The sequence below is a fragment of the Rhinopithecus bieti genome, unplaced genomic scaffold (assembly GCF_001698545.2).
Source record: "Rhinopithecus bieti isolate Rb0 unplaced genomic scaffold, ASM169854v2 scaffold_42084, whole genome shotgun sequence".
In the NCBI taxonomy this organism is placed as follows: Eukaryota; Metazoa; Chordata; class Mammalia; order Primates; family Cercopithecidae; genus Rhinopithecus; species Rhinopithecus bieti.
The window spans coordinates 1,902,548-1,974,636 of record NW_016818934.1 but is presented as its reverse complement, the minus strand read 5'-3'; the positions used below and the strand labels follow the sequence as shown (position 1 = coordinate 1,974,636).

Below are 72,089 nucleotides of genomic sequence, written 5' to 3'. Positions count from 1 at the left end.
TTCCCCAGTCATCCCATCCACTCCCGTGACTTTAGCTAAGACAGATCTGCTGACGATGACCACATCCCTTTTTTTTTTTTCAAATTCTGACACTTTTATTATACATGCAATCATGTTCATCATAAAAAAATGCAAAATGTAGATAAGTGCTACCTCCTTCCTGTCACCACTGGCCTGGCTATAGTTCTGGTTTACATTGTTTCATTTCCTACACAATCAAAACCTTCCCTGCTGTCCACAGACATCTTCCTAAACACAAAGTCTGATCCTGTGGCTTTGCGTAAGGATTGAGGTGTTGCAGCTCTTACAATCTGCCCCAATGTATTTCCCCAACATCAATATCCCATCTCTCCCTCCTATGTCTCATACTTGTTTCAAGGCAACTTCAAGGCTTCCCAAGTCCCCCACTCCCTTTCACAACTCCATGCTTTTGCACATCGTGTTTCTTCCACGTGGTATTCTTTCTTCTTGACTCTCTGCACGGTGCACACTCCCTCTCTTTGTTTTGAACCCAGTTTAGCTTTGCTGCAAAGACTTTCCCGACACTCCCAAGTAAAATTTGTGGCCACTCTTTCTGTTTTCCACAAGTTTTGGTTCATACTTCCAATACTTTGCACTAATCTATGAGCATCTTGAGGGCAGGGATGGGGTTTTATTTGTCACTGCAGCTCCAGGGCCTGTTGTGGGCCTGGTACAGCTGGTGTCTGGCCCATGCCTAGTGAATGAATGAGTGAACTCTTGATTTTATGCTGCTGACATGAAAGCTTAGAAAGGCATGACATTAACATATACCTAAAAAAGACAGAGGTTTGAACCGTAAAGGCAGATTTCTTTTTCTTTGGAAGGAAATATAATTTTGAAACATTTGAAAATAACTAGCTTATAAAGCCACTTAAAGAGGGAAAAGCAAGTTCCCTATTTACGCAAATGTATCTGAGAGTATCACTACCATCCCAAACCCTATTGATGAGAAAAAAATCTTCCATGATAATATTTATCCCTTGCATGAAGTTGTGTGTTTCTTCAAAGATCTCTGTGTTGGTAATCTCATCTGATCTTTATAACCTCCCTGTGACAGACTGCAAAAATGGTCTCAATTCTCCATTCCCCCTTGCATCCAAGACCATACAAAGAACCTTTGTAGCATTTCTCATCCAGAGGTGTAATCTATTTTCCCATCCCTTGGATCTGAGCTGACCTTGTGATTTGCTGTGACCAGTAGAATATGGCAGAAGTGACATTTTCTTTTCTAGTCTTGAGTCTAGTCCTCCAAAGGCCTTGCAGCTTCTGCGTTCTCTGTTGGACACCTGTGACTACCATGTAAATAAGTTTGGGCCAGCCTACTGAAGAATGAAAGACCACATGGAGCAGAGCTGAGTCAGCTGATTCATCCCAGCCAAGACCTCTGATACTTGAGCAAGCTGAGCAGAGCCAACTGGTAGCTGACCTTCTAGCTGCCCACAGACACATGAGCAAGGCCATCCTAGACCAGCTAGCCCCCAGAAACCTTCAGTTCCTAAGCTAAATAAACTGTAGTTTTAAGCCAATATGTTTGAGGTGATTTGTTACACACCTCTAGCTAACTGATAAACTCTATAAGAGAAAAGGATAGGAGTAACAATTATCTCCATTGTTGGAATGAGGAATCAGAGGCTCGAGGAGGCAAAGCTTTAGTTCCTAATTCAATGCTGTGTCTAGCGGTGGTGGTTTTCAATAATTGGTTGGACACAGAGTTCTACCTTCAGGCAAAATTGTATGTATTCCAATATGGAAAGCCAGTCAAAAGAGTACCTATTCTGTTGAAGCTGGCATAGGGCCCTAGAACCCTACACCTTTCTTACTCCTTGGCTCTTTTCTGCAGGGTGGTCCCTGGGGGGCCCTGGATCAACACAGTTCAACAACACTACATTAATACCACCAGTCAACCACTCCCAAAATATACATGGAGTAGCTACTGTGTGCTTAGGCTTGGCCTTGAGACAGTGGGTGGCATTAAGGGCAAGCAGAATATGTAGTTTATAGTCTGCAATAACCTAAATCAAGATGGAGAAAAACAAGTCAACAATTATGAAGTAATAACGAACCACATGCAAATGGTGACATCTAAATGAGTGATGAAATTTGTGGTAGAAGGTCTATGCCCTAAAGGTGTGGTATAGACAGTGATGGTTGTTTGGGAGATGTCAGAAAGGGACTTATGGAGAAAGTGAACCCTGAACAGGACAGGACTTGAATGGTCAAAGGAGAAAGAGGAGAGCCTTTCAGACAGGGAAATGGTAGGGTCTAGGGGAAGGGGGTGCGTATTTTGTTTGTGGGACAGATCAGGAAATATGGCCCACAGGGCTAAAGAAATTTCAGGGCCTTGGAATGGAGTGAGCTATCCATGGAAGTAGATTGTGAGCTGCCTCTGTGTCCTTTAAGGTCCACCTTTTCCATGAAGCCTTCTCTCATTACTCCCCAAAGAATAATTTATTATTTTTCTGAATGCCATGTCCTTCATTAAGTGATTAATGACTTTTCCTCTCCACCACAGTGCAAATTCCTGTAGGGCAGGGCTAGTTTTCTCCTTTCTTGATATTATTCATGGAGTTGGACTTGGGAGATTTTGGCCTGCATACTTTGACTAATGATAAACTTAACTATGGACATGTTGCTGTACTTCACAGCAAAGGGATCACAACTTCTCAGTCTCAACCCCTGTCGTTTTACAGTCAGAACAGTGTCACCCTATCTAGCATTTTGGCCTGGGAAATGGGGTGCTAACAGATGGGCAATTGGATTTAGCACCTTTTGAGTCAAAGGCTTCTGGGTTCTAAGGGATGGGGAAAGGGGCCCATTAATCACAAATGACATTTTGTGAATACTCTATTATGAAAAATTGCTGGTTTTAAAACAGGTTCACAAATTCTTTGATGCTTCTTCTATCAACAGGTGGAGTCCAATTCTCTTGATTATGGGCTGGCCCTAATTAGTGACTCTCCTCTTACAAACAGAAAGTAGCAGAAGTGATACTGTATGACTTTGAAGCTAGCTCATAAAAGGCAAGATAGCTCCTGCCTGGCTCTCTGTAGCTTTGGAGAAGCTTTTGAATCCCTGATCTACCATATGTATTAAGTATGTTTTTATTCTCGGTATTTTGATGCTTTGATGTCTGAGGCCTTGCTGACCCTGGAGGTTAGCTAATTAATCCTCTCTGGGTTAGCTAATTCCTAGAGATAAGAAACAACTCCTCTGGGAGGGTGCCCTTCATATGCACACCAAATAACCAGAGCCTGTGCCCCAACCACCTCTTTTGTGGAGTTCTCTCACTCCAGACCTCTCTGTTTCAGGCCTAATCACCCCAGGGCCATGTACCAGACAACTAAGAACAACTGCTATGCCCTAAAGCCCGCTGAAATTATTCAAACTAGACAATCCTAAACCTACTTGCCCTGCCTCCCTTGCCCATTCCTTTCCACAGGAACACAATAAAGGCTCTTGCCCAAATTCTAGCCCTGCAACCCTGGTGCCTGTGTTTCCCATGTGGCTCCCCTCGGCGTGCCATGCCCCTCCCCTTGACATCTCTGAGTATAACAAACTGTCCTTGCAATGGCAGTTGTCTCTTGATCCTCATCACATCTGAATAATGTGGGCTACATTTTAAAACACAATGTAGGAAGTCTGCCAAGCTGGAGGGACCACATGGACAGACCACAGAGAGAGGGAGGGAGAGGCAAGGAGCCCCTGCTGTTCCAGCCTTCTCAGCCCAGGTGCCAGACACTGAAGAAGCCTTTAAGAAGACCCCTGCTCCAGTGGCTTCTGTAATCCCAGCACTTTGGGAGGCCGAGGTAGGCAGATCACGAGGTCAGGAGCTTGAGACCAGTCTGGCCAATATGGTGAAACCGATCTCTACTAAAAATACAAACAAATTAGCCAGGCATGGTGGTGCGCACCTGTAGTCCCAGCTACTCAGGAGGCTGAGGCAGGAGAATCGCTTAAACCCGGGAGGCAGAGGTTACAGTGAGCCAAGATTGCACCACTGCACTCCAGTCTGGGCGACAGAGACTCCATTTCAAAAAATAAAATAAAATAAAATAAAATAAAAAAATAAAATAAAATAAAATAAAATAAAATAACCCCTGCTCCAGTCACCTTCTGACTGAAACTGCCTGCGTGTTTCCAAGCAGGAACTGCCCATCAGCTCCCAGAACCAGGAGAGACAATCATAATAAATGACTATTGTTGTTTTATAACACTAAGCTGGGACAGTTTGTCACAATCATAGGTATCTGAAACAGGAGAGATGATTAGAGTTACAGTTCTGCAGATTTCATTTTTATTCCCCTTGACTGCCAAATCACTATTTATGATTCTTCAAGATCATTTAATTCTTAAAATTTGAAATCCTTCAAGTTAGAGCAAGATGCTGTTGATGGCCTCTACTCCCCACCCGGGGCACCAGAAACATCTCTCTTGTATTGCTTGGTACGATATCTCAAAGAGAACATCAAAAACTACTCAGAAATATTTCTGGGGGCACCAGGAGGAAATTCAGAGCTCAGCATGGCCAACAAGAAAACAAAAAAAGTGGGAAGGAAAAAAAAAAAGAAAACAAGACAAACTAGGCTTTCAAAGAAAATTGAGGATCTGGAGAGCCTTCAACTATTTTGATTTATATTTAAACGTTTCTTGAGATTGAAGTCTTGATTAGCCCAGTTCTCTCAAGTTCTGCCTTAGCCCTGATTTATGGGAAGGCCAGGTCAGAGCAAAATGAAAGCAAAATGCGGTGTTCTTTAAAATTACCTTGGAGCACTTGAAGGAGAGCACAAGTGCTCACATGGAGATTGAAAAGGAAGTGATGAGATGAGCTTCTGAAGCCCTAGATCTGTGGGTGCCTAGTGTGTGGGGAGGGAGACTGTGAAGGATGAACTACAATCTCTGCAGGTGAAACCCCCGTAGGATGCTTTGTTTGACTTGGTTCCCCATAGACTGAGTTCTCCATCAAAAGGGGGATCTGAGAGCCCAGGCTGGCAGCTTTGATTTAGTGACCCTTCCATCACCAGCTAGAAAGGAGAAACTTACAACACGCAGAGAATGACAGGGGCATGGAGGGAGGGGGCTACCTGGCAGTGGGTGGTGGTAGTGGAATCCAGACTCACTGTGGCTCAGGGACTGAATCACCCTCTGTCCTAGGCAAGAGAGCTCCCTGATTCAGATTCCCCACTCTGACCTTCCTTTTACCATGCCTTTTCATGGTCAAGAAACCCACAGTGCTCAGAAGATATGCCCACGTGGAGCTCACTGCCCTCTTTTTGGCCTCACTAGGGGTACCTGGGATCTGCAATTTCCTGAATAAATGGATCCAGACCCACTTCCATGGTCGGTGGGGACAGAGCTCCTCCTTGCTTCATCTTTCTGAGGATAGATATCACTGATGATGTGTACATTTCAGGACTTGACGGCGGCCAAGTGGTGGCCATTTATAGGAGGCTGTAGAAAAGCCTGGACATACAGCCTAGGATGTTCACATGTATGTGCCCAGGTCTCAGAATATGTAGGATGGAGCCAAGGGTAGGAAGAGAGGAGAGGTATAGGCCAGAGTCCTCCAGCTTTGCTACAGAAAGCTGAGAATTCTGAGAATTTGAAATTCAAACTTGGCTTTTCAGGTTGATGAACAGGTATATTTGTCAATGAAGAAGGAAGAAACATATTGCATTTGACATTTGTTGTCTTGATTTATAACTCTTGCATAGTTAGCCATATGGTATATGTGAGCTTCCATATGTACTTGTGCCCTAGGCATGCAAATGTTAGGACAGGGTCTGTGCAAAGGGCAGAGGCAGTGTGTGTCATTGGTCTATTGTGTCAACCTGCGGAGAGCTCAGTCTTTCTTCAGCCCTCTCCCTTGAGGGTGGGACAGTTTTTGTGGGGTGGTACTGCTTTCAATTTTAACTCCACTCCCAAACCACCTCAGCTCAAGAGTCAGCAATGGCTGCTCCTGTCTATAGGAAGAACCTGAAGACCTATGGAATATTCTGGACCTAATCTACTGTCTTTAACCTATCTCTCACCACTATCCTCTTCTCCTCCATGAACCTTTTGTCTGGTAGCACAAGCCCCTTCACTACTTCTCCATGCTCCTCTCCCCATAACTCCCTACATTACACACACATGCATACACACACACAAGCACACATGCACATAGGTGCACATACACACACGTCCGTGCAGGTAAGTAGGTTCCTTCCCGTCAATTGATTCGTGACACTAATTCTGTCTCAAATACCATTTGCTCGTCTCTCCATCCCATCCAAATCCTACCCATTTAAAAACATCTAGTTTAACTTCCTAAACTTTGTTTATTCATTAATTCATACGATAGTTAGTAATTGACACTGTACTAAGCCCTAGCTTACAGCCATGTGAATACATATGTTTTTCTAATCCAGTTTGCCTTGATCTCTGTTTTCTGAACATCTGTATATGTCATTTCTACTACATTTTAATAAAGTTTCAACACTGTTGTCTAAATTTTCCTAGTTGTAGATTTTGTCTTAAACTAGATGATATATTTTTGATGAACAGGAACTCTGTGCTGGGCCATGTTTACATTTTACTCATTGGCCTACAGAATTTAATGGCATAAAGTTGATATGCAGAAAAGGGCCATTGATTAAGTGATAGGCAGATTGATGGAGGGATCAACTGATTTGCTGCCAAGCCACATCCCATGTAAGGGAATTTTCAGAGTATGGGTGGTCTGGCTTCCATTCTTTCTCTGCCATTTTAAATGAATTGTTTCTAATGTATTATGGACGTATAATGCCTGAATTCATTTCAGCCCCTTTGAACATATTGATATTTTGGCCTGAAGTCTTAATAAGAATGATTTCTGTATTACGACTTTGAGTTTTTATTTATAACTTATAACAAATTACTCTTGTAGAAAATCTTTTGTTGAAATAAACAAATTCAGTTATTTATTATTTCTTATTATTTCCATATGACATTTGGTTTGCTTTTCTAACATCTTCTCTAGTGGGCTGGAATCCCTGTTTCTATTTTTCTTCTTTCAAGAAAGAAGCTTATATTGAAGCAGTATTTCTCAAAATTATGAAGCCTGGGTCAGTGCCATAAGCATCATCTAGAAACCTGCTAGAAATGCAGCTATCAGGACCCAGTTCAGACCTATCAGTTGAACAAGGCTTCTAGGTGATTCTGATGCATGCTAAAATTTGTGAATCACTCTATTAGTTAAAAGAAAACTGAGCTGCCAGTGTAGACCCTGAATTTTGGCTCTGTCTGTGTTACTAAAGGCTGTGTGACTCACTCTGAGTCTTGGTTTCCTTGTGCCCATTTTTCTGTCTGTCTTGGTGTTTTGGGGGATAAAGGTGGACTATTCTGCTCTTAGTTTTTTTAACTGCTGACATGGTGACAATAATAATGATGCTTCATAAGGTTGTATTAAAGATCAAATAATTTATTACATACCCATCCTTATGGAATTTTTTTTAAACCTCTCAGAATAAAGGGAGCCCAGGCTTTCATTATTTTACATTGGGTTGCACAATCGAGAAATGTTTATTTCCACCATATGTGTTACAGCCCAGTGGGGAAGCACACACACTTGCCCATAGAATGAGTATACCTGAAGTGCCCCGATAAGTGGTATATATGATGACAATAACCTCAGAAGAGGAAGCAGCTTCTGAGAGCTGGAGTGGTCACACTGAGAAGGTTGCATCTCAAAGATGAGTTCTGGATTGAGACTTAAAGATAGGTTACAGATAGATGAATAGTGAGGAGGGGCACTCCTGGTCAGCTCAGGCAAGTGAATGCCAGGGTTAAATATGGCAGTCTAAAATGGGGGTGCAAAGTGGAGACAAGGAGTAGATCAATTGCCAGGAATGGGGTGTGTGTTGAGAGATTTAGTGGAAGACAACTTGGAAAAGATATTGGGACCAGGTGTTGAGGGTCTTGATAGAAGGCAAAAGAACCTGGAAACTCCAAGAGAGAACACTAACATAAGAGGTCAATGGTTATGTTTTAGATATCTTCAGGGTCAGAAGGATATTTACTCGGTGATTTGTTGTGGGCATCTTATTACAGGCTTTTAGGAAAGAAGACAGAAGTTAGTTCTGAACCCTTGAATTCTGTTTTGGGAATTGCCTTGGCTGGCTCAATGGAGCTAGTCTAAATGCATACGTGTTAATTAACTCTGAACAGCTTTAAAGACTGACCTAATCACAAAGTTTCAGATACCCCAGAGGAAAGGAAACAAGTTCATCATAGTGTTAGCTCTCAGTTCTGGCTATATATTAGAATCACTGGGGAGCTTTAAAAAAATCCATATCTGGACCCTACCCCGGAGATTTTGGTTTAATTGGTCCAGGATGGGGTCTATGCACTGTTTTAAGAGCTCCCCAGGTGGATCTAATGTGCAGCCAGGGAGTGAACCACTGCCCCTGGAGGAGCAAGCAGGTATAACTGTAGGTACAGAAAATGTTCAGCCAACCCTTATTATATTCTACTCAATGAGAAAATGTTTCTGTTGTTTCAGACATCAGTTGTCTCTGATTTTTGGTGACTCTTCAAGTAATGGATCAGACTGCCATTGTCTTGGCAGGCTGGGAAGTCTGGTAGATATGAGTGATCTTGGCTGGTGTAATAAAAAAATATGGACCCAGAGAAGAAAACGTAAGGTGTGGGCCCCGTTGAGTGGAGCAGTGGAAAGGCCATCTTAAGACTTCTGTGTAACACTCAGCAAGGAGTCAGGAGCTACAGATTAGGACCATTACTGTAAAGACATTGTCTGATTTCTTAGAATTTTATAATGATCACATGTTTATTTTTAATACTCCCTTCTGTAGCCTCAAAGCATCTACCAGTAAATCCTTGAAACTAAAAAAGTCCGGCCGGCTCATTGTCAGGAGAGGAGAACTGGAGGGCTTTGTGGCATAGCATCTTGGAGGGAATAACCCCCAGGCAGAGCCTGGATGTGGACAGCTTTCCAGAGAAAAGAGCAGGCTGCCAGGAAGAAAGCCAGCTGGGAGCAACAGTCCCTCATGGCTCCATTGTGTTTAAAAGTACAACTAACTCAATACTCAGCACAAAGAATTTATTAAATAAATGTTTGTCAAACTGACATGTGTCCTGTCCTGGCCTCCATTATTTATGGACTGTGTGTCCTTGAGTGTGTTATTTATTCATCTACAGCACTGGCTTCCTCCTCCTTAAAGGGGAGTTAATCAGTCTTCAGGAAGTGCCCCAAAGGCACAGGAGAATCAACCAATAAACTCTGAGGAGTCTAGAGTTAGAGCCTAAAGTGACACACCTTTGATGACATGTCATTTCTCCAAAATCTCAAGTTTTGCCGTAACAACTCATATACAATGTTCTTTCATCCATTCATCATAATTTTACTGAGTGCCTCCTACATGCATGGCACTACTCTAAGCACTTGGGACTCAACACAGAGCAACAAAAAAAAGACCCTAGTTTTATGTTGTTCTATTCTAGTGGAGAGAGACACAATAAATTTCATGATTTATCTGTATTTGTTGAAAGTAGAAACAAGGAAACATTATTTGCAACTTCTAATTTCTAAACACTCTCCTTGTCTCATTTCACAATCTTGGTACCAAATGATACTCCAGGAGGAGGTGCATGGTCCTGGTGCCTGGCCTGCTGCCATGTATTAACAAAGGCATGTGGTCCTGGATGGGAGGACAGAGGATAAGGGGTTTGTTAGGATCAAGTAAAAGGACAGAAGTTATAATGCTTGATCAACATCCTATGTAAATTGTAAGGGATGGCTACAGTTTTTAGGAATTTTATAATTCCAAGTGACTAATGTAGCATATGCCAGAATGCAGTGGACTTCAGTGCCTCAGCTATGCTTTCTCTAAAGTGCTCTTTCTTATTCTCTTCTCACTCTCAGATTCTGGTATTTGGGTACATATAGGCATGTATGGATTTAGAGGAGGGTGCTTTAAGATCTACCATCTGGGCTAAATGCCAGCCATATAATCCAAGAGGAGTTTCATTTCAAGGTGAGATAGGTGAGGATGTAGGGAGTCTGGAGCCTGGGTCTTAAAGAACATATCAGATGTCATAGAATTTTGGAGCCAAAGCGTAGCCCAGGGTGGTTAAGTGACAAGTTTAAAGTCACATGGAAAATTAGGGATGCAGCTAAGATGAGGATAGAGGGCTATGTTCTTTCATCCTTCTTTGCTGTTAAGAGATGCTGACCACATACTAGTCCACATCGCTCTGTCTCCAGCTGGTGCCCCTCAATGGCACACACTTGCTCTAGGATGAAAGACACTTTTTCCTGCGTATCTGGAACCATTTGATATAGTTCCAATTTTTTCTTCCGTTTTGATGACTCTATAATTTAGCACAGAAAACAATGATGAGAGTCAAGGAATTTTGCAGTTTTAAAGGCCATTGCAGGGCTTTTAGTCAAACTCTCTTGATTAAGAGTAAAGAGGGGTAGGCTGCAAACTGAAGCCTGGAGAAAGAATGTGACTAGCCCAAGGTCACACAGCTGGTTAGTTGATGGCTGGAAAGGGGCCCGAGGGCTCCTGGCTTCCTTCCCAGGGCTGTGTCTCCCACTGTCATTTGGAGTGGTTATCTGTGTGGACTCACACTCTTGGTAGACAGATTATTTAATGAGCCAGATAACTTTGCCATAATGACATAAGCATTTGGTAGTAAATTAGGTCCATTGTCACTACAGCTTACCTAATTACCCACATGTAGTCAGCTAGGGTGAACTTTCTCCTAGAAATCCTTATTTCATAGAATATTGATTTCCCAGATATATTGTTGTGAGATGGCTAATGCTGGCCAGGGATGAGATATGAAGTCTGAATTAAATACACCTTGAGTTGCTTTTTATGGCATTGGATCTCTAAATCTTGAATTTTATTTTGTAAGGAGGAAGCTCATAGTAGATTCTAAGGGAGTAAGAAAGTATAGCACTGGTATATTAATGAATCATTTAGAATGGAGTAAAGGGGTTAGTTCAAGGTTAAGAGATGAGTTTTATTTCAAATAGGGAGATAGTTGAGAGCATTCATAGGCTATTGGTAAGAAACCAGTAGAGAGAGAGAACTGGGTTGAGACAGGAGGAGGGCAACAGATTTTTTCAGACTGAAGGTAAGGATGGGTGAAGATAGAAATAAATAGAAGATTGAAGCTGTGTGTTGAGAAGCAGTTGGGATAAGGACAGTGGGGCATGAGGGGAGCAATTGAAGGCCCATGCCCTCCTAACTAGTGAAATGTTAGGAGTGCAAGTTAGGCTAGAATCAGTACCTAATGTTTAGAGAGAAATGGGAGATGCAGGCACTTCCTCCTACTTCCATCAATATAATTTAAATCCTACTCAGTCTCCTGGAAATGCTCTCAGTCCATACCAGCTTACAACAAAGTCCTCTTACTGCATCCAGAATTTACCATCAATTCCATAGTGTCCAAAACATAACTATCCACAGCCCTGTATTACTCTTGTTTTATTCCAGATTGATATGCCACACATTTCTGTATCAGTCAGGATAGGTTAGGTTGTACTGCAGTAACAACCCCTCAAGTCTCTGTGGATTGAGACAACCAAGGGTTAGCTCTTGCTCATACTATAATACATGAGTGGGTGCTGGCGTCTACTCAGTATTGTCATTCAGGGACTTGGGCTGACAAAGGGCTGCTCATCAGGCAGGCTAGGTGACAAAGGAGCTCCCTTCTTGAATGTTGCTGGTACCTCATGCCAAGGATAAAAGAATGCTTTCTGAAGTCTTGCCTCAGCAATTAATTCTGTGGCTCAGAAGAGACATGACATTTTTGCTCATAGCTCACTCTTCAGAACCACGTTCATGGCTCTGCCCATCATAATGAGGAGGAAGTACAGTCTTACCATGTGCCTCACATGGGGAGGGACCATAACATATTTAGCCAGCAGTACTCCTCCAGCTAGACAGCACATTCCCTGAAGGCAAGGAGAGAGCAGCCCTCTGCTTCTCTGGTGGAGATGCTATATGGGGCGGCCATGGCTCCAATCACAAGGTAGGGACACACTGGCTGCACCCATAGAGCTCATCACTTAGCCTGGTCCTGTAGGCCATAGGCCATGAAGCTCATTAGGCAGGTGAGGTGAGGCAGCGGTGAGGCACAAGCCTGCTGGGGATGGCAGTTGGAGTGAAGGATCCCTTAGGAAGACACAGAAGGGAGGCTGCTCATGATGACTGGGACCTTGATGCTGCCATTTTGAGGGGTCTGGTGCCCCCACCGCCTCTCAGGATTGGGAGCTGGGCACTTTCATGAATGTTTGAATGAAGGGATCAGGACAGCTGAACACCCATGTTGGTCTGATTGCAGTGAACTGAGTATAAGAGCACTAGAAAGACCTGCCCGGGTCAAGCCTGTGTCACCTCCCCTGACCCAGGAACTGAAGAACAGGTTGTAAGGGATGTGGCTGCCCTTCTGTACATCTTCACCATCTTCTCCTGAAAGATCCTGGGGTGGGTCTGTTATTCATGAATCACTTGCACTTGCCCTGTTAAAAAGGTTTTAACATCATTTTATAGGCCCTCCTCTTGAAGTACTGACTATTTTGACTTTGAACCCAGTAACTGTCCAATGAAGTGATCAGGAAAGGTAGAGGCCAAGAGAGGCGGAAATTGAGAGAGGCAGGCAGGGGGCTTGCTTGAGGCAAGATGGCTAAAGACCAGGAGTTCTGCCTTCCTCACACTCCCTGGGGTGGTCACACTCACCCGGCTAACCCCTGGATACAGGTTAGCTTTTTCAGAAACAGATTAAAATAGCCTCATGCTTCTGAATTTAAAGGACACTCTGACTCCTTCCCAGTTTTTAAAATATCCTAGGTATTGAATAAAACAGAGAAGCTTCCCTTTGTTCAAGGCTAACAGCCAGAAATCAGCAGACAGATCTGGGCTGTCCAGCCAGCTTGCTCTCTATCAGTCGGGGTCCCTTTAAGATGCAAAACTTGGAGGTAGGGAGGTCAAACGCAGGCCAGTGGAAGTTTCCACACTGTCTGGGCCAGCATCTCTGTCTATCTCGGCTTGGGAAGGGTGGACCCTTTTCCCACAAGGCTTGAGATTTATGACTTTAGTCTGGGATGGAGGGGCCGTGAGCCTTCCCTACAGGAGCAAGTGGGTCTCTTCAATTGTAAACAGTTACAAATAAAATTCCAAACGGGTACCCCTCAATCTGTGTCAGGCTTGCTCCCTGGTCCTTTTTCTCCTTGTTAGTTACACACACACACACACACACACACACATACACACACACACACACACAATGTGCACATGTCCTCAGCTATAGAATGAGGCAGAGTGATAGTGGTTTGTGTCTATATGTCCTCAAATCCTCAATGCAAATAAATCACCAGATTCCCATTGACCACATAAGGCAAAAACTTTTAGTTGTTAGTTGAAAATACATTAAATACATACAAGCACACATGCACACCCCCATTCTGAAAGCTTCTCACCTTGCCTTCTAGCCCTCACCAGTACTCCTGATAAATCTGTCTTTCTGAGCAAAGCTGGAAGTATTCTCTGTCTGTACCGCCCTGCAGTTAACTGTTCATGGAGATATCATCTTCTTGCCCCTGAGATTCTTCCTTTAATACACTGAAATATTGAGAGGCAACGGTTGTTAAGTATTGAAGGTCCTTGTGGAGATTAAATGGGAGTCAGAGATTAGCAACTAGCTGGCTGAAATCTTAATTGTCAGTGGAGGGACAGTCACAGGGAAGGAATTCGGGCTGAGTTGGGAAGGCTAGGGTGAGCAGTGATGTGGACACTGTGTGTGTGCGTGTGTGTGTGTGTGCGCGCGCGCGCATGTACGTGCAACAGGGTGACAACAGGGAGAGGCCTGCCATCAGCTTTTATTAAGAGAGTTTTAAGTGGTCCTGTGTTTTAGGGAATCTGAAAAAAGTTTGTGCTTATGGGAGAATTCTCCCTACTTTCTTCCACTGAAGGCAGTATATCCTAATGAGAACACAGGCTATGAAATCAGACTATCTGAATCTAAATCCTGGCCCCGTGATTTCTAGCTGTGTAACTTGGGCAAACTCCTAAACTTCTTTAAGCCTCAGTTTCCTTATCTATAAAATGGGCATTATCAGAGCATTGACATTACAGAGTTGGGACTGCGGAACGCCTAGCCCAGGGAGGGAAATCTGACTATTCCTTGATTTTCTATCTGAGTTGACATTTGGGTTATTCCACATTTTATTTCCTTACCTCTAACAACTCATAAACCAATCAAAGTTTTACTTCCACAACAGAAATGCTTTGTTTCCTTAAGGAGGCTGTGCACAAACTGCCCACTACTCTGCCACTGAAATAAAACACACATGTCCCCACCTGACACTCTAGTGCCTTGTGACTTTATCTGGGGACAGAGCTGGAGCCGAGGTGTCAGGGTAAAAGGGCAAGGCAACTTTCTTCTCTCCTGAGTCAGGGCTGCCTAGAATGATTTATTGGAGTGAAGTGACCCCTGAGGCGGAGGGAGGACAGCCATCACAGGATGGAACTGGCATTCCTTCCTGTGCCTAGAAGGGCACTTTGCCTGTGGAGATGCGGGTCAGGGTGCGCTGATTCAGGCCTGGCTGTATGTGGGTAGAAACTGATGCGTGTGGTGGGGAACATCCTGCACAAGCTGTCAGGAGGCCTGGGGATAGCTCGAGTTCTGCCACCGACCAGATGTGCCGTCTTGAGCAAGCTGCCTTGCTTTCCTGAGCCTCATTGTCCTCACGAGTCAGACTGATGTCCACCATGACGCCAGCCCATTTCTCCTGCAGACTTCATGATAATCCCTTCATTCCCTCCCTACACATGCTCACACATGCACAAGTGCACACAACATATGCACATGCATGCTNAATTCGGGCTGAGTTGGGAAGGCTAGGGTGAGCAGTGATGTGGACACTGTGTGTGTGCGTGTGTGTGTGTGTGCGCGCGCGCGCATGTACGTGCAACAGGGTGACAACAGGGAGAGGCCTGCCATCAGCTTTTTATTAAGAGAGTTTTTAAGTGGTCCTGTGTTTTAGGGAATCTGAAAAAAGTTTGTGCTTATGGGAGAATTCTCCCTACTTTCTTCCACTGAAGGCAGTATATCCTAATGAGAACACAGGCTATGAAATCAGACTATCTGAATCTAAATCCTGGCCCCGTGATTTCTAGCTGTGTAACTTGGGCAAACTCCTAAACTTCTTTAAGCCTCAGTTTCCTTATCTATAAAATGGGCATTATCAGAGCATTGACATTACAGAGTTGGGACTGCGGAACGCCTAGCCCAGGGAGGGAAATCTGACTATTCCTTGATTTTCTATCTGAGTTGACATTTGGGTTATTCCACATTTTTATTTCCTTACCTCTAACAACTCATAAACCAATCAAAGTTTTTACTTCCACAACAGAAATGCTTTGTTTCCTTAAGGAGGCTGTGCACAAACTGCCCACTACTCTGCCACTGAAATAAAACACACATGTCCCCACCTGACACTCTAGTGCCTTGTGACTTTATCTGGGGACAGAGCTGGAGCCGAGGTGTCAGGGTAAAAGGGCAAGGCAACTTTCTTCTCTCCTGAGTCAGGGCTGCCTAGAATGATTTATTGGAGTGAAGTGACCCCTGAGGCGGAGGGAGGACAGCCATCACAGGATGGAACTGGCATTCCTTCCTGTGCCTAGAAGGGCACTTTGCCTGTGGAGATGCGGGTCAGGGTGCGCTGATTCAGGCCTGGCTGTATGTGGGTAGAAACTGATGCGTGTGGTGGGGAACATCCTGCACAAGCTGTCAGGAGGCCTGGGGATAGCTCGAGTTCTGCCACCGACCAGATGTGCCGTCTTGAGCAAGCTGCCTTGCTTTCCTGAGCCTCATTGTCCTCACGAGTCAGACTGATGTCCACCATGACGCCAGCCCATTTCTCCTGCAGACTTCATGATAATCCCTTCATTCCCTCCCTACACATGCTCACACATGCACAAGTGCACACAACATATGCACATGCATGCTCACGTAGAAGCACATGCATGTGGTCAGGCACAGTGGCTCATGCCTGTAATCCCAGCACTTTGGGAGGTGGAGATGGACGGATCACGAGGTCAGGAGATCGAGACCATCCTGGCTAACACGGTGAAACCCCATCTCTACTAAAAATACAAAATATTAGCCAGGCGTGGTGGTGGGCACCTGTAGTCCCAGCTACTCGGGAGGCAGAGGCAGGGTAATGGTGTGAACCCAGGAGGCGGAGCTTGCAGTGAGGCAAGATCGCATCACTGCACTCCAGCCTGGGTGACAGAGTGAGACTGTCAAAAGAAAAAAAAAAAGAAAAGCAGCAGCACATGCATGCACGCTCACAGTACACCACAGGTGCAGGAACTCATGTCCATAAACACATACATGCACGAACACACACAGATGCACCTACATGTGTTCTTCCACAGTCATCTGAATCATATCCAGTTCACATTCTACCCCCTGACTTCCTGGGCCTTCCCATCCTACCCTCATCACTTGGTTGTCTCAACTTCAAAGCCTCCCCATACAAAGTCTCACTTTAGTTACCTTGTCATGTTTCAATTGTTATACTTCTGTGCTGTTTTTGTCTCTTCAAATGCAGTTAATTCCCTGACAGCCTCAGGTTCAAAGATCTCTCCCTGAGAACTTCCATAGCCTGCACAAGTGAATTTCCTGTCATGCTAATGATGCTTAAACTCCAGGGCCCTTCATTGGCACAATGCATGTACATGGTCACACGTTTTTATGTAGCTGGCAGAAGTGAGATATTTCAACTATAATCTGTTAAAACCATTGTTTCTCCCTGGTATGTTTCCTCCTGCACCCCTTCCTCATTTTGGGGGGCATTGGTGCTGCCACTTTGAAAACTACCTAAGGGACAGTTGAGTTGGGGCTGTGTTTGGTTTAGATTCAGTGGGAGGCATTTGTGTAGTTTTAGCCACTTCTCTGTGTAACTCACTCATCAGTAGCTGTCACCATGTGGAAAAAGCTGCCAGGAACACTCCTGTTGCCCGCTGTGCAGATCTCCTCTATCTTGTGCCATGAAGGGGATGAAGTTGTACAGAGACCTGTGTATTTGTGTCCTGCAGAACTCAGCACTGGAAGCATATACATGGTGAAAGAGAAGCAAGTTTTTAAATGCCCAGAGCCAGAAGCTATTTGGTGGGAAATTCCTCCAATCATTAGGTATGTAAAATTACAAGAGCATTCTCATCACTGCCTCATTAAAATAAAAGTTCTCTCTCGTCAAGAATACACTCGATCATACAAAGCAATACAATTATGTATGTACCATTCGTCTTGTTTCTTTTTTGATGGGAATTACTGACTTAGAATTTACCAGAATCCCCATGTTTAAATGTCTTGCTGATTTGACAGGAAATACTGACATTGATGGAGATAACATAAAACTCATTATACACCACTACAATGAGGGCATCGATGACAATCTGGTTAGTAAGTTTCATAAATTCAAAGAGCATTTTAGATTTGTTGCTGTGAAAGAAAAGTTGAAATGCGCTGAAATCTCATAGCTCATATGTGAAAGATACTTGACAGAGGTTTTCCCAAAGTTGATAACAATCCTGAAAATTCACATGGCATTGCCAGTGACGAATTGTGAGGCTGAAAGAAACCTTTCCAAACCGTGAATAATAAAGTACAAAATTTGATCAACTTGTTAGAAGATAGACGGAATTATCTTTGTATTCCCTCTATAAAGTGATATTGAAAATTATAGTCATTTAAAGAGATGATCAAAGAGTTTGNTTTGACAGGAAATACTGACATTGATGGAGATAACATAAAACTCATTATACACCACTACAATGAGGGCATCGATGACAATCTGGTTAGTAAGTTTCATAAATTCAAAGAGCATTTTAGATTTGTTGCTGTGAAAGAAAAGTTGAAATGCGCTGAAATCTCATAGCTCATATGTGAAAGATACTTGACAGAGGTTTTCCCAAAGTTGATAACAATCCTGAAAATTCACATGGCATTGCCAGTGACGAATTGTGAGGCTGAAAGAAACCTTTCCAAACCGTGAATAATAAAGTACAAAATTTGATCAACTTGTTAGAAGATAGACGGAATTATCTTTGTATTCCCTCTATAAAGTGATATTGAAAAATTATAGTCATTTAAAGAGATGATCAAAGAGTTTGCAGTTTGGTAAAAGATAGACGGAATTATCTTTGTATTCTCTCTATAAAAATGATATTGAAAACTTATAGTCATTTAAAGAGATGATCAAAGAGTTTGTAGCTAAAAAAAATGTAGGAAGAAAAGTATTACGAATGTGTCAGACAGTTATTTTAGATTTTGTGGTGCCTGTAGAATTTGTCAGCTTTTAAAATGTGTAATTTGTTGTGACTTCACTCTTTCTCAATAAAATTGCACTTTCGAATGTAATTTTGCATTTGGGATTTTGAATTCTTTTTCTTCAAGGGGGCCTTCTAAATTGCGAAAGCTTCTGCCTCCACAACCTTGGTCTGCCCTTACATTTCCCCCCAGTTCCTACAGAGAGCTCCCCATCACAGTACTCTTTGACCTGTGGCTGCCAGCACAGACGTTGACCATGAGGGCGGGGTCTGAGGTGGCACTGACAAGGCACCCATCCTGAGCCAGTGGGGGATGCAGGTCTGGCTGACCTCACACATCTTTAGAGACCACCTGCCTCTCATTCTACAAGGGGCAAAACTTTTGTCACACCGCCTCAGAGGGCCGAAACCTTCCCACCAACCATCTTGTCAGGGCCTGGCTGGGCCCTGCCAGCCCCCCTACATTTCCTTTTAATAAAATTTAATGTTTTCATTTTCAAAGACCTAGAAAATCCAAACACTTTTAAAAGCCCCGAGGAACTATAAAATTAATAGCACAGGGATAATTTCTTTTCAGTGGCGACTCAATTAAACCTGCCAAAGTCAGACAGTGTGATTTAAATGCACCACTTGCAGAGGGAGCAGAGCAGAGCAGGCAAACATGGAATGAAACAATAATATTTACCATTTACCCTCTTGGTTGTTTCCCACCCAGCCCCTTCCCCCCAGGGAGAATTTTTTCCTTCCCTCCCTCCTCTCCGGGGGCCAGAGCTGAGCATCCCTAATTGTTTTCTCCTTGAATGGTCATATTGCCATCAACAAGTGACTGAACTTCTTCTCTGCTCGGAGTAATGGAAAAATACCACCCGGGCTGGCTGCCCGGGGCAACAAGCCACATGGACATCATCCTGCATGTGGGGCTAAGCTCAACTTTGAAAACAGAAGAATGGCTCCAAGTTCAATCCAGCCAGACACTCCAGCCAGACAAGACATCTCACATTCCATGCTTAGTCCTGCCCCAGGGCACTTGCTTCTGCTGTCCCCCTGCCAGGAATGCTCTCTTTCCTATTCATTGAACACTTACTACTGAGTGCCTAAAGCTTGTATTTTCTTCGAGGCCCCATCAAGATCAAGTTCTTATAGGAAAGCTTTCCTGATAAGACCCATATCCATGTAGATGTCACCCTTACTTGGTCTACCTTCAACTCTTCTGTATCAGGTCAACTCACATTATCTTTTAGTTACTTATAGACTGGGCACTGACCTAGAGCTTTTAACACTTAATTCACAACATGCTTATCCGTTCTGCTAGACTGTAACCTCCTTAAAGGGAGGAACTCTTCTGAATGCATCTCTTAGAATGATTCAGTATATTTAGTTTGGTGTTGTGCACCCGATGGAGGTGTACTAATTGCATTTGCACTGGAATGGGGAGTCTCAACATTTTCTCTACAACAGGAGAGAGAACTGGGTGCCTCAGGAAATAGGCACAAGAATTTCAATGCAGCATTGTTTGCTTAAAAATAAACATGCCTGAGCTAAATGTCCATCAATGGGGAATGGATAAAGAAGTTAGGGAATATGATGACTTGCCATAGAGCAGTTAAATAAAGAAAATGGAGTCAAATCATCAATCTATATAGATCCCCAAATAGAAATATTGGGTGAAAAAGTTGCAGAATAATGTTAAGATGCAATTTATGTAAATTCAGTGCCATATCGACAAATACTATATAGTGTTTTAAAGATCCATATGAATATATCCATTTGAGAACACATGGATGAAAAAGAAATACATGCAATTCATAGTAGGGTTGTTGCTGGAGAGGGAAGGAAGGGAGTGGGAGTGGGACCTAAGGGTTTTTAATTTCTTCTGAATATTTTCATTTTTATTAAAAAATATGAAGCAAATAAGAGAAGGTTAACATTCACTGTTTCTGCTTGATGAGTACATAGGTGTTTGTGAAGTAGAGACAGGCATGATAGCCACCCAATGGGCTGCCCCTCCTGCTGGCACAAGGCTGGACATCTGCAGTGAGCTGCAGCCAGGCCAGGAATGTGGCCTCTGGAACACCTGGCCTGGGGTCCGCAGCCCTAGCAGTTGGCAAACTGGTTGTTTTGCTGTCACTGTCTTGCAGAGAACTTCCAAAGATTAAGTGGGACCATAGGGAACAGGAAGAGGGAAGCGTGACCACCGAGCAAAGTCCCAAGGCCTTCTTCTGCCTACAGGATGGATTTCCGGCTGGCCCCCTGACAGGCACATTGCCTTTTCATTCACCCTCCTACCCAGAACATCCTCCCTACAGCTGTTATGGCACAAACTCAACCATAAGACTCTTCTGCCTGGTCCAGGCCACTGTGGCTGGTGACAGTGGCCTCCCGTGGCCCATCCCTCACTCCTTACATCCTCCCTCCAGTCCTCAGAAATCTTATCTGTACTGCTTGTTTTGTCTTTCACCACACACTATCCTGTGCTGTTGCTTATATCTTGGTGACAGGGACAATGCCTTATCTTTGTATCTCTCTGTCAGGGAATGACCTAAGTTGACTTTTTCCATGTTAAGCAGAAGAGAAGAGAATAGCAGTGTTTAATTTGGTCTTCCTCTAGGAGCCCAATGAGTTCATAGCACATCGGCCTCTTCAGAGGCTAGAATTTCTAGAGTTGGGTTATAAGGGACCCTTCCTGGAGAGAGGTGGGGATAAGCAGGAATGCAACCCCAAGACATGAAAGAGGTGAGGGTATGGGGGCCCTGACAATGAGCTATTGGGGAAGAGGCTGAATTTTATTTTCATTTCAGAGAAGATCAAGGCTAACTCTAGCCAGGGTTTCTTGCATTGCTTTAAACTTTATGGCTTCTTATGTTTCTTATTTTTGTTATCACTTTTCATTCCTCCATAGGGGCTTCATATAAGTTCCCTTAGAATGCAAGGGGATTGTTTGTCTCAGAGGCAGCTGGGCAGGTGGGGGAGATATCTGGAATCAGCTTCCTATTCCTCAGCCTATCCTAGAGGAGTAGAAGGCTCTGTTGAGAGGGTTGGAGACCATGGCTGAGAAGCAGGGCCACATCCCTGAGGTATGTGGATAAAAAGGAGGTGGCAGTGGGAAAGTCCAGGATGGAGAGGAGATGCTGGGGGCAGAGAGGGGGTCTTCATCTGTGGTGGAGCAATGGTCAGTTACTGACCTTTTGGCCTCGGACAAAGCTGTTTAGCCTCCCTAAGACTCAGGTTCCTTATTTTTAGAAAAGAGATGATACAACTTGGCTGGTCTGCTAAGGTTTTAATGAATAAAATAGGTTCGAGTATTTAAAAACCATTGGGTGCTATCCAAATATATGCTATTGCCCTCGCTAATGCAGTAGATGCCAGACAAGTGCAGGCCAGCCAGAATGAATAGGCAGATGATGATGAAGCAATGAGCTCCCTGGGAGGGGGCATGTGTTCACAGGTGAGTCCAGAGGTCCAGGGCAACGTGTAGGCAGAGGCAGTATCCAGGAAAGGACATTTAATAAGGACTTGGGCCACATCCAGGAAGCCTCTGCTCCATGACCTTGATGTGGTGGTCCCTTATCTCCTGAAGGCAAGGCAGCTTGGGTCAAACATTCTCTTCCCTAGGGAAGAGCTTTTGGGCTGAAACGTGGTACTTTCAGCTAATGGTGGATCCTGCAGGTTCTAGCACTATAGCTGGAGGCCACAGTAGAGTGCACCCCAAGGAGGACAGGGAAAACAAAGCAGTCTCTTGGATGTTAGTAATCTAGTCTCTACTGAGTTTAGCCAATGGCACCAGAGCACCATAACCAAATGTTTAGAAAATAAGGTGACAACAATGAAGGTGATTAGAGAAGGCTTTGGTACAAATCCAAGTTGGAGATAATTTGGAGGAGAGTGGGAGGACCATACGGATTTTATACCACAGGGCTTTGTCCACCTGAGACACCTAATTTTCCATTTTTCTGGGAGACGAAGTCTGAACATCCTATTTGGACACTGGACCCTCCCACAAAGTGGCCAGATGGCCTTTCTGGTGATCTCTGCTACTTCGGCTGTCTTGCGCAAGCCTCCTTTCTGTTGAGTGAGCAGAACACACTAACCCATTTTAATGTGCCATCTTGTTCCTTTCTTCCTAGCCAACTGTACCATCTCATCAGAGCCCAACTCAAATCTCACCTTCTTCCCACAGGATTAAGGGGTTCAACTTCAGTGATACCTCTTGGTCTTCACCACTCTCCCATTTCTAACCTCCCCAAATGCTCAGTGCCTCTTTCCTTCGTTTGACTTTTTAGCATTCTCTGCCTAACATTGTGGCTGCTTATGTATCTCATCTTTTCTTTTATACTATGAGCCCCCTGAGAGAACTGATTGTGTTTAGCCTATAACCCCCTCTAATCCACCTAGCACAATGCTGGACACATAAGAAACTCAAAGACGCCAGGTACGGTGGCTCACGCCTATAATCCCAGCATTTTAGGAGGCCAAGGCGGGCAGACCATGAGGTCAGGAGATCAAGACTATCCTGGCCAACATGGTGAAACCCCATCTCTACTAAAATACAAAAAATTAGCCAGGCATGGTGGTGGGTGCCCGAAGTCCCACCTACTCTGGAGGCTGAGGCAGGGGAATAGCTTGAATCCGGGAGGCAGAGATTGCAGTGAGCCGATATTGCATCACTGCACACCAGCCTGGGCAACACAGTGAGACTCATCTCAGAAAAAAAAGAGACTCAAAGGATTCTATCTCTATCTCTTGGAAAGGTAGAACCTTACTGACCAAATAATCCTTTGTCCCTTGGTACCTATGGTCAAATGGACACTTGTGGGGAATTCAAACTCATACTCTCCAAAGTGCAAGCACTAACAGGTGACCCACACTTGGCTTTGACTCTCACTTCCATAGTTTCCAGTTCACCCCAGTGAGGCTAAAACTCATGATTATTTCCTACAGAAAACACAACACCTGTGGCAATGCTGCTTTTGTGGTTTCTTGTCTGCTCTACACTCAGTTTCTAGCCACTTGCCTTCCACTCCTGGGACACAAACTCATAGCCCAGTGTGAGCTCCCACATGGCCCTCCTTACCAGTGCCATTCCTCTCTCATTTCTGTCTTCTCCATACAGTGTCTACTGCTCCAGTGCTTACTGTTTAGCTGGGGTGAGTGGGATGAGCCAGACTCACAGATTAATACTGCACGAGGCAGGGTCATGCTAGTGACATAAGTGATGCTTTCCAGAGAGACTGAGCTTGCTTCAAGTGGGCATCTTCAGGGGTCTACAAAGGAGACAGCATTTGAACTGAGCCTTAGAGGACAGGTGGGATTTGGAAGGGCAAAGGATAGAGAAAGGTACCAAACCAAGAGCCAAGGGTGTTAGGAGAAAGTGACTTGAGAGAGTAGCTGGAAAGGAGGGAATATAGGAGGTGGAGAAGAAAGGTAGATGAAGGGCAAGGAATGGGAATGATCTGAGAGGCTACCTGGCAAACAGCTTGGCAGGCCCTCAGTAATGCCAGGCATTTATACCTGAAGTGGTTTCTGAGTGTCTTGGAATGACCAGCCTGGGTGTGTCACTTATAGAAATGCCCCAATCCTGAGGCATTGGGTGAATTCACCAGGAGTTAAAGGGAAGACACCTTCATGGGTCTATACTGATGCCAGTCTAGGAAGGGTCTCTCCTAAGTGCCTAATCTGCATTGGGGTGTGAATGGTCTCTAGGTAGGATTAATTAAATGGGCAAGGCACTATGGCTAGGCTCCTTGCAAGGACAATGAAAAAGCACTTGCCAGGCAGAATAGGCAAAATAAGGGAGGAAGACCACACTAGGAGGGGATGCCTAACTCACAAACTCCAGGCCAATATATGGGGCCTCTGACATTGTTTTAGGAAGGGAAAAACTTCTCATGGCCATCATCCAACTCCAGAGAAGCTGAGAATAGGGACCCTGAAAGAGGCAGCATTTGGGGACATTCTTGGGAGGTGAGAGGAGAATGTGAGTCAGACCCAGCTGCTCAAGGCTATTTCCAAACGCCTTTTCCTTGGGAAGTTCAGGAGTACATAGACACAGAACCTGAGCCTACAGCGTGACAGGATACCAGGAAAATAAATGCAACTTAGACACGTTAATGGAGCCTGGCAGCCTGGCTTGAGCATGTTAGGCACTGCCTTCAAAGAGAGGCATTGGCGACTGAGGACATCCAGCCCAGCGTGGCAGGGACTAGAGGGAGCTTATTGCAGAAACAGAGAAGGGGAAACAGGTAGCATGGCATGAGATGATGGGGTGAGAATGAGGCAGGTTATAAAGCTGCAGTAGTCAAATGTCTATTGAACTGTCATTGGGTGAGGGTCAACACTGTGGGCAGTGCTTCCATGGCAGCAAAACTAAGAATGCAGAGGTTATTGGCTTCCAAATATCTGAGAACTGTACAACAAGCAAAGGTGCTGGCTGCACTAGCATTGCCTGCTCTTTCTTGAGCACTTACCCTATGCAGGGACTGATTCTATATTTCACTGTAGCATAAACCTGGTTGGACTCAGGTTTGGAGATTGTTACTTTGGGTTTATTTGGGACATGTGGGAATGCTTTCTTTGGTGGGAATGTTAGTATTCTAAAGATTTCTTATATGCATAAAGTTTTTGGCAAATAACAGTCCAGGAGTGGTGTGTCTCAGGAGTGGGAAAGTCACAACCATGCACCTGTGTGGGTGCTCCATATTGGAATCGATTGCCTACATCATTTTTGGCAGGCACACTCAACGCATCCATGGATTTAGCTATGTACAGACTGCATACAGTGTCATAGGTAGGTAAATATAAATTATATTGCATAAATATAAATACAGAATTTTAAACAGCAGGGAAATCACAATATATATTGTCTCATTTAATCTTCACATGAATCCCATGATTTAACTACTATTATCTTCATTTTACAGAAAGGAAAGTCAAGACGTAGAGAGAGATTAAATAAATTGCTCATGGTCAATTAGCTGGTAAGTGTCTGAAGTAGGACCAGAACCCAGATCTGCTTGGAGGCCTTAGTTTCTATGTGCTACTGGAGGTGTCTACACAAGACATAAAGGATAACTTGTCAGGGATGCTGATGAGAGAATTTTTGCCTTAGGGTTAGGGATTGATAAGTTTCCTTCCATGTCTTCAGGTCTGTGGTGTGGCCTCTGGGGTTTTCAGGAGGCTATACCATAGATCTGCAGGGGCAAACACTCAAACATATGATAAGGTGGCTGCTGTGGTCTGGATGTCATGTTTCCCCCAAATTTATATGTTGAAATCCCAACTCTCAAGGTGATGGTACTAGGAGATGATTCAGGAATGAAGGAAAGCACTCCTCAATGCAATGACTGTCCTTATAAGAGGGACTTCAGAAGCACCTTTGCCCCTTTCACCACATGAGAATGTAACGAGGAGAAAATGGCAGTCTGCAACCCAGAAGAGGGCCCTCACTAGAACCTGACCATGCTGGCACCCCGATTGTGGACTTCTAGCTTTCAGAACTGTGAGAAACAAATGTCTGTTGTTTATAAGCCATTCAGTCTATGGTAATTTGTTATAGCAGCCCAAATGAACTAAGATCATGAGCTGGACCCTGCATACTCCAATGCAATGCCAAGGATGCGGAATTGGGCAGGCAGTCTGGCACAAGGGCAAGGTGGGTGAAGTCTGTTTACACCCCCAGAATCCCTGTTTTCTTTGTAATTTGTCCTTGCTGCTGCTTTAATGTAACCCAGCCCTTGGCGACCCAAGTAGCTGATCTGTCTCCACGAGGGAACATGAAGCAGCCAAACGGAGAAAACTCAAGCTGGAGGCCTCAAATCCATCCACTCAGAGATTCTAAGTCTTTTTTGACTCATAATAAAAAAAATTCCCCTTTTACCTTGGAGACCCAGAGGTGCCCTGATTTCTGGTGGGGTGGGAAGTGCCCATTTTGAATTCTAAGATTGGTGTATGTATGAATCCTCATCAGCCATGAAGAGTCTGTTGAGCTTTTTTTCTGTAGATTGTATTAAGGAAGTCACAGGTAGGCTCTTTGGTTTTCAAATACAGCTGCTCCCCAACTTACATTTTTGACTTTATGATATTTTCAATTTACCATTGGTTTATCCAGATGTATCCCATCTTAAGTAAAAGATTGTACTGAGTGTGTATCACTTTTACACCATCAGAAAGTTGAAAAATCACAAGTCAAACCATTGTAAGTCAGGGACCATGTATATAAAACTGTATTATACCACTGAATGTTCTTATTAAAACCATGAATGCTCACTTCTCCCCTCCCCCTGGAATTGTGATATACTCCTTATGAGGATATGCTACCTTGTGCTCTCTGCCCTCACTGTTGAGAATCACTGGTCTCCTGGAACTCTTATAGCTCAGAAACCAGAGATAGGAATTAATTTGGTCACAGCCACAAAATAACTCATTCAATTTTGTTCTAGTCAACAAATATTTATTGAACAACTACTACGTGCCTGGTATCCTAAAGGCAACAGGTACATTTGCAGTTTCAAATCCATCTCAAGCGAAGGAACTCTCTGACCAAAGGACTGAATGGTAGAATTTTGGTACTGATAGGGAATAGTCTTACTAAAATCCCACATTACAGACAAATGTCTGCACAACTAATATAAAAAGGACCAGCCCTGCATGGATGCCCAGGTTTGAAGATGGCAAGAAATGAGGGGGTTTAGAGATCTCTCCCTAAAGTAGCAGCATATCTGCTGCCCCTTTCTTGTCAACACCCTCTTCTCCTTGGAATTGGTCTTATGCCCCGCCTGCTGTTTCCTTTGTTGTCTTTTTATCCCCACCATGTTGGGCAGAAGGGCACCCCTCCTCATTCTCCACCCCCCTCCTTCCCAGCACAAGGTTCCATTCTTTATTAATGCTGTTTTAAAGCCAGCACGGAGCTGTTTTCCAGATGTGGCCATGCGCAGACAGTAATTGTGCTCTGTGATCCCTTCCAGCTGCTCCCGTTGCTTGCCAACAAACTCCCTCCACCCCCACCTTGCAGCCCCAGGAGTCCATGTTTGGGGGCTGCAAATTAGGGCAAACGTTGTAAAATGATCATGTGCTACCCATGGCCTTCCCCACAAGAATTATGGACTTTATAACTGAGCTAATTGGCATTAGGTCTTGCCTGAAAGGTCAACAGAGTGGCAGAGAAACAGGATCTTTGTAAATTGATCGGTTGGTTTCCCCCTTCTTCCCCCCAACTCCCTTTCCAGTTTTGAAATATGGCCTACCTGCCCCGTGGAATTGCTGACTCTTGTAAATTATGGCTTTGACTGTATGGGACTGTGACACATTGTCTCACATCACGTGGAAGCCAGTGGGGATGTTGAAGGGGTGCATAATTATACCCGGCAAATTCTTCCACCATACCGCAAGCTTCGGCCTTCATGCACCTCTGTGAAGTGGGGCATTGTAATGCTCTTGACCTTCAAATCAGGCATGATTTATCCAAGAGTAGCATACAGCCTTTGGCTTTTTTATTTATTTAGTTTTGCTCCGAATACGTGAGTTCATTTGGAATGATCTTGCAGCACAGCATACACCATTGCCTTTCTGTTGTTTCTCAGATGAGAACCCTTGTATGATGTTTTTTCATTCCACAAATTGTAATTGAGTATATTATAGGCAGGGTCCAAGACTGACTTTAGGAGGGAAAGAAAGCTGTCTTCTGGAGTCAGAAATGTTATGTTCTAGCCATAGATTGTGTGGGCCCCTTTCTGCTTAGGGCCAACTGAAGCCTTATGGTTTTGAAATGTCTGTCCTTCTCCAACTGTCACTCTCCATTTGGGGTTAAGCACTGAAGGTCCTTGCTAAAACATATTTAATATTTGGGAGGAGTAACTCATTAAACTTGTGGTTCTTGCCCCCCCATTTTTTTCTTAGTAAGGGGCCCTTGAGAATCTAATGAAAGTTGACCTCATACAGCACACCCTCACCCCACTCATAGGCATTTTGTCTACAATTTCCGGCTGTTCTTGGCTCTTCAAATTTCAACTATAGATCAATGCTAAGTTAGGAATCCCTGCTCAGTTGTCCTCCTCACCCATCAACACTATTGCCCACTTAAGCTGATTAAATCCCTTCTGGCAGAGAGGTTGGAGCAATCAGGGCTTAGGCTGGTCAAGGGAATGGGAGAAGTGAGAGAAGCAAAGTTTCAGTGGTCTACTTTGGGGCCACAATGACATAGGTGGCCTGAAAATCATCTATTTATACATACAATTCTTTGTCAAATGTATGGAAGCCCTGTTGGGCTATGAACATTGTGGATTTGTTTAAAAATGTGGACATCAAGTGTTTGCCCAATCCACAAATGCCAGAATGGTAACTGTTACTAGGCTGGAAAGTGTTTGTAAGGTTATTAAATGACAAACAGGGTTTTTTGAGCTGGGAAATTTGGGACCCCCTGATCTACCCTGTCACCTGGGTAGATCTGATGGCCCAGGTCACCATCATCTCTCACCTCATTGCCACCTTAGCCTGAGCACATTCTCCTTTCTTCTATCCCTAGCCAACACTGCAGCCAGGATGATCCTTTTAAAATATAGGTCCTCCTAAATTGAACCCTCCATGGCTGCTATCTACCCTGAGCTAAAGCCAAATCTTTGCAATGGCCTCATGCTCTGGGCTGATCTGCTGTTCTCCCCTTTGCTTGCTTTACCCCAGCTCTGCAGATCCCTGCTGTTCCTCAAACATGCTGGGCAAGTGCACATCTCACATCTTTTGCACTGGCTGCTGCCCTCTGCCCATCACACACTTGTCCTATGTCTTCAAATAGCTGGTGTCCTTACCCTTGCCAGGTCTCTGCTCCTCTTTTTCTAACCACTGCCTGCCATGGCACTCTTCCTCCCTCCTCCCTGTTTTGTTTTTCCACAAACTTCACAGTTATTTGTTTTTGTTTGTATCTTCCCACCGGGACATCAGCTCCGTGAGAACAGGTACTTTGTCCAAGGTGTCTATGGCTGCATCGTAGTGTGGGTGAAGTTGGTATTTGTGAAATGAATGAGTGTCCTAGCTTGAGGACATGGGGGGTTGGGGTGGGAGAGCAAGAAAGGAGAAGGGAAACTCTCACAAAAAAAATGCAGGGGGTGGGGGAGAGAAGGAGCCTGGGGCTGGCAGGGCCGAGCTGCATTCCCCTTCTCCCTGCTGCTATGGGGGTCATGGGAGTCAGAGGACTGAGGCTCAGTCACTCAAACTCATGGCACCTCATCTATCACATGCAGCATGTCCCTTATTGTCCTTTCTGCCCTAATGCAAGCTGCATGGAGAGTTTGCTTTGGCCCATTTCATTCTCCTGTGTCCCTGTATCTTTCAATCCCAAGGAAGGGTGGGCTAATAAATAAGGACATATATGGACAAGAGCTCTGTAGGGGTCACAGATCTGCTACTAACAAGTAACTGCTTCACTTCTCTGGGTCTTATTTCTAAAGCTACAAAATAGAAGGGTTTGTTAAGAAAATCTCAAAATCTAAGTGATTCTATTATGAAAAGGGATGTGAGATGCAAATTAACTTTAAACTCTTAAGAATACTATGGAATAGTACTTATGGCAACATCAACTGAGGATCAGTGTTCCAGAAGGTGGCATTCAGATGGACAAAGGGAGTTTCCACATAAGTCTCCCCTTCCAACTCTGGGATGTGGTATAGATGACAGTAAATGTGGATGAGACCAGCTTTCCACTGTGAAGCCAGTGTGGCAACATTCGTAGCCACTAGACATGCAGAAGTGCTACCTTTCATAGTCACTGCCCTGCCCTCCTCTGGGCCAACCTTCCCTCCCACAGCATGCACTCACCACTCTTCCCTTCTGTACATTCCCTGCTCCCCATGCCTTCATCTTACAGCCTCCCTACTTGATAGCTCTCATGTTGACATATCTCACTTCCCCTTTCTCTCAACATCGAAGAAGACATGCCAGAGAGCCTGGACTGACACCGAGGGCCAGCCCAGACAGAACCCGGTCAGAAAGGAGCCTCCCCAAATGGGCTGGGCTCTGTTGTCCCAACAGCGGTAACTGTTTTCTTATTGGTCAGCTCCAAGCCCTTGGCCCCCAATCTGCTGCAGTTCTGCGCTTTGAGCATCACACTGCAGCTTTTCCTTAAAAGGTTTTCACAAGTTCAGAGCAGTTCTGGGTATTGGGGAGTTGGAATTATTTTTACCCATGTGCAGCTGAAATAGCCATCTGCCATCACACCGCCCAATTTCCCACTGTGTTTAAAATCCATCTGGAGTTTTTAAAAAAAATTCCCCATATTAAAAAAAAATAGTGTCTTGGTGCAAAGGAAGGTATTTCTTCATGTCTTTCCTGCCTGTAGCAGAACTTGTCCTAGAGTACAGAATGAACTTAGGGCTACTCGTTGCTTGTTCTAAGCCATATTGATTAATTATTGGTTCTAGGCCCATGTTTTTCCCTATTCTAGGGACATCTATCTTTCTGTATCTAAATGAAATTCACAGCCCAGCTCATATCACCTCCTCCATGAAGCCTTCCTGATTATTCTAGCCCTCCCTTCTCTGAAGTCACCACAGCAGAAATGGGCAGTTCCATAGCTCTTACTCCTTAATTTTCTTCTATATGCCTCAACTGTGTTGGTGTTGTATCTCTCAGCTCTGTGACAACTGGGAATATGTTGATCTTGCAGTCATCACAGAACCCAGCCCGGAAGGAAGCTTTCTATAGTGTCCTGGAATGTTCTCTAATCCCTTATTTTCCTTCAAGGCTCCTCACATCCAGCCTTAAACAGCTTAGATTTTCACCACACTTGGATTCTTATGATGTCAATGAAATTGCCAGAATTCAGTATAGTGCATACCCTCTGTCAAGATCCATGAGGGGTTCAATAAATGAGTCTGATAAAAATAAGATGGTAATGGTGATTGAGCCATTCATTTATCTGCTAGGATCCTAATAAGTGTCAGGCACACGGGTAGGTTCTGGGGTTCAGGGATGAATATGCCACACTTCCTACCTTCAGAGAGCTCAGAGTCTAGTGGAGGAGATAGACTGGGCAAAATATGAGCATTTCGAAGTGATTTCAGATGAGGAAGCAACTGACTCAATATGGGATTTCCAAATTGTGATATTTGATCTTAAGGGTTCAGGAACAGGATGCACAAGGGCATGCAAGTGGGAAGAACTGGAAGGTTCAAGGAGCAGCCATTGTTCTGTGTGGCTAAGACAAAAGAGACATGGGAGATGCTGAGAAGTCAGTCTGCAAAGCAGGAGGGTGAGGAAGGGAGCCCCAACTTGCTTGGCAAGGGACTCCCACTCCAGGCTTCCTCAGTCATTGTTCAAATTGTAATGGGTACATTTATTAATGAAAAGTTTTCTTTCGTAATGAGGTCTATGAGTTTTTCCTCTTCTACATGAAGAAGGACTTCCTTTGATTTATCTTATATTGTTCAATTCCATCTCTCTGTGCAGTTTGATGTAGTTGACACCTCTTAAGTTCCTCATTGCCTTTAGTCCAGTTACATGCTCTTTAAAAAATAAAAAACCATAAGACATGGAAAAACATTTGGAAACTAGGAATTGGGAGAGATACACATCTATTACCTTCATGACTTTGGATAATTTTTTAAACTCCTTTAGGCCTCAGTCTTGTCACCTAAAAAACAGGGAAAATGACACCAGAGCCACCTACTGTACTGGATGGTTATGAGGCTCAAAGTATAATAATAGATGCAAGAAAACCTCAAAACACAAGAAACTCAGCACAAACACAAGGGCTTATTACTCTGATGGAAGGAGACAGTCACTCCTTCCTCTTGCAGACTCCCTTGCCAGGCTGCAGAACTTCACTGAGTCCCTTGGTCTCCCATGGCAACTCGCATTAGCATCCCACTGGCATTTTTGCCTCCACGTAAGGCGCCATTTGTTCATTAGGCATAGCAAATTACCCGCGCTCCACTGGGGCAGAGATGGAAAGCTGCAAGGTAGAATGGATTTCTTCCCCCCTGTCTCCCTCCCTCTCCCTTTTCATGTTCACAAGTGCACTTGAACAAGCTGTCTCCTGTCTGGGGAAGGCAGAGCTGGGGCCACACTGAGGTGGGGCTCAGGATTTGAGAAGGCAGCTGCTACATCCTTCCTCCCAAATGCTTTCCACAGCTTGGCTGGCTCTGGCCCTGTCATGCTGGTAGCACATCTGAATATCAGTTGTTTGCATAAATTGTGAGCCCAGCACATCATAGCCCTTCTTTTGGGGCACCCAAGTTTGTTGGTTCCAGGAATCCACTGAGGGCAGAGCATTGATGGACCAAAAGCCAAATTCCTACTTCATTAACTACTCCACTGTAGTGAATGGTGAAGCCCCTTATGGTCACATTTCCAGTCCTTCATCCGTTTTACTTCTATTCGAGCAGCACTGCACATCCAAATCCTGACTGTGAAGAAAGGGGAACTGGCAGCATAGGAAGGAGGATGGAGAAGGGATCAGCCTTTGGCAATATTGTGAGAATAATTGTAAATGCCACTTTTGGTCTACTCTCTGGGGCCCCTTTTGCCTTCATCTAGGTGCACAGGATCTTTACAATACCTGCTGCAGATCCTTCAACATGCCATCCAGTCCTGTCCCCACAGTCCTACACTTGGCTGCATCTAGATTACCATCAAGGGGTCAAAAGATCACCAAAGGCTGGAGACCTGCCTTCCAGCTACAGGTTAAGTGGCATCACCTGTGTAAACTTCAGCTCGTGTACAGCAAGGGCAGTGAGTTGGGGAGGGATGAACTCCGATCCTGGGGAGCTGTAAACTATGTGATTCTTATTTTTTGTTTTCAGGATCTTATTCCATTGCCCAGGCTGGAGTGCAGTGGCATGATGATAGATCACTGCCGTCTCAAACACCTGGGCTCAAGCAATCGTCCCACGTCAGCCTCCTGAGTAGCTGGGACCACAGGTGCATGTCACCCATGCATGGCTAATTTTTTGATTTCTTGTAGAGACAGGGTCTCACTTTGTTGCCCAGCCTGGTCTCAAACTACTGCGCTCAAGTGATCCACCTGCTTCAGCCTCCCAAAGTGTTGGGATTATAGGTGTGAAGCACCATGCCCTGCCAAATTTGTGATTATTTAATCAAGTTTCTCCACTACTCTTTTCTCTGAATCAAAAATCATTTTTTCTTGTGGTCCATCCTTTCAGGGTCTTCTTCCTCACTGAAGGAAGTCTTCTTCCTGTGCTAATGGAAAAGCTGATGCCACAAAGGGTCTTTCTGGTAGCCTCAGGCCCTCACTCCAAACTCCATTCTTAGCCTAAGGCCAGGATGACATCACAGGGCAGGTCTGCTTTCCTGTTGCCTTTTGAAGAACTTCCACTGGATGACAGTCCCTTCATTCACTGCTATCATGGGTCGTTCTCTTGTTTTGACTCCTGCCTCCCACAAACAGATGATCCTGCCTCCCCTAAACAGATTCCTGAGTTTCCCGACATCAGAAATCAAGCTGGCACCAGGCTGGGCCCTTGGAATGTTTTGAGTAATTGATTTCTCGGAAAAGACTCCAAGTCCTGGGCTGCAAAGTCCTGTCTGAACCCGTTCTCCTAGCCTACTCTGTCCACCTTTCAGTCTTACCCTCCTCTGAGCCCCAGGCCAACCCTTTTGCTCTTTGGGCCCTCATACACTTTCTCATTATCTGTCTGCTGCGCGGCCCTTCTGTTCTCCAAAGTCTCTTTCTATAAAAAAAGTCTTCCTGGACCAGATCAATACACTGGGCTTCAACTTCATTTCTTAACTACAATTCCTCACAGTTATGTAAGTATTTTGCCAGCCACTTTCATGAAGATCATCTCATTTTATCATCTCCTAGATGTTATCATCCCCATTTTAAAGGTGAGCAGACCAAGGGTTAAGGAGACTAAATGAGCCCAAGATCACAAGGCGGTCATCAGAGGGCCCACAAGGGGCTGGGCCAGGACTCAGATACTGTTCTCAGGTCCTAAGCTAAGAGTTCTGTCAGTTGCAACATAGGCAGTGAAGCTCATGCATCAGTGGGGCTGCGGGCACTCCTATGCTCTGGCTTAGTTTATTCCAGAGTGGCCTGCTCCCTGTTCTATGGCGCTCTTGGCTGAAGATATTCTAAGAGTCAGAGGAGGAACTGCTGCAGGGTGGGACAGACTGGAAGGGCATTGGAGGGAAAAGGCTTAGACACAGGGCGTTTCATGGGCACAAAGTCAGGCTTTAAATGTCCCTGAAAAATTTTCCCTGAGGGGACTTGTTAAAGGTGGGAATGAGGTTCTCTGGTGTTCAAAGTAATGGGTTTCTAAACATCATGATGCCTCTTAAGCCAAGATCAATAACAGTTTTTATTTTTATTTCTTCCTTTTGCTTAGCTCAGATAGCAAAATTCTTGGTTTCATAACTAAAAGAACTGGTTGGTCTGGTAGCTACTGCTACCCAGGACATGAAGGAGCTCTGGACCCATGCCCTAATCAGAAAGGAGTTTAGAAAGTGCTCTCTGCTCAGGTTGGCTCAAGAGGGTCCAGGGACCGTAGATTAGTCCCTGGGTTAAGAAGGCTGGGCATGGTTTGATTATGTGTTTCCTATGCCTTCAAACAGCAGCAAGAGTAGCCAGCCCATAGGAAGGAATGAAAATCAAGGTGGACCTTGCTTTAGGGACATCTAAAAGCATCCAAGAGAATAAATAAAATGAACAGCTCCCATTGAGAACTTAGTATTTGCCTAGCAATGTGCAATGTGTGTATGTAATTCTTTTTCTGCATTACAACCTCATGAGGTAGGTCCTATTTTTATGCCCATTTTACAGATGAGGAAATTGAGGCACTGAAGTAAAATGCCCAAGGTTAACAACTAGTGAGTGGTAGATTTGAAATCAATCTGGCTTCAAAACTAATCCTTTGACTATTAAGCTCTTTGACCCTGAAAAGGGCTCAGATACACTTTTTTGTAAAAGAATTGCCCACAGGCTTCCTTTCCATAGCTAGGGCTCTCCTGCTCCAGTAATGCTGACCACTAAGTATGGAGTCTGTGTTAGACACAGAGGCAGCTTCAGACAAAGAGAGGTAAAAGCATAGCTCAGTGTCTTTAGAGACTCAATTTCATTTGCTTCGATTCGATTAAATTCAACTCAGTTCCACACTGAATTCAGCATCACTTGTGTCAGGCAGATTGTTCTGTCTTTAGGATTCTCAAATGAAGCTGAATCAATTCAGAAATAATTTTTGAAAGCCTTAAATGTTTGAATAACTTCTCTCAGGAATTCTTCTAGGAGTCTATTCTAAGGATATAAAATCTTGAATGTAGGGAATATTAGCTCTGAAGATGCTCCTCTTTGTTCATTAAATAGCAAAAGTAATAGGTATGTTGCTGGGATAGGGACAGACTGGTTATAATACATGTATCTAACACAGGTGTCATAAGCTACAATGACGCAGTGGCCATGTGGGCTGAGACTAGTGAGGCAGGAATGAGGACAGTCAGCAGTGTCTTTAGTTCCACTGGCAATATACAAAATGTTCCCAAACTCTCTCAGTAATAGTTTTATAGCATTTCTAGGAAAAAATAAATGCTTCATAGTTAGGTTTATTAAGTATATGAGTGCAAATAAACCAGGAAGTACTTATGTCCTAACAACTTAATAGCTGCTTAAAAATATTACACATAATTTGAAAGAAAAAATATATAAATTTCATTCTTAAATATATTTTCTAATGGGATGTGTACCTATTGAGCATTGTACAATTAAACTAGAGTCAGACTGGACACCTCTACCTTTGTTTCCTGTTTGATGATTTTCTCATGGTACTTGCTTTTTAATATAATGACCAATGAAAACCCAGCTTTCTAAAGATGTGATGATACCAAGTGTAGCATGATCTATTGTTAAAATGCTGAACTCACTCAAGCTGCTAGTTTGCATGGTGTCTGACAACACTGAATATTACAGCATGTTTCTCGATAATTATAAAAATCCTAAACTGTCCTTGTGGTTTTCTTGTGGGAGCCTGGGGTTCCTTTGTGCACAGTTTGGGGGCTGCAGAAATATGTTCTCTTCTATTTTGATAGACATATGAGGACAAGAACTATTTCACTTCCATCTTGACTGTAGCAAAAGAAAATCAGCCCAAGAGAATGACAAATAGCAACTGACCCTCAGCCTGAGTTTTATGGAGGCCATAGGGAATGGGAGGGACTACAGCAAACAGAGAACACCTCCACCCAGCAGCTCCCACCTAGCTCCACCTATGTGGCCCAATAGGGATGTGCTGTTACCATTTTTAAAATAAAAGCTTAAAATATTGACTTTAATTCCAAAATATTATGTATAACCATTGGGCTAATGCTATGCTACACAAATAAAGCATGTCTGCAGATGATGTTTAGCTTGAAATTTTGGGATATGTAATATAACAAATTTTCATGTGACCATTAAAATGACATTATTGGCCAGGCATGGTGGCTCATGCTTATAATCCCAGCACTTTGGGAGACCAAGGCGAATGGATCACCTGAGGTCGAGAGTTTGAGACCAGCCTGACCAACATGGAGAAACACCATCTATACTAAAACCACAAAATTAGCCTGGCATGGTGGCACACGCCTGTAATCCCAGTTACTTGGGAGCCTGAGGCAGGAGAATCACTGGAACCTGGGGGGCGGAGGTTGCAGTGAGCCGAGATTGTGTCATTGCACTTCAGCCCGGGCAACAAGAGTGAAACTCCATCTCAAAAAAAAAAAAAAAAAGACATTATTGATATATAATCACATGAATATATATTTATAATATGTTAAATTTAACAAGGTAACTAGTAAATATAATATCATTTTTATAAAAGCTATTTATGGATATCAAGATGACTAAAAGGATATATAACCAAGGTAATGAAGATGGTTATTCCTGGGTAAGGCATCTTGGGTGATTTTAATTGTTTTTTTCTTTGACTTCTTTGTACTTTCTAAATTTTAAAATAACCACATATTGCATTCAAAATTTTGATGTTTTGTGTTGTTTTTTTATAAAGAAACTTAGAATGATTACTATGAACCAGGAGCAAACACAAAAGCAATTGAAAGTTGTATAAGAAAAAGTCCTTAGTTTTATAGACACTTAATGAGTGGGATAGAGATACTGTATATTACTAGTACTGTATATACACTAATTGACAAAACAGGAGAGTTAAATGAAGTTGCTGAAGGGATTCAGGATAGGAAGAAAATTGGAAGCTGGGATGATCACAGAAGAAGGCTGTATGTGGGGTACCCAAGACCATCTCAAGTTCAGTGATTTACTAAAGAACTTACAGGACTCAGTATACTGTCATACTCATTGCTAAGATTTATTACAGCTAAAGGATATGAAGCAAAATTAGCTAAGGGGATGGTGTATTGGGTGAATTTCAGAGGAAAGCAGGCACAAGTTTCCAGAATCCTCTCCCAGTGGAGTCACATAAGATGTGCTTAATTTGTCCAACATTGGGTTGTGGTAAGTGTAAAGTGCTATCCACCAGGGAAACCTGTTAGAGACTCAGTGCCCAGGGTTTTTACTTGGGGCTGGCCACATAGCCACCCTTTACCTCCACCTGCCAACATTTCAGAACATGGATGTTTAGCATAAACCACATGGTTTGTACAAACAGTTTAGGCACAATGAGCCACACTTATCAGTTAGACAATGGTGGGAACACTCTTAAAACCCAAGTTCCTTGACACCAGCCAAAGGTCAACAAAGTAACAGGCTTTTCTAGGGATAGCAGTCTCAAATCTGCCATGTTGGCTTTTTTTCTGTACCAATGCCTTCATGGGGGAGAGATGAGTTTGAGCTGAGCCATGTTTTAGGAAGGTAGAGAGAAAAAGGGAAAGGGTTACAGGTGTGGTCAATGCTCACAAAGTTGAAGCTCTTTTCAAATATCAGAGAATCTTAATACTGAAAGGAGTTCAGAGGTTATTAGTTCAGTACTTTCCAAAGGACAAACTTATACCACTAGTGGTAGGCAAGATGATTTAGGCCATCTATGGATGAACAGTTTGTATTTTAGTGTTCGTATATTTATTTTGACGTGTATTTAAGAGTCCCACACTCTACCAACTGAGTTAGCTGGCTTCTATTTTGATGTGTATTTAAATATATAAGATAATTATATATATATGTGTGTGTATTTTTTTCCTTAAAACTCTGATACCACAGATATTATCTTGGGTAAGGCTATTATTTTTTAAAATGTGAGTCAATTTAAAGACACAGGCTGGGCACAGTGGCTCACGTCTGTAATCCCAGCACTTTGGGAGGCTGGGCAGGAAGATCACTTGAGGTCAGGAGTTTGAAACCAGCCTGGTGGACATGGTGAAACCCCATCTCTACTAAAAATACAAAAATTAGCTGGGCGTGGTGGTGCACACCTGTAATCCCAGCTACTTGGGAGGCTGAGGCAGGAGGATCATTTTAACCCGGAAAGCGGAGGTTACAGTGAGTCAAGATTGTGCCACTGCACTCCAGCCTGGGCAACAAAGTGAGACTCCATCTCAAAAAAAGAGACACATATTAAATAATATTAAATACTAAGTAAATAGTTAAAAATAAAATGATTTAATATATAAAAATATTATAGTAAATATTAAATAAATAACAGCCCAGGGATAAGAGGCCACATCCAACTCCTTGAGGGCAGTGAGATGAGCAAATGGTGGATACTCGTCAGCTCCTGCTCCCTTCCACTGCAGAAACCTCACTGTCATGTTCTCCCTTTTGCTATAGACTCTCCCAGTTTCAGATGCTTCATCTGTAAAGTAAGAGATTTGAGCTAAGCCTCTAGGGTACCTTCCAGATCTACTAGACAGTACTTCACAGATCCTCTGAGACTCAGTAATGGAAGTCAGTGGGAAAATGAAATTCAATTTTTATTTAATATTTTTCAGGTATCTTTTTTTTCTTATATAAAACAAGGTACATCTTTATGGATGCTATCATTGTTTATCCACTGCAGGAGTTTCACGGAGGAAAGAGAATACACAAATCACCACAAAGCTTTCTGCTGCTCACCACTTTCAGTGTCTTAAATCTAACTTCTTCATTTCTCCATTCTTTTGCCAAATTCTACTCAAATACTTTTTATGCTCGAGACACTGGCATTGCTGAGTTAGCCTGATTCTGTCTTCCCCTTGCCTATTCCTTGAGATGCAGTCCTCGGCAGTAATCTTTTGCCCGTGACATCCACCTTGGGTTCCCCTGGGCCTTCCAAAGGCACTCATAGCAGTTCTCAGCCATGCCCTCTGAGAATCAGAAGCCCATTGAGATCAGAAAGTTATTATTAAGGAGGGAAACATACCTTTGTGATAGTGCTAGAGGCTATTTCAGGCAAGAGAACTGAAAACCTAAGCCAGACTTTCTGATTGTTGATGCCAAGGAAACTCAAAAGAAAAAAAAAAAAACAAACCCTTTCTCTTTCATCTAACAAGCCCCTAGGAAAGATGCTCCTCGTAATGTCTGTCAAAGAAGTTAGCCTGCTGTCAGCAAGAGGTCTCTATCTTTCAACATTACTAATTCCTTCACCACACAAGTACCTATTTTGTGCAAGACCCTGTTTTGTGCACTGGGAACACACAGTAAACAGGGTGTCCATTGACACCTGCCCATCTGGAAATTATATCTCATGAAGCCCCAGCCATATGCAAAAATAGACAATGCAGTGACCTCATAGGCTCTGACCTGCCTCTGCATCTCCTACCAATTCTCTCCCATTTGTTTAGATTTGAACATCTAGATCTTGCCTTATCCATAAGGCTTGAATGTCTAATGTCCAGCAGGCAGGGTTGGGTCTGGCTCTTAGTTCAGTCATTATCTCAGGCCTAGAATGATATCTTCCTAGTTACACTTGAACTAACTTTTAAGGCTCAACCCAAGTGAAGCCATTTCTGTGAACTACTCTGTACTAGAAGCCCTAAGAAAGCCTGTTCTTCATTGATTCCACAGACACAGGTCTGGCCTTTTACCTGAACAGCAAAGCTGATGTCTGTCAGCCTGTTCTTTGGAGACAGATGAATGGACTAGCATGGGCACCAGATTCAAGGGCAGCCTGTCTCTAGGCTGGCCAGATGCCTAATGCGAGGGTCTTGGTGTGGGAGATTTGTCTAAAGGAGCAAAGGGGCCATGTGATTTCAGTGGGCCAGTCGAATCTTGATAATGGGCTCATCACGCTGTCAGTAGTGGCACCAGATATGGGTACAGGTGCACACGTGTTCACACACACACACACACACACACACGGCTGAATCACTGGAGTGGCAGAACCACTGGCAAGAAGACAAATAATCCTGTTGTTGAGAGGCGCAAATTATCTCTGACTCCTGAATGGCTTAGATCCCTAGACTCTGAGCTTCCCATTTGTCATGGAGCCCTGGGAGGAGGCCCCTGTGCTTAAGGCATCCTGAGCTTATGTTCTTCTCGAAGGGCTTAGATAAGACACTCCTCCTTGTGCTTCAGTCCCACCCTTTCCCTTCTCATCATCCTCTTTCACAGGCTATTTCTTGCCCTTCTGAGTTGGAACCCAGAGGAATCCTTGATTCTTAGCTTCTTAAGGGCAAAGGCAAGGCTTCATGGATTTTTACTGCAGGCTCAGCCCTGCAGGTGGCAAGAGGGAAAAGAAAGGAGGGAAGATGTCCCACCCCAGCCCTCAGGGAGCTTCCACACTGGTAGATTATTATTATTGTTATTATTTTTGAGATGAAGTCTCACTCTGTTGTCCAGGCTGGAGTGCAGTGGCGTGATCTCAGCTCACTGCAAACTCCACCTCCTGGGTTCAAGCGATTCTCCTGCCTTAGCCTCCTGAGTAGCTGGGATTACAGGCGCCCTCCACCACACCTGGCTATTTTTTTGTGTGTGTTTTTAGTAGAGATGAGGTTTCCCAATGTAGGCCAGGTCGGTCTTGAACTCTTGACTTCAAGTAATCTGTCCATCTTGGCCTCCCAAAGTGCTGGGATTACAGGTATGAGTCACTGCACCTGACTCACTCTGGCAGATAAAGCCTGTGAGCAGCAGCTTGCTAACCCCCAAGCAGCGTGTGACTGCCCACAACAGGGTGAATTTGGAGTAAGGCTCAACAGCAGCCCTGGGCACTGGGGAGTGGGAATGTGGGGCTGGATGGAAAGGAGTGGGAAGGTCCTCCAGTAACTGAGAACAGCAGGAGCAGACCCGAGGAACAGATGAGGCTGGGCAAGGGGGCCGGGAGGAGAGTCTGAATGGGGTGTGGGGCCTGGGAGGTCCTGCCCGCTCCAGTCCTCACCCTGCCATTAAATCTGGGGCAGCAGCAAAATGGGTGTCCCAGCCACTCTGCCCTCTCAGTCACCTCATCAGGCACAAAGTGCCCAGGATTAAAAAAGAAAGAAAGAAAAAAAGAAAGGAAAGGAAAGGCCTCATTATATGGTTGGAAATCCTCATACCAGAGATAAAATTTTACGAGTTGCCTATTGCTCAGCACCCCGTATTTTTGACATTCCCTGTTTCACATACAGTATTTTAAGCACATGAGACGCAGACATTACTGTTGTTTTTTTTAAATTTTTTTTTACTCTTTTCATTTTTTTTCTTTCTGTCATGGCTTAGTGGGTAGCTCTGAAGTTTTTAATACTGAAGGGCCCATTTCATTTTATTTATTACCCTGCTTGCGTGAAAGCTGAGGACTATAAATCGTCAACACAGGCCGTCTAATTCCAGCAACAGCAAGGTTTCGTCACATGTAATTAAAAGATCTCAAAGCCATTGGAATGTAATGGATTTGGAAATGACACCACGGGGGCAAGGGGAACAGGCCCCGGAAGAGGCAGCCGTATTTCAAAGGCTCTCCTGCATGGTCTGGGATCGATGGGGCTGCCTGACTGGGCTCCAGCAGGGCTGGCTGACGTGGGGATAGAGGCAGGGTCTGGATTTGATCTGATCCCCAGCTCTGAGACCAGACCCTTGCAAGTCCCACCTGCAGGGAGGGGCACCGAGCTTTTGAACTCACAAACTCCGTTGGCCTGGCCTGCCCAGGCGGCCACCTCTGATGGCAGTGAGCATCCTCTGTCTTGGCAGGCAGGTTTCTAGAAGCACGGAAATAACATGGTCTTATAGATAGACATAACCTAAGCTCAGGATAGGGGAAAAGGTCTTGGTGTTCATCTTCCCCACAAGTACAATAATCCTTTTATTCTTGCCCAACTTTCTTCCAGAAGCCGTCACTTTAGTGACCTCATGCTCTGTTTGAAGATTCCCTGAATCCCTGCATCCACCTAGAGTTCATTGCTCTTTCCTCTAGGCTCCCAGAGGACCTTGACTGTCCAGTTTTTGGAATATTATAGTGCTGGGTGTGGTTATCTGTTTACTTGACTGCTTCTCTATCCCTATGGGTGTCTCATGAACAAGGACTGTGTTTAAGTCTTCTCTGACCTTTATAGACTTTACATAGGCCTGCCACATAGTATGTGATCCGCAAAGCTGTGGCAGGAAGGAAGGGATGCAAAATAATAGGGGTGAGGAAAGAAAGCAAAAAGGGACAAAAGGAAGGAAGAAAGGAAAGAAAGCAAAAAAATAAAAATTAAATAAAAAAAAAAGGAAGGGGGAGAAGGACCTTTGGTTATTTCTTTTCATCTCATGGCTTTAAATAATATGACGACTGGAATCAGACTTCAAGAGTGCCCTCAGTGGTCCCTGCTGGTATCCAGGTTCCTGTCCTTCCTGTATTGTAGCAGGGTTGATGGGTGTGACTAATAGCATATGGCAGAGTGACAGTATGTCAATTTTGAGATTAGGTTATAAAAAAGACTGTGGCTTCTGTCTTCTTCCCTCTTTCTCTGTTGAGTCACTCACTCTGGAGGAAGCAGGCTGTTACGTTGTGTCAGCAGTCCTACGGGGAAGCCCATAGGGGAACTGAAGCCTGGGGCCAGCAGCCAGACAGGAACTGAGGCCTGCCAACAACCAGGTGATGAGATTAGGATTGGATTCTCCAGTCCCAGTTGAGCCTTGAAATGACTGTGGCCTTGGATAATAGCTTAACTGAAACCTCATAAAAGACCCTAAGCCAGAGCCAGCAACAGCAAGGTTTTGTCCCACGTAATTAAAAGATCCCAAAGCCATTGGAATGTAATGGGTTTGGAAATGACACCATGGGGGCAAGGGGAACAGGCCCCGGAAGAGGCAGCCGTATTTCAAAGGCTCTCCTGCATGGTCTGGGATTGATGGGGCTGCCTGGCTGGGCTCCAGCAGGGCTGCCTGACATGGGGATAGAGGCAGGGTCTGGATTTGATCTGATCTTCAGCTCTGAGACCAGGCCCTTGCAAGTCCCACCTGCATGGAGGGGCACCGAGCTTTTGAACTCACAAACTCCACTGGCAAACCCAACTAGGCTTCTCCCTCATTCCTGACCTCAGAAACTGTGTGAGCAAATGAGTGTTACTTTAGGTTTCTAAGTCTGGCAGTAATGTATTATGCAGTGATAAATGACTCCTACAAACACCATCTATATGTTGATGGCACCACATTTTTATTTCCAACCCAGACCTCTCTGCTGAACTCCAGAACTGTATATCCTACTGTCTCCTTTACATTCCTTCCTTTACTCCAAAACTCAACTCCTGGTCATTCTCCCAACCTGCTGCTCCATAGATTTCCCCATTGCAATTGGGGGCAGCGCTTATATGGATGCCTCCTACCAACTTCTGTCTGCTTCCTGCTTCCTTCTGTGGCCAATGTGATCTATTTTCTACCCAGCAGCCAATGATCCCAACCAAATGTAGGTCAAATCATGACACTCCTCTGAACAAAATTCACCAGTGGCTTCCTCATTTCACAGAACAAAGACTATGGTCCTTAAATATCCTACAAAGCTGTCTTCTGTTCCTCTATGACCTCACCTTCCACCTCTCTCCCCACTTGCTCACTTCCCAGGGGCCACACTAGCCATTTTGCTGCCAGCACACTGCCACTTTAGGGCTTTGTGCTGGCTCTGTTCCCTGTCCAGGACTCTCCTCCCCAGTTACCTGCATGGCTCACTCCCTAGCTTCCCAAACTGTGAAAGGATAAATTTCTGTTGCTTTAAGCCACCCAGTTTGTGGAACTTTGTTAACAGCAGAGTACCCAGGTACTAGGAAATAAATACACATTTTATGCTTTCTTGTTCAAGCCCACCCCACTCTTGTCTCAGAGCCTTCTCTCAGCATTAACAGATTGCTGGTCACCACCTCAGGGCACCATGACCTCGCTCTCCAGAGTGTTTTCTCTCACATATACAATACAATAGCTCCTCCATGAAGCCCTCCTGGACAATAAGAAGGATAAAGGAAGTCAATGTTCTTCATATCCCTGTATTTTTAGGTTAAAACTCTAGAACATCTGGCTTTTTTATTCACAGTTGATGTGCATTGGCTTAAGATGTCTACAGTCCATCTCATCTATTTATCTTTACTTGCTCACTCATTGGCATGTTGTTGCCTTGATTAAAAGTCCTTAGGGCAAGAAACAGATCTGTCTCCTTCATTGTCTATAGTTCAAAGTCCAACTATGGCAGAGGAGAGGCACTTGCGCTAGGGGATAAAGACTGTTTAGTAAGTAGGGATCTGGTTCACTTCTTTCCTTTTCCTATTTTACAAATGAGGAAACTGAGGCTCAGGCAGAAAAGTGACCCCAAAAGATTAAGAACCATGAAACTTTTTCATTTTGTGTCCATGCAAGAGTGCAAACATCAGGCCTTTTGCTCACTCAAGCAGTTGGAAGCATACTCCTAGTCACTTGCACAGTCTCTGCTAACTCTGGACTCAGAGCTAGGTTCAATCCCAGCCCCATTATTCCTTCTTTACACAATCTTGGACAAGTTATTCAACCTCCCTGAGCCTCAGATTCCTCATCTGTAAGATGAGGATGGAAATATATATCTCACGGTACGGTCGGAACAATTCAATAAGAATGCTATGGAGTAACGGAGCCTGTGTACTGCAGAAGCTCAGTGAACCTTCATTCCTTAACTTTTATTCTGATCACATAAACTCCAGACAGAAAAAGGTAGAAACCAATTACGCTTTCAACAAACTCTTTCTATTTGTCACATTCAGCTCAAGTTGAAAAAGTTGTCAGAAATGATGGAAGTACGTAAAATAATCTCTTCCAGCTTTGTCATTAATAGTAAGTGTTATGTAGTGCTAACAAGCTCCTTCCCCGGCAAACAAAGGGCAGTGATACTCACCAGACTCAACTGACTAGAAAAAGACGATGGGAATCTGACATTTTGGAAAGATCTCCAGACACCAGAGCACAAACAGAAAGAGCTTTTTGGTTGCCTCTTCGCAAAGGGTCAGGCATCACAGCAGATGGGAAAGTGGGCAAGAATTACAGACATCCACCTGAGCTTGGGTCTCATTAACCAGCTAATTCATTTAACCAGAATGCCTCATTTCCTGAGAATTCCAGTAAATTGAGATTTTACAGTATGTTAATGTTTGCAGGTTGTACTTTTCTTCCCATCAGCGACTACAAAGATGCCCTGTGGTGCAGTCAATGGCACATAGGGCTGAAAATAATCTACCATTAACTGACCCAAGAACTAGTTAGTTCTCCTCTGTGATCTCAGGGTCACCTTTCATCTAATGCATGGTTGGAAAAATGATCTCTGAGGTTCCTAATTTATAATTTTATATATTCTTGCTCTATTTGCAACCCTTTGCCTATGTCCCATATCCTCCATGAAGGCTCAATTTGTCCTTTGCTTGACCTTGAGTAAGCATCTGTAAAATGTGAGATTTGGACCAGATGAACTCTAAAGTTCCCGACATGCTATCGTTTCAAGGGTCAACATTATTATCATTATTATTCATGAGAGGATTAAATTTACGAGGCCTTGATCTCAAGTGTTTGTGGTGAAATAAAATGAAGAAGCTTAGAGGCCTGCTTACACCGTATAGTAGGAAAACCACTGGGATAGTTTTAGCTCTTTTTCAGCTGCTAACCAGCTTTGTTGTCCCAGGCATGTCCCGTCTGTACCTCTCTGGGCTTTTTTCCCGTTTGACCATAAATGTAGGTGCTTGAGAGTTAGTCTTTGTGCCCTTCTAGCTCCCTGTTTCTAAGATTTGCCACTCCACTGTCGAATCATCCCTCCAACCTCAGTGAAGGCTTGTAAAGAAATGCTCTGCAGTGATGAGAAGGGGAAAGTGAAATTCGTGGAGGGAATGCATGTGAAATGAACCCTTTAGGTCTCTCCCAGCTCCAAAGTTGCAGCTTTGCTTCCTCACACTCAAAGCACCTCCCCGAGCAAAATCACAATTTTACCATACCTCTCTGTTCCCTAGATGGGAAGCACAAAAGCTTAAGAACTGGGACAACTCAAAAACCTAAGCAAGGGTTTTTTTTCTTGTTGTTGTTTTTTTTCTACATTCTTCCTGATTTGGGTTCTTGGGCCTGGAATGTCTGGCTTTATTAAAACTACTGAGCCAGATTTAGTCATTAGAAAAGGTGGTGGACAGAATTTTTTCAATAACTAAAGCTCATGTACCTTCTTCTCTTCTTAGGCTCTCAAGCAGCACTTTAATGGCCACTGTTCGACACACATTTCTAACATGTTGAGACATAGATGGTTGCCAAGACTTACAGAAGACTAGCTATGAAGAATCTGAATAGCAAGTGGGTTATGAGAGGCACTGGCATTAGGAAGAAACAAAGCTGATAGTATGAGATATAAAAGAAAACCTGTCTAGACTCAACACAAAAACACAGAAATACAAGGACATTTCTATGTTTTGTAGATTTAGTAGTCTGTGATATTTTGTCCTACTTAATAATGAGTTATGGAGAAGAGCTTTCATTTCATTTTAGCATTTGCTTTATAGGAAAGTAGGGAGGAAATAATCTGTCAGGAGAATTGACAACAAACATCAGCCAATTTTTAAAAACAGGTTATTGTTAATGAGATTCACTTGAGCACAGGAACCCTGATTTGTATTCTGTGTCCCAAGTACCTAGCACAATGCTTGGCACACAGTGAATACTCAATAAACATTTTATGAATGAATGAAAAGAAGGGCTGTTTGAATGGCTGTGTTTTTTAATTTCTAGGAAATTCACTTATGTACCATGTTTCCTAATGAGTCCTTGGACAAAAATTTGTATGGGACACCTACCAGCTAAGTAGGCAAGGTCCTCCTTCTCAGAGAATGATGCTGGTTCAACGACAGCTTCTTGTAATAGTAGATGTGGACCATCTTGGTGCCTGACTTGGAAGCCTGGGAATATGTTAGGACTCTGGCACTGTTTTATGCCTATTTTGAGGAATTGAAGGCTGTAGGAAACTCCATTTCCAGACACTTTTACTTTAAACTGTCACATACAATATAGACCCCCACCACAGGGCTTCAGAGATGGAATTTCATGCAGGAATGGTGTGCTAAAAAGAACATGCGAGGTGACCGTGTTACCCCATTCTCCTAGGCCTTGGGTTCTTAAGTCGAAACTCCTTTTCTCTTGCTGACCAAGATACTCCAATTCAACCCTAAGTCTTGGGCCTCAATGTAACAGGACTAAAGATTCAAAGGCAGAGGGTGGAACAAACTGGGGATTTAAATTTGAGTTAAACTTTAGAAACTCAATCCATTTGTATTTATTGATGGCCCATATGTGCTCGGCATAATATGCAGAGCTCTTTAATAGAAGGGTGCCAAATAAATGGAAGACATAACTTTTTTTCTTATGGAAAACCATCTAGAGGTGGAGGAAGTACCAGGTTGTAGGAACCACAACTTCTCTCTCTTGGATTCCCTCCAGTCCACATGATTTTTCATATAGGGTTTCATATGCAATACCTGGGTCAGTATATGACCAGACAACCAATGAGAAAGTAGACTATAGTGAGATGTCTGCTTTTTAAAACAGTACTTTTTTTGCACAAGGTTAAATAGCCATTTTGACTGTGTTAATTTTCTCACCAGTAATTTTGTTTCAGTTATTGCTGCCTAACCAACAGCCCCAAACTACGTTTTTCTCATGATTCTGCAGGTTAGGAATTTGAGCAGGGCTCTTGGCTGGGAGGCTGTTTTGTTCCCTCAGGTCACTTAGCTTCATTCAGCTGATGAAAGGGCCGGAAGGAGTCTTGATTTTCCTCTCCGTGGCCTCTCTCTCTCCATGTGGTATCTGACCACTCAGAAGTCTAGCCTATACTTCTTTATAGCTACTAGCTTCGCCAGAAAGCAGAAAAGTGGAAGCTTCTGTTCTAAACTTGAAATTGGCACGGTGCCATACGTAGTTTACCATACATAGTTTGTTAGTCAGAGAAAGTCATGAGGCCAGCCCCAGAGGGGGTGAACTAGCCTCTGCTTCTTGATGATAGGAGCACACAGGGAAAGGAAGAATTGATGGCAGTCATCCTTCGGTGCTATCTAGCACAGATTTGACTTTTTTTTCAATTAATTGAATAGATTTTGAGACTCTAAGTAACTTGAGTGCCAGGATCAGGGTTTGTTCATCTGTGTATCTCCACTATCTTCCATGGTTCTGGTTCAGATGGAACCTATCAGGGTTTGACTGATCCAAGTGTGTGTGTGTGTATGTGTGTGTATGTGTGTGTGTGTGTGTGTGTTTTAAGTGGGGGGGGGGGGGGGGGGGGTGGAGAAATGGGGTTCCTACTGGCTGGATAATTAATTCATGAAGTAAACTGAAATAAAGAACAACTATTTGTGATTTATGACCCTGTGGGGTGAGTGCTACTGGACAGTGTGGATGTTCGAAGGTCTTCAGTCCAGGGAAGGTGACTGGTAGGATCCCGAGACATCAGGATGTCAGTGAATCTTTCTCTACATCAATTTTGAAGTCAGATTTGAAACTACAGGAATAATATTGAAAGCTTAATGGCAGCTTTAAATATCCACCTCCCTGTATAAATCTAGAACAATCTTATCCCTTCCAGATAAAAAGGGATACCTCTTGGGAATAATTTCTGATATGTTTTTGAAATCTTTGCATATAGACCCCCCCCCACACACACCTGTTGTGAGCAGTCGTACCCTTGGTCAAAAGAGTAAGTGTGGCCTGAAACCAAACCTGTTCCACAAGTTAGCATGGGGCTGCATCTACCTGGAGGGAGGAGGAAATAATTCCCACAAGGATGTCATAAGGCCCTTTTAGCCTAATAGTGGCCCTATGGGCATACACATGCATTTACACACATGTACACACACAGTTTTCTGTCCTTGATTACAGAATGATGCTCCCAAGAGGCAGTGTCAAGACTTCACATCAATAAAATCTTTTTTTTCTTGGAAAGAGCTGTTGATTTGGTCACAAGAATAGCTTTCTAGGAGAGAAATTGTGGGTGGTAGAGAAGAGTTATGAACTGTAATCATTCACATTTGTATGTCCATTTACAGGTTTGTAAAGCACTTAAAAATATATCATTGCATTTAATCCTCACAATTCTATGACATAGATACTGAGCTTTACAATTGAGAAAAATAGACTTAGAACAAATTATTTGCCTAAATGGACACGGCTGCTATAAGTATCCGGGCTAGAACTTAACTTGAGGCTTTGGACTCCAAATGCCACATCATTCCCATATCATGAGTCTGTAGAAAAGACTTAAATGTATTTATTTTCTCTAAATGTCATCTTTCTTCTTGCAAAAAAGTTGAATAGATTAAGGCATAAATTGAGTAATTTATGTAATTCTATTGCTATTGCTAACTTTAAGGGAAGCCTGTCTTTCTTTTTCTTAAGCTTGTTTTCTCTAAACACCATCAACATCATCATACAATAAATGGAAGCTAAGGGGGGTGAGCTAGATATTGAGATAAAAACAAGGGAATCCAAGGCCGGGCACGGTGGCTCAAAGGCCTGTAAATCCCAGCACTTTGGGGAGGCCGAGATGGGCGCATCACGAGTTCAGGAGATCGGAGGACCATCCTGGCTAACACGGTGAAACCCCGTCTCTACTAAAAATACAAAAAAAACAAGCCAGGCGATGGTGGCGGGCGCCTGATCCAGCTATGGGGAGCTGAGCAGGGAGGGAGAATGGCGTAAACCGGAGGCGGAGCCTTGCAGTGAGCTGAGATCCAGCCACTTCACTCCAGCCTGTGGGGACAGAGCAAGACTCCGTCTCAAAAAAAAAAAAAAAAAAAAAAAAAAAAAAAAAAAAAAAAAAGGGATCACAAAGGCAACTTTACTCCTAATCATCTCAAGCCTTGGAATTGTGAGTGTCATTCAGGAGCTGAGAGGTGCCACCTAAGGGCTCAGGATTCTATTGCTCAATAGAACCTTGATGAATCTGCTATCCCAACCTCTCTCATCAGAACAGGAAGCACCTAAATTATCCAGGACAGACAGCCAAGCTTCATTTTCTTGGAAGATTCTTGGGAACAGATACTGGAAGATCTTAGTTCTGTCATTCACCAGCTATGTGACTTTTGGGCAAGTCATGCCCCTCTCTGGGCCTTACTTTTCAGGTCTAAAGAGTGAAGCTTTTGGTAGATTACTTTTAAGATCCTTGTAGGTCTGACAGTTTTTGTTTATAGCTTTCCATTAGTATCCATCCAGTGTCCCTTATTCTGATTTTCAAGAATCTTCTTCCTGTCTGATTCCTCCTTCCATGATTAAGTTTTCTGTATTCTTGCTCTATGTGGGGTCATGGTGAATTTCTTAGCAACTTCCTCCTTGTCCGTAAAGTTCCTGATCCAGACTATTAGAAAAGAATCCACCCTACTTTGCCTGGCTCAGGCCTTACAATCTTGCTCTGTTTGGCTTGTCCACAGTGTATTTCCCCTTCCTCCTCCCCACGAACTTTCTGTTCCAGTGAAGTCAGAATTCTACCCATCTTTCCCCTCTATATGACTCAGTTCTCTAATATTATACACCCTGTGATCCCTCACTGACCTCTCAAGTTCACTCCAAAATCACTTCTTATTAGAAGCAATAGCTTGGCCCTACTGTTTTCCATTTACTGGATATTCTGGTTATTTTTTATTTTCTTTATTTTTCCAAGTAAATTACAAGCTACTTGACTCAGATATCCTGTGATTCATTCTTCTGTATCCATCATGCTATGCACATGTAGTCTGGTGTTACTGATTGGTGAGGATGTCTGAAAGCACCAGCCTGTTGGTTAATGCCTTCAGAAAAGCCTGCCTCTCAGGCACCAGAATTAGGAATGAACGTTTTGCTGCAGCATCAAGGTATCCCAACAACGACTTCTGGCCGTGCCACACAAGGTTCTCTCAGATCATAGCAGCTAAGAGGATTTTTTATTCCCTTCAGCTGGACAGGGAATTCCAGTGACTAAAAACCATGAGGGGTCACTGTTGGGAAGAGAATAGTTGTGCAGGCTAAGATACACTGCACTAAAGACCCTCCCTGCATAACCCAGATACTTATAGCCACAACATAAATTCATTTTCTCTGAAGCTATCCCTTATGTGGAGAACGTTTCAATATCTTACTGCCTTCTTTCTTTATTTAACCAAGTAAAATGATGCTTTTATTTACCATTTAGCACTTTTAAATTTTCTTGTCTTTTTGCTTACAAATACCCTTTGAGCTACTGAATTGATTTTGGTGAGATTTGTTACACTATGAAAGAGTCTGAAGATGCACCTGGAATTCCATCATGTCTCAGCAAACTCCTAGAAACAAAATGGCCACCACCAACCACTTTAAAAATGGCACATCTCCCGCAAACTTGAATTTGTACAATTGTAAATGGGGAATTGCTATTGCATTGTGATCCATTGTATGTTCATGGGTCATATGGACACAAACAGAAAATACACTCCTGCTCTTAGGAAGCATCATCTAAAATGTGATAACTCTTGGGCAGATCTACCAAATGCTAATTGGAATGCATTGCAAATAATTCAGTTAAGTTTGTGAGCATTTTGGAATGACTATGGGTGATATAAGCATATATTTTTTTTTATCACTAGTGTTTAATAAAAGTCATTTCTGTGTCTGGGTCAAGGGCTTTGGCACATGTTCAAAACAAGTCAAAGGAGTTAATAACCAGTAATAAAGGGAAATGGAGCCAAGGCATATCTAAGCTGCATATCTCTAGGGATCTTGGAAGTGGTAGGAGACATTCCTCAAGACATGCAGGGTGGATGCACCAGCAGCACTACAGTCACTTACTTCAAGCCTAATCCATTCAACCTTTCCCAAGAGAGGAGTCAGGGAGACAGAAGTCCAGGGATGAGCCCATGAAGTCCTATTTCATTTGCTTAGCTTTATGATTAACTGCAAGATACTGCATTTGATTCATTACCAATAGAAGCCACATTAAAAAACAATCCTAGGTAGGTCAGAGGGAAAATTTTTATAGGATGGACAAGGAGCTGAAGGGAGGACAGCTATGTGTGTGTGTGTGTGTGTCTATATGCAAAGATTTCAAAAACATCTTGGGAATTACCCCAAGAGGTATCCTTTTTATCCGGAAGGCATAAGATTGGTCTAGATTTAAGTAGGGAGGTGGATATTAAAAGCTGCCCTTAAGCTTTCTATATCATCCCTGTAGTTTCAAATTTGACTTCAACATTTCATCTTGATAATAAGGAGATGCTTTAAGTCTCCTGAATTAGTCCTACCAGAAATCTCACCAAAGTTGAGAGAAAACTTTCCTTCAAACTCCAAATGATAGGGTGAGGAGAAAAGGCAGGAAAAAGGGCAGGGGCTGGTGGGGCCATGGTGCCTACATCTTATTTTTCATATGGAGCAGCCGAGGCCAGAGAATGCAGGTGAGGCATTTAAGGGCTTAGCAGAGTTAGGTCTACACCTGTGTGTTTTCATATCCAGTCCTGTGCTCTTTCCATGAAGATGTCACTTACCCATTTCTCTAAATGAGCCCTGAACTAAGAAGAATGAAATGCCAAAGTTTCATGTGTATGCATCACCTGTTAGCCTTCTGATGTAGACATATAGGGCTGGATGGGAAACTACGTTCAGTGTACCTTGCCCACTGTAGGTGATCAGGCTGCTCTGGGCTTCCTTGAGGGCTATGTCCAACACTTCCTGTCACCTCAGGTCTAGCTGGGTTGGTCCCACACCCCATCAGGGCACATCCCTCTCACTGCCTTTGTCTTTTCTTTCTCGCATTCTGTTCACACCCTGCTGGGTCTTCAAGTCCCAACTGAATTAATGCAATGCAATGGGATTGAACAAGCATTTATTGAGGACCCCATCAGTACAAAGCACTGGGTAGCCAGACACTTGTTGAGGTGTTGAGGGTACTAAGTGAATAAAATACTCTCCATTCAAGGTTCAAGAGGAAGACAGGTCTGTAAACAGTCAAGTCTCACAGCCTGAGGCTGAGAGTAATAAGTAATAAGGATCACTTATTGAGCACCTACTAAGGACCAGGCTCCATCCCAGGTGCTTTATACTTGTTACTGCCAATCCTTACAATAGCTAGGAAAGACAGGTACTAGAGGCAGCCCAGAGTATTCGGGTGAGCTCCAGTTTTGTGTCCGGTCCTGAGGTTCAATTCAACTCTATCCTTTACAAATTATGTGTCTTTGGGGCAACTTTCTTAATTTTTCTGTATCTCTCATTCTCTTATCTGAAAGATGATAACAAAATCTTCTTCAAAGGACAGATGTGAGGATTAAACAGTAAAAGGCACACAAATGGCCTGGTGTAGGGTAGGTTCTTGACAAATGTGGCCAGAGATCTGGATGACCTGGGAAAAGCAAAATAGTGCCCTTAAAGGAAGCCCTCAGTGGAGATCCAGGCAGTCACTATGTCACAGCAGAGGCAGGTGTCAGGTGGGGAGGGTTACAGGCAGGATGCATCATTTGCACTGGGTGTCTAAAGACAGGGGAGATTTTGTGGGGTTAAAGAATGATAACTAGTGGCCGGGTATGGTGGCTCACACCTGTAATCCCAGCACTTTGGGAAGCTGAGGTGGGTGGATCATGAGGTCAGGAGATCGAGACCATCTTGGCCAACATGGTGTAAACCCCGTATCTAATAAAAAATGTCAAAAAAAAAAAAAAAAAAATTAGCTGGGCGTGGTGGTGGGTGCCTGGAATCCCAGCTACTCAGGAGGCGGAGGCATGAGAATTGCTTGAACTAGGGAGCCAGAGGTTACAGTGAGCTGAGATCATGCCACTGCACTCCAGCCTGGGTGCCAGAGTGAGATTTCATCTCAAAAAACAAAACAAAACGAAACACTAGTGATGAGAGTACTCATTGCTGCTGCCCTGGGCAACCTGTCTTTGTGATACTTATCCACATCTCAAGGTATCTGGGCTGGGTTATTCAGACTCAGCACAGGGGCTGGGCCTGGAAGAACTTTCTTGGCATTTCCCTCCTTTATTTAATCCTTTTCTCAAATTGAGTGTAAAGTACAGTTCTCACCAGCTGAGAAAGTGGAGAACCCCCACCCCACATCGCACCAGTGACTAGTGTAGACCACACCTGCTGTAGACCACTTATGGGGTCATGATAAGACACTCTGCCCTCTCACCCGTGACTTGGATAGATCAATTTTTGGCTGCATGTGTGCCAAGCCATGGCATGCTCTGCATTGGAACTTAGCAGCAATGGGAACCCCAAGCAACCCAGATACTTAAACCAGATGTCTTCAACAAAATGGCCTCTGACTTCTATTGCCCAAGGCATCAGGGTATAGCTGTTTGGTGATATCATTTTCTAATGACCCACATGTTAATAAGAACTGGGAAATCCAATGAGAGCATGAGTAAAGGGAACAAGCAAGCGAACAGAAATCTTCACACAACAAATAACAACCACCACAACAAGCACGCTGTACCAAATTCATGAATATTTGTGGTCTAGAATAAATGAATGAACATGAATGGAATTTCCTGAAGAAAGTGCTATTACCAAAACCATCATCTATTTTAGAGGTCGATAGAGGACTAGGCCTGTTTCCCGGGAACTGTCAGTGCAGAATTAAATGTGCTTTGTGGCACTTCCATTCCGGGTAGTGAGTTATGTAGGATTGTTCCCGCCCTGAGCTCGGGGCCATCTCCAGCAGAATGAGGGTCAGGGACTGAGGGATGGTGCCGGGAAGTTGCCGCTCTGAGGATGGCAGGGCTCAAACTCTCCCAGGTCTGGAATGTCAAGGGCGCACCTTCCAGGGTTACGTTCTCGAGTTTATCATGGCAAGCTGGACATTTTCTCACCGGCTCATAGTGTTTATGCTTCTAGGGCTTAGCTGTTTTGGATAGCAAGGCTAAACATAAAAAAATGCCTCCTTTTCACAACACATCATACCCAGAACTTTACGCTGCCAACTTTTCTACAGCACTTACTATTTCTTAAGGTGCTTTAACATGCATGCTCCCATTTGAAATCCCCAGTAACCTCATATGAAGGATGGTGATCTCCACTGATACAATGTGCAAACTAAAGGTCAGAAAGGCACATAACTGCCTTACATTGCTCAAGGGGCAAATAGTCCAGGCAGGATTAGAACATGAGTCTGGTGACTCCCAGTCCAGCACACTTTCCTCTATGGCAAGCTGCCCTCAAATGAGACACAGCTCAAAGAATAATGATGTCTAAGGCCAGTTACCTCATAGACCTCTGGGAAAATGCCTCTTACCTTCTGGATGGACTTGCCCACATAATCAGCCACACCCCATCCTGCCTCCCTCAGCTTAAGTCCCAGAATCACTTGGCTGTTTGGTACAAATGCATTTATGAGGGCCAGCTCCAGAGATTCTGATTCTGTAGGAATCTGCATTTTTGACACACTCACCAAGTGATTCTGATGCACATTAAATCTTGCGACTTGCTGGTTTATGGAATACAATGGATTTTAAAGGTCAGTTGAGCCAGACATAGTCTCATATGTAAATCTGTTTCCTCGAAAGGTAATTTTATTTAAAAAAGAAAGAAAAAGAAAAAAATGAAAAAGGAAACAGGGTTACTTTCTGGAGGTCTTTTCCAAAGTTATTGCTCATATCTCAATGTCCTCCCTCTTCTTTCCGGCTTCTCTCAATTTTCCAAGTCTTTTTTGTACCTTTCTCGTGTTACTCTCTCTGGTCCCTGAGCTGTATCCTGCTTACGGTACTATCCAGTTACTGAGTGTCTCTCTTGTGTAAGTCTCTATCCCTAACCCTGTGCACTCTTACAGAATTATGTATTCTGTATTCCCAGTAGTCTTTAGCACAATGCCAGAGACTGCAAATATGTTTTTGCTGTAATCTTGGAATGAGTCATTCAACCCTGTTGGACTCAGTGCCTAACACAACTCTCCATCAGTAAGGATAATCAAGATGTTGTAGAAGCAAAGCCCATCATCAAATTGGCATTGCGTCCCCATCAGGTTAAAGCCTCAACTAAGCTCTCAAAAATTCCCTTAAAAAACATGGGTGTACTAAGCATGACTGTTGACAGGTCACTTGATGTAGAACTGGGGTGATGGGAGGTGCAGGTCATGGTTCCAGCCATAGGTGGACCTGTTGGATGGTTATAGACACTACTCTTGCCTGGGCCAGCTGTTAAGATTCTAGAGTATTTCAGAGGAACTGGTGGGAGGAGGAAGGCCCACCCATTCCCACTGCTGGGGAAGCACCCAGACACCAAGGCCCTGTTACCTGTGCAGACTTTCTGTCATAATAATAATCACGATCCTAACAGCTTGCATATGCCCTGGGCTTTGCCACTTACTAAGCCTTTCCCTTATCTTCACACAGCAACCCACAAATTAGATACATGGTTCTCTCTGGTCTAGAGAGGAAGAAACAGATGTTCCCAGAGGTTAAGGTAATTGCCCTAGGTCACACAGCTAGATGTGTAAGAACCCATGTTTTCTGATGCTGAAATTTCATGCTCTTTCCAGGACATCACGTTGCTTCTTGTCCCATGGGCCACACCTCCTTAGGATGGAAACTCCCAGAAAAACACTTCTCTATAAAGATCTAACTCATTTTACATGCAAAGTTTATTCCATACATTTTAATAAAAAAGAATAGAAATAAGTGCAACTTTAAATGTATTTAGTCAATCATCCAAAAGGTATTTGTTTAGTGCTTAGTACCATGTAAAAGCCCAGTTTCAGGCACTGGGTCAGGGACTGGGGAACATAAGGGTGTGTTTAAGGCATGCCCACGGACTCGCAGCCTGCACCACCCATTATCCTAGGTCTCCACCAGGTGATCTGCCAACAATCACGTGTAGCACACTCGTATTCCCGAAAGGAATTTTTGAGATTTTAGTTGAGGCTTTATACCTGGTAGGGACTCAATGTCTATTTGATGGTGGGCTCTGCTTCTGCAAAAACCACACCTTGATTCTCTACACTGAAGCAGGGAATAGTGCTAGGTACTGAGTCCAACAGGGTTGAATGATTCATTCCAAGATTATGGCTAAAACATCTTTTTACTCTCTAAGGACATAGCAAATATGGTTTCCACCCTTTGTGTACTTCAACCAAGTGGTACATACAAGACATCCCCGTTGGCCCGAAGAGCTCTAAGCCTGCCACAGCTGTGATTTCCGGTGTGTGAAAGTAGCAGTAGCTGCCAGCTCCCATCCATGTATGCAAGGGCCTGCTAACACCCAGAGTAGCCTGATACCACTGCCAGGTAGTTGGTGGCACCAGCCTGTTAATTCCTAGTGCAGGAGTCCCATCTGATTCTGGTTTCCTTCAGAGACCTCTGCTTAGTGTAGAACCCAGAGTGATCTCACAGGCAAAGGGCTTCTAGACCACAGGCTTTTGGGGATGAGCAGATCCCAGAGTAATAGTATGGGTGGAATTTCTCTGAGCCTTTAGCTTAATTTCTTAAAATTATCAGATAGGGCCGGGCGCAGTGGTTCACGCCTGTAATCCCAGCACTTGGGGAGGCTGAGGTGGGTGGATCATGAGGTTAGGAGATTGAGACCATCCTGGCTAACGTGGTGAAACCCCGTCTCCACTAAAAATTACAAAAAAATTAGCTGGGTGTGGTGGCGGGCGCCTGTAGTCCCAGCTACTTAGGAGGCTGAGGCAGGAGAATGGCGTGAACCCAGGAGGTGGAGCTTGCAGTGAGCTGAGATTGCGCCCTGCACTCCAGCCTGGGCGACAGAGCGAGACTCTGTCTCAAAAAAAAAAAAAAAAAAAAAATCAGACACGAGATCTTTGGCTTAGCCCCTGTTTGATTGCAGAGTGCACAAGTTGGGCTTTATGAGCTCTCTCCTCCTTCTTCATGCTTACTCTGTCCCCTTATTCTGGTTAGTTCTCTGGCAGGGAATCTTCCCCAGCTAGCAGCTAACAGTAAATTATGTGTCTGGGATTCTCCCAGGGGTGAGTGAGTGAGGGGTAGGGGTGTGCGTGTGTGTGTGCGTGTGTGTGTGTGTGTATGTGCTCATGCTTATGCATGGGCACTGGGGTGCTGAAGTGGGAAAGGAGGATCCAAGTTCAAAACTAACACTGGAGACTCTGTGAATGGGCAGATAAAGAATAATTTCCCCTGAGGGTCGTGCCTGGCCTTGGAGCATTCCATCTCCTACAAGAAGCAATCAAATGGAACCATGCTTGATTCATGGGTAGCTAATCTACAAGGGAGATTTTTTCCTTCCACACCCCACCTTGCCTTCTGTTGCCTTCATGGGTTTCAGTTCATTTATACACGGATTCAGTTGCTTGTTAGTGTGCTCTGCAGTGCTTCCCTAAGGATGTAACTCTGCAGATGGACGACATTTTAAATTTTATTTTCTTAGTATTACTCTTGGTTTTTTGGAGGATTTTTTAAAATGATTATTCCTCCTGATATTATTTCAGTTTCCAATTACAATGTGGGCATACTCTCACACACTGCTATTTTGTAAATGGATGTATATACTTATTATTAATTGACTCCCCAAACAGGCCACACACACTTGCATTAAATTGTGTATTATATTACTTGCATGCCACCAGGCTGGCCCCTTGCCAGTTGGGACTCTCAGCTTAACCAGAATCACAGTGGGCACATCTCGGTTTCCCTGACACCTGTGCAAAACCACTTGCTTGCCCTGGACTCTGCTCTCCAGGGAGAAGGAGTTAAGGTGGCCCTCTATTGAAGAAGTGTCAAAAAACCTGAGGTCCTCCTGCTCTTTTTTTCTAAGAAAATAATTAGAAAAAAAATTCAATTTTATTCACCTAGATTATCCATCTTTTTCTGAAAACACAGAGGAATGGCCAACTCTGGTCTTAATCCCTGACTATCAGTGGCCAAGTCCAGACATCAGCAGTTGGAGCCACTCCTCTGTAAAGCTTTTCCAGGGACCCCAGGCAAGTTAATAAGTCCCTTCCTCTGGGTTCTCTCTGACGTGACTCAACTCCAATAGTTATAGGGCTGTATTACTTACTAATGTCTATTTCACCTCCGGACTGTGAACTTGGTTTGGGACCTTTGCTTTCCACCAGTGTCCATGCTGTACTTGACAGTTGATAAATAGGCTGAAGGAAGGAAGGAAGGAAGGAAGGAAGGAAGGAAGGAAGACAAATGCTATCATAGGGGAGTTAGCTGGAGTTTGACACTGGGTACATGTAAACAATGAATGTGTAATTTTTAAAGAGAATCATTATTCATTCAAAAATCATAGTATTTAATAGTATGAAAGCTGAAGTGTGTCTCACGTGGGGAACAGGGACTCTGTTTGCATCAGCAGTCAAATGAGATGGACAATCTCAAAGATGTTTCAGAGGCCTTGGAGCAACCCAGAACTGTGTGATGTAAGCCTTGTTAGGTAACAGTTCTTTTACAGACTAGGATTGCAATTGGGAAATATATATCCTATTCCATTCCATAAAATGGAGTAGAAAACAAACTGAATCTAGATGTTGTGTTAATTATTACTGCTATTATTATTATTATTATTATTATTATTATTTTGGAGTTAAGATATCTAATTTAAGATGTTAAAGTTAAGGTATGGCATTAATTTGTAAATTCCAGTTCAACAATTTTCTACAGCAGTTACAATAAAGCACATTATTCTTACATCCCTTGCCCACTTGAGCAAGCTGTTTGTATTCTAATTGTTCTCTGTAACCAGTGAACTTCTATTTTTTGTACCCCTATGAACTTAAGCTAATATTTTCTCCCAGGGAAAGAGAGATTCAAGTTTTCAGTAGAATGCCCTAAAGTCCCAAAGGTAGAATTCCAGGCATCAGTCAAAAGGAGAGAAAGTCCTGGGAGGGAAGTTCAGGGTATGGAGTTCCTCGAGTTCCAAGATTTACAACTTCCAGCTAAGCATTGGTGGCCACCTTCACCTCTGGGTGAGACTGGACCTGGCCATGATAAAGTCTGTCAAAAGAAGCAAATTCGGCAAGCTGGATAGCAGCATGAATGTTGATGCAATTCCAGCCTGAGGTTTAATGCCACAATTAAAAGAATAACAAACCCTCCTGCTGAGAAGCCTTTTGGCCACTCCAGACCCTTTAATTCCCATCAGAAAACAGCATGTCACTTCCAAGGGTTACCCACAACAGGGCTTGCTTTGGAGACCTAGAGGCATAATTATCTATTGGGAGGTGGGAGGCTGAGGTCAGCCTGGCTGGGGCAAGGGCCTGCCCTTTGTGCAGATATTGGAATGTCTTGGAATTCCTGCCAAACCCAATCAGCCAGGGCCGTGTCTCATGAGAAGTTACTTCGGGAGGTTATTAGTCTGCCCTGATGCTGACTCAGGCAGCCTTCCCTAAGCTAACCAGAGGCAGATGAATCTGTGGGAAAAGCTCTGTCTTTATTATGAAGCCCACAAGATGGAGGTGGGCCCTGAGCCCTCTGTGTCCTTCAGTGAGCTGTGCACATTGTACCGAACTGTGTGCTCCAGGAGAGCGGGGACCCTGCCAGTCTCATTCACCTCTGTGTCCCTGTGCCTAGTTCACAGACAGCACACAGTGAGAGCCTGGGGAGAGAAGAAATAGCTCTCTCTGCCTGCACAGTGCTTTCTCTTCTCTTTTAGATACCGTTCACCTTTCAAGGCTCAAGTTCCACCCCCATGTGAAGCTTTCTCTGCTCACAGCAGCCCGTTCTGATCTATTTCTTCACAGAGCACTGTGTCTCCTGGTGCCCGCAACACTAACTTAACCCCCACTGGTTAATCTTGAAGCCGAGTGAGCTCCTTGGAGCCAATGCTTGTACTTCTCCCATCTTTACTTATAGCATCAGATACAATGTCTTTCACATGACAGAAATTAATGAACAGGAGAAACCTACAACCCTGGAGTGGGAAAGTGCTGCCCAGATCAACTAGGCCAGTGAGTTTCTAATTTTTTTCCTATAAGCAGAAAAAAGAACCCTGTGTTCTTTTCAAATGAATGATTGTGGAATCTCCTCCCCTGCATATGAAAGGTAAGAAGTTTGCTTCTTTGGGTTGAGGAGTATACAGAGATTTGGAAAGCCCATCTATCTTTCTCTCCCACTCTCGTCCCTGGGGCAGCACTTGAAAAATCACAGATCTGTCCAGGACCTTCCTTTTACAAATGAGAAAATTGAAAGCCAGAGAAATAGAGTGACTTGGCCAGGTTCACACACTTATTTTAGTGGCCAAATTTGGGAGGGGGACCAAGGTTTTCAAACTGTTACCTAAGTGATCTTTCCATTCTATGACACTGACTAACTTTTAGCTGAAAGAAAGAGAAAGGAAAGAAGGGAAGAAGGGAGGGAGGAAAGAAAGGAAGGGAGGAAGGAAGGGAAACAGTAGCGAGAGGGGGAGAGAAAGGAAATAAAGGAAAAAATATATATTCAATACATCATGGAGAGTTTATTTTCTTCTCTCTGACCTCAGCATCAACACAGCCTTATGCTTGGTATAGCAGAGCTCCTCTCCTGTTAAAAGTTCAAAGATTAAGTTTTGTATGGAGAATTTCAGAAAAGAAATTTAGGTACAGATATTAATGATTAACTCAAATAGTTATTAATACTAAAACTTCACATTGCCTATCAACTTGAATTCTGACGGTTAGTAATTCCTATAGTTACCACAATGGCTTGGGTATTTGAAGCTATGTTCCACAGATAACCTCAAGGAGTGCATGCAGGCATGCAGAGCAGGCCCTGCTTCATTTATGAGAACAGCTTGTCTGAATCCTTCTTTCTATGGTTCTTTTTGTTGTGATGTGTGGTTTTCTGAAGTACAAACCCAATGATTGCACCAATTTGTGCCTTTGCCCAGGCCTGCTCTCCCAGGCCCCACGTGTCTACATCCACAGGGATGAGTTGCAGAGGTTGCCTGAGTGTCGGCTGGGCTATGCCTGCTTTTTTTCTTCCCTCCCTGTCTGCAGAGTGGGGCCTCCTCTTCTTTTCTAGATCCTGCTCACATTTCAAGGCTCAAGTTCCATCCCCATGTGAAGCTTTCTATGTTCACAGCAGCCCACGTGCTGATCTCTTCTTTCTCAGAGCATTGTGTCTCCTGGTGCCCCCAACCCAAACTTAACCCCCACTGGTTCTATTGATTCCTTTGTGCTCCACTTCCCAGTCTACTTAATGAGAAAATGGAAGCTCAGAAAGATTAAAAGACCTGCCCAAGGCCAACCCGGCTAGTTAGTATTAATCAAGCTTAGAACCCATGTTTTTGATGCCAAATTGACACTCTGTCTACACTCTATAATCATTGCTCCCTAAAATTCATTTTAGCTCAGTGAGGCTACAGTCAGTATGAAAAAGCAGTTACTTTAAAATCACAATATCCAGATTTCATAGTTGCATTAAAAACACTTGAAATCTTCCATTTTTAATCATTCATTTGAACAAATATTTATCCACAAACTACTTAGTGTCAGACACTGTTGTCATGCCAGGTACATACTGTGGGCCTCTTTAACATGTGTGTGAATGGTATACTAATTCTGCTCAGTCAGCACGTTCTCCTCCACCTATTCCAGGAAAAATCAGCACTGTCAGGATGCTTCACGGGGTTCTTGTTTTCTTATTGTGTTTCAAGAGAATTACTGAACTTGGTACTTGCATTTCTATTTGATAAAATGTGGAACAGGGGAAATAATATAGCCATGATAGGTAGAAATAAATCAATTTATTAATATATCCATTAATATAGTAATTAATATAGTATTTATTAATACATCCATTAATATAGTAATGGATATATTAATAGCCACCCAGTGCAGTATAAGCAAAAGTGAGTTTGTGGTAGTTACTACATGGGTGTTTCCCCATCTACATTTTGAGGGTATGTTGGGCTTTACTCATCTTTGATTCCTCATAGCATGAAAACTTGCACATCATAGATGCTCAATAAAGTTTGCTGATTGCCAGGTATGCCTCTTAATATTACCTTATGCTTACCAAGGAATATAGGTCAGGTCTACATTCGGATGCTCACCTAATGTAGGCATCCACAGCACTGTCTAATAGATCCACAGCGTTTTCTGATACCTCAAGTTCATCGACAAGGCCAGTTTTAAGGGATTGTCTAGCTCTGATATGGTTTGGCTCTGTGTCCCCACTCAAATCTCATATTGAATTGTAGATGGGGCCTTGTGGGAGGTGATTGGATCATGGGGGTGGTTTCTAATAGTTTAGCACCATTCCTGTAGTGTTGTCACATGATGGAGTTTTCACAAGATCTGGTTGTTTGAAAGTGTGTAGCATCTTCCCTTTTGCACGCTGTCTGTCTCCCATCAGTCAGTGAAGATGTGCCTGCTTCTCCTTCACCTTCCACCATGATTGTAAGTTTCCCGAGATCTCCCCAGAAGCAGAAGCCTGTACAGCCTACAGAATCATGAGCCGATTAAACCTCTTTTCCTTATAAATTACCCAGTCTCAGACATGTCTTTATAGCAGTGTAAGAATGGCCTAATACAACTTCCATGTATCATCCTTGGAAAAAATGTTTTTTTCCATCTGCTGGCTGATGCTATTGGTTTGATTAGGACCAACTTTTTAGTTCCAGAGATGAAACTAGCAACTGTAAATTAGAAAGGGTAGGATCCCTACTTGAAAATGAACATGAATGGCACAATTTTTCACTATTCCAGGCAGAACATTTTGTCTGTTGGGTGGAGGAGGAGGTGGAGATGTTTCCTTAATCTGTGGGGTCCCTGTGGAAACTGGGTCTATTTTTGGCTGATCAAGAGAGAAACTTCCTCCACTATGGGTCTGAGTCGGTACAGTAAGAATGAAACAGATCATATAAGTATCTCATATCCTTGGGTCACCCCAGAGATATGTCTTTGTGTACCAACTATTTGTGGGGCCACAACCCTAACTCTTATTGAGAATGTTGGGACATCTGGAGCCAGGCAATAGAGGCACAATTCATCCACAAATTCTTTATGTATATATGGATAAAATCTAAACACTCTTACCCTTCAACCTTTACATTTGAGACTACATTCAAACTTCTATGTATCATAGTCAACTTCTGATTACAGTCCTATTGGCCTCAACTAATTTAGAAGGTGGTGTGACCAAAGAAAGGAAGTCCCGTTACACAATGGAGTGTGTAGCGTCATTCCAATGTAAGTAACATTAAAAAATATGCTTTTTTTCCTGGTATATATTCCCTCTAACTTCTCATCAATACAATGATGCTGGAAATTTCTTTATCACATATTGGGCGATAAGGCTTAAAATGAATGTTTCTCTGAGAAAGGGAACATCATGATTTATATTTACATAAGGTAAATGACAGGTTTGAAAGTTTGTCTACAGCAGATTTTGATCCAGAGACACACAGAAAGAGTTAGAAGTAAAATCTGGGGAGAAGGTGGTATATAAGATCAAGATATCCTCCAGAAGGAATCTGAGTAGAGAGCAAGTGTTTGCTAAAAGCTGACCCTGCTGATCTTCGTGGTAACCCCCATGATATAAACTCTCAGGACACCACTTCACTGAGGCTGTGGTGCAGCCATAGAGTAGTGTAGCCATTGATGGTGACGACATAGGCTAATAGTAAGTTTCTGAAGCCCATCTACACAGAAGCTTGGTCAACAGAGACCCTCAGAGAATCACTTGCTTGATCATACCCTGAGTAGACAGAACCTTGGATTTGCCTACAAGTTACTGACAGAAAGTACTTGAAAACATTCTGAACTAGCCATGGCCCTGGTTGTTGAGAAATGACGTCTGGGAATTCCACTCTGCCTTCCCACCCTTCCAGCTTCCCCCAGTCCAGTAATGGCCTTGTGATCTCATCCTCTAAGACAGATTTTGCAGGCAGAGTGAGTCTGATGTATGTAAATCTTGTGCCCTTGCCAGACTCTCCCAGGGAGGCTGCCTTAAAGAAAATCTATTGCCCTAATCAATTACCAAACTTCCAAATGAAATAGATTGTTCTCTCTTGCTGGAAGACCATCAGGCTGTCATTTTTCTTGGTAATGAGCAGCAGTGCAGGAGGGGAATTGCACTTTCTCTGTGGCACTGGATGAAGGGTTCCAGGAAGCAAGGGCTGACCAGGAAAGCGGGGAGTTACCTGCCAAAATGATGGAAAGGTATCTGGAAGCCTCTCTCTCCTTTAAATTGTACTCCAACAAATTTCTCTTGACTCTTTAGTATGCATCAGGCAATTTTCTGGGTATGGCGAATGTAAAATTGAGGAAGGACTCTTCTCCCTGGCCTAGGTATTGCCCATCTGACTTTGATTTTTTTTCCCTCTATTCCTCTCATGCTAGTCTGGTTCACTCCTAATTCCTGAGCTATACCTGAAGAGGATAAGAACTCATTTGGGAGCCTTACCTCCACCATCTGATGGGGATTGGAATTCATCTGTTGCCCAGGGATGCTCCATGGATATTGGTGTATAGTCCCCAGGCATTTCTCTTTCTACTGAAATGTGCTCCTGTACATGCATCTGGGCTCCTGCCTTGATTTACCCATATAGCGTCTTTAATCCATTTTGGGCTTGGAATAGCACCTCAAACTTTAGTCTGTTTGCCTGGGCTCTACCTAGGTTCCTTCCATGAGAGCTGAGAGTCAATTTTTCTACCTTCCTCTTTCTTCAGGGTCAATGTCTTGATGCCACAGTCTACCTGTCTTCAAACACTTCTCCTCCTCTGAGTATTTTCTTGCCCTAGTGCTTTATCTCCCAAAGTGAACTCCCTGGTGTGCCGATGGAAGCTTGAAACCTGTGCAGTATTACCAAGTACCTTGGGATCTGTACTCTTCATCCAAAGTACTTTTTATAAGGACCTTTCCAGGGAGAATACTTGACACAAATGGAAGAACACCTGTGGGTAGAAATTGGGACACTTGGGTTAGTTTCCTCTTCCCTTTGCATCTAGTTTTAACTTCCTTCTTTCTCAAGCATATACACCTGAGACCCTAGCTCATCCTGCAAGCTTTTCCCGGTTACGGCACTTACTCAACTTTCAAGGTGCTCACTTTCCAAATGGAGAGACAGCTAGACATTTAACAGGTAAATATGAACCACTGTGATAAGATAATCTGTAAGATGTGTACTAAGTGTGGTGGGAGTGAGCCCAGGGAAGGGATGCAATAAAGAACAGATTGCAAGGAGACCTTAAGGGAGGAGTAGGAGTCGACTTAGGGGACAAGGGTCTTCTAGTGGATCCTAAAAGGATCCACTCCTGAGTGATGTCAGAGAGTCTGAAAAATTAATGTTTAAGCTACTATATAAATTCTAGAATTTCAGAGATCCACTGCCCCAAAATATAGAGGTGTATCAATATTCTCCCCATAGGAGCTATAACCTAGTTGGGGAGGAAATTTTCTCACAGAGTAAATAGTGAAACAATAATTTAAGGCTGTACATAATAAAGTGCTACTTTAAATAGAAACAAGTGCTAAGGATGTGTCAAGTTCAAAGATGCCTGGGCCAGATAATGCCCCTTGCAGAAGCCTGGGAAAAAAGAAAAAAACCACAATAAAAGGGAAGTTAACACAGGAGCTAGGAATGGGGACCTTTCTGCTGTCTGCAAATCATATGATGTGGATGGCTGCCCTCTTGGCCTCTGCCCTGTAGAGGACTCTCTTGGATTTTCAGGAGAGGAGGGGGAAAAAGAAGTCTTATTAAAAATAACAGCATTTCTGGTGTGCATGTGTGTGAGTGCTGTGTGCAAAAACACATTTAACAGTGCAGCCGCTCTGAGCATTGGCTGGTGGGGAAGAGTCCTGAATGCAAAGTGAGGCAAGTGGCCTTTGCAAATGCCAGCTGGAAACACTGCTCTGCTGTGTAAGCAGGACAAGAACAAACTAGGGAACTGTCACCTCTCCAAACAAGTTCTCTCAATGACGGGATCAGCTGGCTGTTCTGAGAGGGGCTTTGGGCATCTCTATGCCTCTCTCTTGGTGGGTAGAAACCCAAGTATGGGGAGCATGGCTGAATGCCTTTTGATTCTGCCACTGGGTGGGACACTGGCCTAGGTCACTTTCAGGAGGCAGAACCCTGATCAGCAGGCAAAGGGGAAGGCAATATTGTGACATTCCATGAAAGAGTGGGCCAGGCTGTCCTCCTGTGGGCACCACTCCACTGGTGGCAGGGTTGGACTGAGGGTACTCCCTGCCTCCACAGTAGGAGCCACATAGAGGGGCCTGGGAGTGTAGGAGAGCCTGGTCTTTGGTTCTGCACTCCTTCTCATTTTCCGCCAAACCTACACTTAGTATGACTTGGGGGCACAGATAAATCACTCTATGAGTTGTATGACCTTAAGGAGCTTACTTTATCTCAGAGAGACTCATTTTTTTCCTCCTCTATCACATGGGAATTGTAATGACTACTGTAAAACACAAATCTGTTGTTACATTTAAGTGTGAGAATAATTATAAAAACAGCACCTGTAAGAAGCCATCACAAAAATTACTTCCATGTCCTTAATTTTACAGATAGGAACTCGGAGCCTCAGAGAGGTTAAGTGTCTCACTTGAAGTTGCCCGTCAAAGATGAAACTGAGGTTGGAACCTCAGGACAGTGAGGAGGTGAGGGAGAAATGCTTGGGGCTTGGCTCTGCCCCTAACAGGGGGTAGGATTAGGGACAACCCCTCCACTCAGGTTTCAGGTTCCCTCTCTGTTAGGCAGAGGATGGATGGGATCCTCTCCAAGGTCTCTCCGGTTCTAACATGGAACCAGCAATGCTCCTTCCTCTATGGAGCAGAGGCCCAGTCCGTGACCTACAGAACTCTGCATTCCATAGAGAAGTCACAGTGTGGACCCTGGATCAGACATCTCTACAAAAACAAAGTTCATCGCAATGGAACTTCTCAAGGGCTTGGGTCCCTGGAACCTCCCTCGAGAACCATCCAAGGGAGGCAGGGATGGGGGCCCACAGGGTGCAGAGTGGCGGCCACTTGAGTGGCAGATTGCCGACACCATGTGACCTGGCTTCCCAGTCTCAACTTTTCCATTTTGTCTAGTTTATTTTTCCTTCCCTGTCCCCTCCATGACCTGAAATGCTGTCACAACCATATCTGGGCTTTTCTGTAAATGTCTTTTTTTTTCCTTTTAAACCTTGATTGCTTTCATGCTAATAAACTAGAACTGAGGCTCACTGAGACAAGAGAAGTAGGTTTCCCTGAAAAACATTTATGGGTATGTAACAGAAAGAGATAGAGACTGAGACAGAAAGACAGAGGTAGCGAAAGAGAAAACCACAGAAAGGACACTTATGGAGAATTTGAAAGAGAGAGAGACAAGCAGGTATTTGATGGGCCAGGAAAAACATATATAATATCATCAATCGGTATATATATAATATATATATAGGAGGAGATGACTGAGATAAATTTAGGCAGAGACAGGGAGATTTGTTCCATCTCCTCTTGAGTTCCTATCTACAAAGAGAGATGTGCTGGAAACAGTCGAATCCACAGATGAGTTGGGTAAGATTGGGCAAGGTATCCCATGAAGGGACACATAGAGTCTTCATTTTCCTTCTACTTCTTGGACTCTTCCAAAGGTTTGCAAGACCACTGGCTATACAGGCTACTCCAGGACAGAGTCATGACCATCTGAAGTCCCTGAGTTCAGGGCCATGGGTCCTCTATCCTAACATTTTGCCTTAGATGGATCTGAAGGTTTGGGGGATGCTGGCATTGTTATCCATGAAATCAACTCAAAGGTCATCTGTCAGCCCCCAATATCTTGACAATTTGTAATTCTGTTTACATGTTTACATATTTTTGTCTCATTTGCAGGACCAGATTGTTAATTCCCTGGAGCAGGCATTTTTGTGTGTGCAAGATGCCTTGAATCTAGTAGGCCTTTGATAAAGTCGAGTTGAGGGACTGGGCCTGTGTCAGACAGCTTCCAATGGCCCCTCAGAATGGAGGGATTCCAGAAGTTTGGAGGTGACCCATCTAAAGGACACTGGCCATCCTACAGAAACATCTTGTAGAGAGTTGAGCACCCACGAGTGGGCTGGCAAGCAAAGACAAGATGAGGCTGTATTAGTCCATTTTCACGCTGATGATAAAGACATTCCTGAGACTGGGTAATTTACGTAAGAAAAAGGTTTAATGGACTTACAGTTCCACGTGGCTAAGGAAGCCTCATGATCACGGCAGAAGGTGAAAGGCACATCTCACATGGTGGCAGACAAGAGAAGAGAGCTTGCTCAGTGAAACTCTCCTTTCTAAAACCATCAGATCTTGTGAGACTTACTCACTATCACAAGAACAGCATGGGAAAGACCTGCTCTCATGATTCAATGATCTCCCACTGAGTTCCCTCCCACAACACACGGGAATTCAAGATGAGATTTGGATGGGGACACAACCAAATCATATCAAAGGCCCTGTCCTCTTCCAAAGACTAAGAGAGGGAGACAAGAGCACATCAAGAACCCAAGTGAAGACCGGCCTGTAAACAAGTCAACATAGGAAAGACTCAGGAGGTCAGCCCCAGCTGGAACATGAGATCTATGCAAAGCAGTTTTTCAGAGTGCTGAGATGCCTCTGTTGAGCATGTTGGATGATGGTTTCTAAGTATTCCAGTCTTTCTTACCTTTGAGATAAGCAGAGTACATGGAATCTATTTTAAGCTTGCATTACAGGTTTGGAGTGGTACCTGGCAGGCTCTTGTTTATGCAGGGATATTTGCCCCAGTGCCAGATTCCCCCAGATTGCCATGTTTTTCTAGTTGGTTCTTCTTACCTTTTTCTCACGGTTCCTATTTATTCCTGTTGTATGTTTCTGCTTCCTTATTTTACTTTGCAGTAAGCAAAGAGAGTCTGATGGGACTCACATGAGGGAGAGTTACAGGGACACTCTCACCATTCCTGTCAACTGGCCAGTTTTATTCATTTCTCAAGTAGCTTAAAAGTCCCTTCTTCCAGGAAGATGTCCCAGCTCCCCAAACAGCAGCGGAAGCTCCTCTGTACATTTTTCTGCCTAAAATACCTATCTCCCTGAACACAGTTACATGCTCAATAGGCTGCCTCCACCATCAGATTGCATGCCCACTAAGGACAGAGTCTGTGTCCCCACAGACTCTTTAGTGCCCAGGACTGCAAGGTGACAGCGAGTGTTTAATTTGTATTTATTTAATGTGGATATGTGTGACCTGAGGGTCAGCCTGGTCTCTTCCATGGAGGAAAACACTTCCCTCGATGCTAGACCCTGGCTATGGGGCAGAGGTTACCAAAGACTGATTTCTGGGTGAGTATGGACATGGTGCTCCTGCAGTCCTCTCTGCTCCAGCCTGACTAGTTTCCTCCTTGTCACTCTCTCATCTGACCTCTGCACATTGCCTTCTCTGCCCGCCCATCAATGCTCTCCCAACTCCTCCTCTTTAGCAACGTGCCCTTGAGTTCAGAGACCACCTCCCCTAGGACCTTCCCTGACTCTACTTGAACCCTCCCCTCCTAGGGTCTGTAGTGCTCATTTCAGTGTGCATCTCACAGTGGGGACCCGGGGTTATGATGTCATCACCTTGTGTAGTTATAATCTCCCTTTCTTACACAAAAAAGACAACACTGGAGCTGCAGGGATTCATAGACCTTGTCCTGTCCATTTCCTTCAACGTATAGGAAAGGACAGTGAAACCAGGGAGCTCAAGTGACCCCCTCAAGGAGATACAGCTGTTGAGTGGTGATATCCCCTTGAGGAGGGGGTAAGTCAGGTTCCCCTCAGGGGAGAAAAGTCAGGTCCTCTCACTTTATGTCCAGACAGATTCCAGTTCCTGTTGATTCCTAGGATTTTGTACACCATGGTACCCTAGCCCAGGGCTTGAATATCAGTTTCTTAGGACTGCTGTGACAAATTACCAATAATCTCGGTGCTTCGGCACAAGAGAAATTCATTCTTTCACAGTTCCGAAGCTAGAAATCCACAATAAGGTGTTGGCAGGGCCATGCTCCCTCTGGAGGCGCTAGAGAAAAAATATTCTGGCCAATTCTGGCTTCTGGTGGCTCCTGGCATTCCTTGGCTTGTGGTAGCATCACTCCAATCTCTGCCTCTGTCTTCACATGCCCTTTTTCTCTCTCTGTCATGTAGTTTTCTGTCTCTTCCATTATTGGATTTTTGGGTCCACCCTATCTAGGATGATTTCATTTGGAGAGCCTTAACTTGTCTGCAAAAATCCTTATTCCAAGTAAATTCACATTCCAAGGTTCTGTGTAGAACTACTTTTCTTTTGAAGGGGCACAATTCAACCCACTACAGCTCAGAATTCAGCAAACACCCAGTTGCCACCTGATGGATAGTCGCTCTGCTGGTGTGTGATCAGGCTAACTGGACAACTAGAGGAAGGCTCTGTGGAGGCGGTTGGGTTTGATGGGAAGAAGAAGGATGGGTTTTCTAAGTGAGGATAAAGTGAAGGGCAGGTCTCAAAGGCTGCTGGGAGCAGGACTCCTGGGAGACTTGAGGACGGGACCTCAGTTAGTGTGTGAGTCAGAGCTGGGAGGGTACAGGACTGGACCTGACACCTTCAAGGTCCCCCTGCAGCCT

At 43.9% G+C, this 72,089-nt stretch overlaps 1 long non-coding RNA gene across 1 annotated transcript; it reads right to left on the bottom strand.

Moving 5' to 3' along the window:
• Window positions 1–31,644: 31,644 nt before the first annotated feature.
• On the bottom strand, window positions 31,645–70,996 carry LOC108519049 (uncharacterized). Its single transcript, XR_001882504.1, has 4 exons — window positions 70,783–70,996; window positions 62,549–62,707; window positions 39,409–39,572; window positions 31,645–31,834 (listed from the first exon to the last, which is right to left on the bottom strand). It is a non-coding gene; the product is annotated as an uncharacterized LOC108519049 (long non-coding RNA).
• Between the last annotated feature and the right edge of the window lie 1,093 nt (window positions 70,997–72,089).